At 40.2% G+C, this 72089-nt stretch overlaps 2 protein-coding genes and 1 pseudogene across 2 annotated transcripts; all 3 read right to left on the bottom strand.

Annotated features, from left to right (window-relative positions):
* Positions 1 to 40366: 40366 nt before the first annotated feature.
* LOC145120033 (G-type lectin S-receptor-like serine/threonine-protein kinase LECRK3) lies at positions 40367 to 43208 on the bottom strand (annotated as a pseudogene).
* Positions 43209 to 50550: 7342 nt separating this feature from the next.
* On the bottom strand, positions 50551 to 51860 carry LOC145120022 (uncharacterized). Its single transcript, XM_079055812.1, has 3 exons — positions 51464 to 51860; positions 51021 to 51175; positions 50551 to 50922 (listed from the first exon to the last, which is right to left on the bottom strand). The coding sequence occupies exons 1-3, from the start codon at positions 51858 to 51860 to the stop codon at positions 50551 to 50553; spliced, it is 924 nt and encodes a 307-aa protein (XP_078911938.1).
* Positions 51861 to 54149: 2289 nt separating this feature from the next.
* Positions 54150 to 56764, bottom strand: LOC145157682 (G-type lectin S-receptor-like serine/threonine-protein kinase LECRK3). The gene has a single exon (XM_079076688.1). It carries the CDS (start codon positions 56672 to 56674, stop codon positions 54284 to 54286), a length of 2391 nt encoding a protein of 796 aa, XP_078932814.1. The 5' UTR covers positions 56675 to 56764; the 3' UTR covers positions 54150 to 54283.
* Positions 56765 to 72089: the final 15325 nt, after the last annotated feature.

Genomic DNA, 72089 nt, shown 5'->3' with positions numbered 1-72089 from the left:
TCATCTTTCACATAGATATGAAGTATTGAATATAAACTACGTGCTATGTGTACATATTATATGAATACCTGCTATCTATGTTGGATGAATGATTTTTATACACGTTTTAAATGATTTAAACTGTATATGTATTTTATATCTACAAAAATGTTGGGGTAAAACATGGGTAGATGTAATAAGACTATGTGTGATAAATTGATGAGAGGCCTCGATGTTGTTGGTGATCCAGTCATCTAGCGGAGTATAGATGACAACCACGGACTCTTCTAGACAGTCCAGTGGAACGCTAGCAGGCTCGCAACCTGTAGGTGTTTGTGAACGATGTGTTCACCGGTGTACTCTGTTCCCCACATGGTTGCCTTAAGGACATTTATTGCTGAGGAATCCCCTTAGCAGTAGCGTCCATCCCGATGATGATCCTGTAACATCCCAAAATTCAAGGCCAAAAATTTCGTTTTAAAATAAATTATAACATAAAACTATCGGTATAAAAACATTCATAATGATATCTCATGTCCCAACCAATGTCTCAATAATCCAAAACATGTCCCCATAAAACCATTTTTGTCAAAAGTAAAGTAAATCAGAGTACATTCCCAGGAAGCTCCATGCGGAAAACATGTGTATGTGTGATGCGCTGCTACTCTGCCGGCTCCTCCCCTCTAGACGAAGAGGTACCTGAAACCAAAACTGAAACTGTAAGCACGAAGCTTAGTGAGTTCCCCCATCATACCCATAGCACATAATCATCGGTATCTTTCAACCGGTAACCGGGAGCTACCCTCCCCTTCGGTATCTTTCAACCAGTAACCGGGAGCTACCCTCCCCTTCGGTATCTTTCAACCGGTAACCGGGAGCTATTCTCCCCTTCGGTATCTTTCAACCGGTATCTGAGAACTAACCTCCACTTCGGTATCTTTCAACCGGTATTTGGGGACTATTTCACCCCCTATCCCTATCACATATTACAGGTCATAAACATATTGGTTTCATAATAACATACATAAGCATACTGAGTCACATAATGACATATCATAATCGTACTACTATACATGCGTGGGTTTTATCCACCCCTTCGGTATCTTTCAACCAGTAATCATCCTCGGTATCTTTCAACTGGTAACCAGGGCTAGTGTGCCCTACCACTACTTAATACATACTCGGCACAGATATAGCAACCAGACAGTTATCATAAAGATAACCATCTCAACCATAATCACCTACTGGTGGGCCGGCATTGATGCCTTAGACCCACCCCTACTGGAAGGTAACTCACCTCGTAAGGCTGACTGCTGAAAAGCTGATCGACAGGTGTTTGACTGCTGCTTCGGTGATCCTCTGGCTATAATTCCCATAAAACACTTAGTCAGGCACTGATAACAGTTCTTAGGATAAAATGACTATTTTACCCTTGACCAAGTCAAAGTCAAAGTCAACTTCCAGTTGACCTGACTCGCCGATTTGGGCCTCCAACGCGTCGAGTCCCTACCCTTCATCTGTCCTTCTTCACGCTTCTACTCATCGAGTTTAGCAATGACTTGACGAGTTCTCCTTCTAAAACAACCTGGAATGAACCTTCATCCGACTCGCCGAGTTGTATTAACAACTCGTCGAGTTCATCCTCGTCCTACAAACAAGTCCTGTCCTTGACTCGCCGAGTTGTATGAACAACTCATTGAGTTCATCTTCAAAAGTTGGGAGATTGCCTTGGACTCGCCGAGTTTGCTCATGCACTCATCGACTCCTATAAACTCCCGGTCTATGGCTAAGTCCAATGCATTGGGTCGCTCCCCCGGACCCTTCTAAGACCATTCTAACACTCAATGGGTTCCTTTGAACCCTAACAGGAAAAGGGGAGTCAAGCCTCGGACTCGTCGAGTCCCAAGACCAACGCGCCGAGTCGAGGTTGTCCAAGTCTCATTTCCCGATTTCTGATGTACAACACTTGTCCAAATGATAGATCTAGGCTCCTAAGATCGATCTAGCACGTAAAGTTACAAACTTTACGTGCATGCATGCGATTATGAGCTAAAAAGACCCTAAAAGAAGCTCTTGATTTGCATGGGGCTTTCCATGGGTTCAAAGGCAGTCCCTTTCTGCCTTCTAACCCTTTCATGAGCCTGGATCTGAAACCTTAACCCCCACCATGCTTGCAATCATGGTTGGTCACCGAGAATGGCTTATAAAAAGCTCTAAATCTCCCTAAAAAGGGATCTAATACAAGAAGGAGCAAGGTGTCGACTTTATACCTTCCAAGAACTGTAGATGATGCACAAGTTTGACTCCTCTGGCCAACCTCTTGGTTCCTCAAGCTTCTCCTTCCTTCTTGCCACCACAAACCACTACAAATCACCAAAAAGGCCTTAGATCTTCACCAAGGACGATTAGGGTTTGATGAGAGGGGGGTTATGAGAGCATAAGGGACGAGGGAGGCTGAATAAGACGTTTAAATAGGGTGAAAACCCTTGGATTAGGGTTTTGTCCAGCTAGTGTCTACTCGTCGATTCATGTTGCCGACTCGACGAGTCCGCCACTTAACCCCCGGGTCTAAGTCGCTACTACTCGACGAGTTGGGCCATCAACTCGCCGAGTCTTAGTCCAAATTATGAAAAATAATTGAATGAAATACATACCAGGAACCGGGTGCTATAAATCTCCCCCACTTATTTTAGACTTCGTCCTCAAAGTCTGCTGCTCGATCTTGGAAAAGCTCAGGATAATGCTCCCTCATCTAGTCCACCGGCTCCCACGTCCACTCCGAGCCCTTCCGGTGCTGCCATTGCACCTTCACCAGCTCGACCTTCTTGTTCCTCAGATCCTTCGAATTCCAGTCGAGGATCGCCACAGGCCGCTCAGTGTAGTTTAGGCTGTCATCAACCTGAATATCCTCTAGGGGCACCACTGCCGAGTCGTCCACCAAACACTTCCGCAGTGGGAGACGTGGAAAGTGTTGTGGATCTGACTGAGTTCGGCTGGCAAATCTAGCCGATATGCCACCCTGCCCACCCGGGCTATAACCCTGAAGGGTCCAATGTACCTGGGGCCCAGCTTGCCCCGCTTCCTGAATCGAATGACGCCTTTCCAAGGCGACACCTTCTGGAGAACCATAACCCCGACCTGGAATTGCAAGTCTGAACGGCGCTTTTCGGCATAGCTTTTATGCCGATCTGTGCACTCTGGATCCTGCTCCTGACCTGCTGGATCCTCTCTGTCGTCTTGAGCACCACTTCGGTGCTCCCCATGACCCTCTGGCCTATCTCACCCCAACATATTGGGGGCCTGCACTTCCTCCCGTATAACATCTCAAAGGGAGGACGATTGATACTCGCGTGGTAGCTGTTGTTGTAGGAGAATTCAGCCAATGGGAGGTAAGTATCCCAGCTACCACCGAAGTCTAGCACACATGCCCGCAGGATATCCTCCAGAGTCTGGATGGTCCGCTCGCTCCGACCATCCGTCTGCGGATGAAAAGCGGTGCTAAAGTGGAGGCGAGTACCCAACTCGTCTTTGAATTTCTTCCAGAACCTGGAAGTAAACCACACGTCCCTGTCTGAAATCACTGACACTGGCACCCCGTGCCGCGCCACCACCTCTCGAATGTAGATGTCGGCCAACTTCTCGGCCGATATACTCTCCTGAATCGGTATAAAATGGACGCTCTTGGTCAACCGATCCACAATGAACCATATGGAATCCACTCCCCGCGTGGTCCTGGGAAGTTTGGTGATGAAGTCCATGGTGATATCTTCCCATTTCCACATGGGAATGTCCAACGGCTGCATCTTGCCGTGTGGCCTCTGATGTTCGGCCTTGACCTTTCTGCAGATCAAACACCGCTCCACATACCATGCTACGTCCCGCTTCATGCAGGGCCACCAATAGTCAAGACGAAGATCCCTATACATCTTCGTCGCCCCGGGATAGATAGAAAACCTGGATTTGTGCGCCTCCTCCATCAATGTATGACGCACGCCTCAATGATAGGGGACCCACACCATACGGTGGAGGTTCAACAACCCTCGGCTATCATAGTCGAAGGAGGAAACCTGACCCACAATACGCTCGCTTTTCCGATGTTCCTCCTTCATAGCCTCCTGTTGGGCCTCTCGGGTCTGCTCCAACAGCGGAGTCACCACGGTCATCCGCATGCGGATATATCTAATCGGCGCTGCCTTGCGGCTGAGCGCATTGGCCACCACATTGGCCTTTCCCGGGTGGTAAAAGATCTCACAATCATAATCCTTCACCACATCTAACCACCGACGCTGCCTCATGTTCAGATTCGGCTGGTCCATGAGATACCTCAGGCTCTTGTGGTCCGTGTAAATGGTACAACGAGCCCCATAAAAGGTAATGACGCCATATCTTGAGGGCAAAAACAACCGCCCCCAGCTCCAAATCATGCGTCAGGTAGTTCGCCTCGTGAGGCTTCAGCTGCCTCGAAGCGTAAGCTATAACATGCCCTCTCTGCATCAGTACCGCGCCCAAACCCGAGATGGACGCATCGCAGTACACTATAAAATCCTCCATGCCCTCCGCGAGGGCTAAGATTGGCGCCTCGCACAATCTCTGTCTCAATGTCTCAAACGCAGCCTTCTGCTCAGGCCCCAAGCGAAAGACCATGGCTTTCCTTGTCAGCCTGGTCAGAGGTACGACTATCTTGGAGAAGTCCTGAATGAATCTCTGATAGTAGCCTGCCAGCCCTAGGAAGCTCTGAATCTCAGATGGAGACCTCGGGACCTCCCACCTCATCACGGCCTCCACCTTGGCCGGATCCACTGAAATCCTGTCCTGATTGACAGGTGCCCAAGAAAATGCACCTCGCGCAACCAAAACTTACACTTGGAGAACTTAGCATACAAGTTCTCCCTCCTCAAAGTACCCAAAACGTCCCCCAAATGCTCCTCATAATGCTATCGCGTCTTGGAATAAACCAAGATGTCATCGATGAAAACTATCACAGACTGATCCAACATCAGTCTGCACATGCGGTTCATGAGATCCATGAACGCGACAGGAGCATTGGTGAGCCCAAAAGGCATAACCACGAACTCATAGTGGCCATAGCGCGTCCGGAACGCAGTCTTCTACACATCCTCCTCTCTGACCCTCATCTGATGATATCCTGAACGCAGATTAATCTTGGAAAACCAAGACGCTCCCTGTAGCTGGTCAAAGAGGTCATCAATCCTCGGGAGTGGGTAACGGTTCTTCACTGTTACCTTATTCAGCTCCCGGTAATCTATACACATCCGATGTGACCCGTGCTTCTTCTTCACAAATAGAATCGGGGCTCCCCAGGGTGAACTGCTTGGTCTGATGAATCCCTTGTCCAACAGCTCCTACAGCTGTGTAGACAACTCCTGCATCTCAGGAGGAGCCAACCGATACGGTGCCTTGGCTGTCAGAGCCGCACCAGGGACGAGGTCGATCCTGAATTCCACCTGCCTCTCCGGAGGTATCCCAGGCAACTCCTCAGGGAATAGATTTGCAAACTCTAGTACCACGGGCACATCGCCCACTGTCGCCTTACCCGCCTCCCGGGTATCCGTAACATAGGCGACAAATCCTGCGCAACCCTGCTGGAGGTAGCGCCTCGCTCTCGCTATTGAACATAAAGTTGGTCCTCGATGTGGCCTCTCGCCCTGGATCACCAGCACTCCCCCCTTTGGGGTCCTGATCCGCATCAACTGCTGAGCACAGTCGATCACTGCCCCATTGGGGCTTAGCCAATCCATACCAATAATAACCTTTTTCCCCCTAAAAGGTATGGGAACAAAGTCTACCAGGTAACGTTCCTCGAATAGCCTCAATACATAATCCCGGTAGACCTCTGATGCTCGCACTGACCGGTCGTGTAACATCCCAAAATTTAGAAGTATGATTGAAGGATTTAATTGTGAATTGAAAAAAGGTACTCGACGAGTAGGTATGCTTACTCGTCGAGTCGGAGCGGGTTTTGGTCGCAAGTTAAGTGACCAACTCGCCGAGTCGGCAGCTGGACTCGACGAGTTGGTGCTGAAAAGAAAACCCTAGTCTTAAGGGTTGCACCCTATTTAAAGGACCATATGTCCTCCCTTCAGCCTCCTTATTGCCCTTGAGAGTCAGTTAACCCTAAAATCGTGTGAGCTTCCATTGTTAAAAAGTTTTGAGCTTTGGAGGGGGAATATTGAGAAGGGAGCTTGAAGATCAAGAGGCTAGCATCAAGGGATTGGTATAGATCCAAAATCTACTTCAGCTTGGGCACATTTTGGAGGTAACAAGCTGTTACCTTGACTCTATTGCATTTATATCTATTCAAGAATGAGATTTGGGGCCCTTTTTGCATGTTAAGGATCTATTTCGGGTTAGGGGTCTAGATCTGAGGTTGCTACTTCAGATCTAGACTTGTCTTCATCCAGAAACTCGCAAAGTATCAGCCTTTGGCTTGTTGGTGAAGCATCATTGTCTTAAACCTTAGCCTTAGATTGATTTGGGCCTATAACTCTTTGTTTCCACGTAAAGTTTGCAACTTTATGTGAGAGTCATGCCCTAGAAGAGTGGATCTACAGTTTGGAGCCCCTGCATGACTCGAAAAGCCTCTGTATGAATAAAGGACTGAAGGGACTCGGCGAGTCTGTTCTTGGACTCGGCGAGTCTGTTGAAGATATACATGAACTCGACGAGTTGGAGGAACAACTTGACGAGTATGTTGAAGATTGTCGTGGACTCGGCGAGTCTGTTCTTGGACTCGGCGAGTCAGAATGCAAAAGCCCAACCTCTTCTGGTTAAGACTCAGATCAGCGAGTTGAGTGGTGACTCAGTGAGTTGGACATGATAGGACTCAGAGATTGTTGAACTCGACGAGTCATGGGGTGACTCGGCGAGTCGAGTCGTGATATGAGAGTTTTCTGAGTTTAGGAACTCGGCGAGTCAGCGGGTTAACTCGGTGAGTAGGGTCAATTCGGAAGGTTAACTTTGGCCAGGACTTTGACTTTGACCAGTTTGACCTTCAAGGGTATTATGGTAATTTGGATATTTATGTCAATGGATCGTTGATGGCTATAGGTGTTGGAGTTTGGGGCAGTGCTTCGGGTTTGTGCTTTCGTGGTTCGGCTCGGCAGTTGCAAGGTGAGTTATCCTCACTATACCCAAGGGTCTAAGGCACCAAGGTCGGCCCTTAGATTTGATATTTAAGATAGTTACTGCTGTGTTATGTTAGTTGGCATCCTGGTAGATAGGATGGTTATATGATGGTATGCTCTGTTAGATCGGTATTCTGGTAGATTGGATGTGGCTATGCTTAGTGACATGTAGTTGGTCCGACTGTCTGTATGCTGGTAGGAGATTACATGTTATATGTGCACGTGTTGAGCAGTAGTAGAGGGTATTCCATCCCGGTAGGATGATAGGGCCCTAGTATGTTGTCTTGTAGACTGTTATATGATTATTTAATAGGTGCACATGTTTGCTAGTATGTGGGCATTCCAACCCGATGGTTGAGGGCCAGGAGTATTCCATCCCGGTAGGATGATTGGACTCATAGTAGGTGGGCATTCCAACCTGATGGTTGAGGGCCTGGGGTATTCCATCCCGAGGGATGATTGGACCCATAGTAGCTATTGTATGTATAGTAGGTGGGCATTCCAAACCGATGGTTGAGGGCCAGGAGTATTCCATCCCGGTAGGATGATTGGACTCATAGTAGGTGGGCATTCCAACCTGATGGTTGAGGGCCTGGGGTATTCCATCCCGAGGGATGATTGGACCCGTAGTAGTTTTTGTATGTATATGTGTGTGGGAATTCCAACCCGATGGTTGTGGGCCGAGAGTATTCCATCCCGAGGATGATTGGACTAGTAGTATGTTGGCATTCCAACCCGACGGTTGAGGGCCTGGGGTATTCCAACCTGACAGTTGATTGGACCCATAGTATGTTGTTCATTGTTGTATGTGTATGGTTATGTGTGTACGGGTATTTTGGGGGAACTCACTAAGATTTCGAGCTTACGGTTTTCAGTTTATTGTTTCAGGTACATCAGGTGATCGTGGCAAGGCAAAGGCGTGATCATACCGCTCCTCATATTTCATGATTTTGGTGATTTGGTTATGGGGATACTCTGATGTTTAAACTATTTTGAAAACAAGTTGTAATAACTTAATGGTTTTTGAATGGGTTAAAATGGTTTAAATTGGCCTGAATTTTATGGGTGTTACATGTTGGTATCAGAGCCTTGGTTTGAGTGAATTGGAGGAACATTCGTGTGAATCCAGTCTCAAATCAAGGAAATATTTTCAAATGGTTTTCAAATGGTTTTCAAAATAAGTAAAGGAGGATGCAGAGGGTACGATCGGCCGGAGCCAGTAAGTAGACCCCAAAATACCATACAAGTTATTTGATTATGTGATGTGATTAGAACAACATGCTAGTACTAGGCTGGGGATCTTCGGGAATTGCATGATAGAATTGCTTGATTACATGATGCCTGCTATCCTAGGGTTTCCTTTATATGAGATTGACATCATTACTGTAGTTGCTTAGTGTATGCATCACAGTTATACATAATTAAGATCTTATAGCCTGAGAATGTTTGATTTGGCCTTATGTTCTGTTTTTGTTTGATTCGGAGCTTGGGGTAGGATTGGATATCCGAAAGTCTATAGGGTCCAGCGTCATGTATGGCTAGCATACACTAGTTTTGCAGGGTTGGTGGAAGTTTCATGGATGGGTGGGTGGTGTGAGACCGGTAGGCCAGTTATGAGATAATTAGCATTCCTCTAGGAGTGAGGGTTGAGCATTCGTTGTGTTATGTATATTATTAGGGTGTTGCGGTGATACTTGAGACAAATATGGGTAGGTGTGGAAGGTAGTATGGGCCCGTACTACTGAAAGCATAGGACCCATATGCGTAGCAAGGAAGTCACAACCCCTAGGGATTAGAAGGGAGTTGGTCCCCGGTTATCTAGGCGGATTGTCTGATATTTTTCCTCTTCTATTTTTAGTATGGTGGTTACGAGGCGTGTTGTGACTGGATCCAGATCGGGATCAGGTCAGGGTGATCAGGGGGCCCCAGCGGCACCTGAGATTATCGGTTAGGAGGGGCCAATGTTGATAGAGGATCGGGTCAGGGAGATCATCCGCGAGGAGGTGGTCGAGATTGTCTGGGGTCAGATTCCGGAATTTTTTAGGACTATTAAGTCCGCTATGAGGGAGTACTTCGATGATCGTTATGCAGCTCTTACTGAGACGGCTGCCGTGGTAGCTACATCGGCTGTAACAGTGGTAGGGGAGGAGCCGGTCGGGGCTTCCAGTACCGGGACTTCGATAATACGAAGCCCCCTACCTTCGACGGAGTTCAGGATCTGATTGTTGCGATGAGATGGTTGTCGGACGTGGAGGGATGTTTCTTCACGTGTTTGTGCCCTGCTGAGCAGAGGATGAGGTGTGCTCTGAACCTTTTGAGGCTCGGGGCGAAGGATTGGTGGAGGTTGACTACGGGATCATATTCCGACACGCAGCGGACTGCGATTACTTGGGATCAGTTCCGAGACATGTTCAGTACCTGTTATGTTCCGCGGGTTGATCGGGAGAGATTGGCTCAGGAGTTTTTGGAGCTTAGACAGGATTCAGAGTCGGTGACGGAGATCACCAGGATGTTTACGGAGAGGGCAATGTTCTGCCCTGAGTTTGCTTCGGAGCAGGCTCAGATGACCCGGTATCTGAGCATGCTCAAGAGGGACATCAGACAGTTTGTGTCCATGTAGAGATGTGATACTTTGTTGGAGTTGCAGGATACCGCCAGGCGGCGCGAGTTAGAGATTGAGCTCCAGCTGAAGGAGCAGAGGCAGGCCCCGGTGCAGTCGCAGCCTACACCGAAACGGATGAGGGCCGCTGATTATCGTCAGGAAAGCCAAAGGAGTCGCACTTGTGAGAAGTGCGGTAAGGTACATGATGGAGTTTGCCGATCTTCTTCTGGGTGCCACAAGTGTGGCAAGGAGGGCCACATAGCCAGGGATTGTAGGCAGCAGGCTCCAGCTGTCGGAGTCCGACTTTGTTATCATTGTGATCAGGTGGGCCATATGAAGGCCCAGTGTCCTCTCTTGGCTGCCAGGCCAGTGCAGGTCCCAGCACCAGCCACTTTGAGACTTACTAACGGGGGTCAGGGTCGAGCAGAGCCTCCGAAGGCTCCAGGGCGTGCTTATCTGCTTGTGGCCGAGGAGATCGGGACAGCGCCAGAGGTGACAACCGGTATGTCGTTTCCTTCTATATCTTGTTCATGTTGTTATGAGTTGTTTGTTTCATGCATAAGTTATTAGAGCATAGTAGATGATAGTGAGAAGTTATTATTGAGAAATTATAGAGGGGTAGTATCTGGTGATGCATTCAAGAGAGAGGAAGGTCATGATCTAGAGATTTGGAAACATCAGCGGGAACTCGGATCCCTTGAAGTTCGTTGTCTCGGATTGGGATGATTGAGTCGTGTACCAGCTTCGCCGCCGGTAGACAGTAGTTAGTGCTCTAAGTGGGGGAGAATTGGAAATTCTCGGATGGGGCATGGTTTGGAAGAATGTCGCCTGACGCAGTTTGGATGTCGGTTACGGGAAGTGGTGCGATGAGGCGTTCCAGTTATGGTAAGAACCCTGTCTGTATGGTGGATCTTTGAGCGAGCAGTGAGGATACTGCTATGCTATAACAATCAGTGGGGTTGTTCCCAAGTGTCGAATATATTGAGGGGCATGCGAAAGACTCTTTATGGATGGTAGGTTATGCAATCAGTTTCTGAGTATATGTACGTGTTATGGGATAGCGACGTGCTCCACAAGTGGATGATGTAGAGTGAAGTTCCGACTTTCTGTACCGACTGATGATGCGAGGTCATGGTACAGGTCTCCTTGGAAGAGGAGAAGGTGAGTAACTCCAGATTGGAGATTTGGACAGAGGAGCTAGAGAGAGGGGAGTTGATAGACTCGAGAGCAGTCTAGACCGGGCTGAGAACCGTATGAGGATATTCCAGTCGTAGGTCGTGGACCTAGGGATCGCGAGAGTAATGTTTCCTGTCATGGTACATTTGGAGTAGACGTGATATCGAGATTTGAGTGAGTTACACTCGGTTGTGTCGAATCAGAGTAGATTGAGGGAGCTGCAAGGTTGGATCCTTGGGCTTCAAGTATGGTTCTAGGCATGGGTTATGTGAGAAGTGGTATTCAAATCTAGGGTATTCCATCATGAGGATGACCGGACCCTATGATTGATTGGACCTGGTGTGTTTGGTATTCCAACCCGAGGGTTGATTGGGCCAAACATGCGTGGGAATGCGAGGGTATACCATCCTTGGGATGACGAGACCCGTTATAGGCGTACCTGGTATTCCAGCCCGAGGCTGATTAGGCTAGGTACGAATGGTTATGTGATATAGCTGGCTGATTCATGGGAGTTGCTAGAAGTTGAAGGATGCAGTATCATGTCATTGTAAAAGGGAATAGATTCGGGATGGGAACAGGATTCGTTCCCTATTGCAGGTTATCCGGGTTATCGCCAATTTTGGGCGAAGGAAAGGTGGATTAGTGTTATAGCAGAGCTCAGTGGATAATTGTGGTGTCTAACTTTCGCAAGTCTCGGAGGTGTGTTCATGTCAGGAAGGTGGCAGTATCATCGGGTGATACTGGTCTGATGTGTTCTGACATTAAGTAGAAAAGGCCGATGGTCGGCCGGGAGTATTTGCAAGGACACCACGCGAGAGGAAGTTATTTTAAAAGGGGTACAGTGGTAGGGTCTGGAAGGACCTGAGTTGATTGGGAAATCGGAGTCTGCGGTGCAAGAGGTATATTCGGAATCGTACACTGTAGTAGGCTTCGAGGACGAAGCCTAATTTAAGTGGGGGAGAGTTGTAACATCCCAAAATTTAGAAGTATGATTGAAGGATTTAATTGTGAATTGAAAAAAGGTACTCGACGAGTAGGTATGCTTACTCGTCGAGTCGGAGCGGGTTTTGGTCGCAAGTTAAGTGACCAACTCGCCGAGTCGGCAGCTGGACTCGACGAGTTGGTGCTGAAAAGAGAAAACCCTAATCTTAAGGGTTGCACCCTATTTAAAGGACCATATGTCCTCCCTTCAGCCTCCTTATTGCCCTTGAGAGTCAGTAAACCCTAAAATCGTGTGAGCTTCCATTCTTAAAGAGTTTTGAGCTTTGGAGGGGGAATATTGAGAAGGGAGCTTGAAGATCAAGAGGCTAGCATCAAGGGATTGGTATAGATCCCGAATCTACTTCAGCTTGGGCACATTTTGGAGGTAACAAGCTGTTACCTTGACTCTATTGTATTTATATCTATCCAAGAATGAGATTTGGGGCCCTTTTTGCATGTTAAGGAACTATTTCGGGTTAGGGGTTTAGATATGAGGTTGCTACTTCAGATCAAGACTTGTCTTGGTCTAGAAACTCATAAAGTAGCAACCTTTGGCTTGTTGGTGAAGCATCCTTGTCTTAAACCTTAGCCCAAGATTGATTTGGGCCTATAGCTCTTTGTTTCCACGTAAAGTTTGCAACTTTACGTGAGAGTCATGCCCTATTAGAGTGGATCTACAGTTTGGAGCCCCTGCATGACTCGAAAAGCCTCTGTATGAATAAAGGACTGAAGGGACTCGGCGAGTCTGTTCTTGGACTCGACGAGTCTGTTGAAGATAGGCATGAACTCGACGAGTTGGAGGAACAACTCGGTGAGTCTGTTGAAGATTGTCGTGGACTCGGCGAGTCTGTTCTTGGACTCGGCGAGTCAGAATGCAAAAGCCCAACCTCTTCTGGTTAAGACTCAGATCAGCGAGTTGAGTGGTGACTCAGTGAGTTGGACATGATAGGACTCAGAGATTGTTGAACTCGACGAGTCATGGGGTGACTCGGCGAGTCGAGTCGTGATATGAGAGTTTTCTGAGTTTAGGAACTCGGCGAGTCAGCGGGTTAACTCGGTGAGTAGGGTCAATTCGGAAGGTTAACTTTGGCCAGGACTTTGACTTTGACCAGTTTGACCTTCAAGGGTATTATGGTAATTTGGATATTTATGTCAATGGATCGTTGATGGCTATAGGTGTTGGAGTTTGGGGCAGTGCTTCGGGTTTGTGCTTTCATGGTTCCGCTCGGCAGTTGCAAGGTGAGTTATCCTCACTATACCCAAGGGTCTAAGGCACCAAGGCCGGCCCTTTGATTTGATATTTGAGATAGTTACTACTGTGTTATGTTAGTTGGCATCCTGGTAGATAGGATGGCTATATGATGGTATGGTCTGTTAGATCGGTATTCTGGTAGATTGGATGTGGCTATGCTTAGTGACCTGTAGTTGGTCTGACTGTCTGTATGCTGGTAGGAGATTACCTGTTATATGTGCACGTGTTGAGCAGTAGTAGAGGGTATTCCATCCCGGTAGGATGATAGGGCCCTAGTATGTTGTCTTGTAGACTGTTATATGATTATTTAATAGGTGCACATGTTTGCTAGTATGTGGGAATTCCAACCCGATGGTTGAGGGCCAGGAGTATTCCATCCCGGTAGGATGATTAGACTCATAGTAGGTGGGCATTCCAACCTGATGGTTGAGGGCCTGGGGTATTCCATCCCGAGGGATGATTGGGCCCATAGTAGCTATTGTATGTATAGTAGGTGGGCATTCCAACCCGATGGTTGAGGGCCAGGAGTATTCCATCCCGGTAGGATGATTGGACTCATAGTAAGTGGGCATTCCAACCTGATGGTTGAGGGCCTGGGGTATTCCATCCCGAGGGATGATTGGACCCGTAGTAGTTATTGTATGTATAGGTGTGTGGGCATTCCAGCCCGATGGTTGTGGGCCGAGAGTATTCCATCCCGAGGATGATTTAACTCGTAGTATGTTGGCATTCCAACCCGACGGTTGAGGGCCTGGGGTATTCCAACCTGACGGTTGATTGGACCCATAGTATGTTGTTCATTGCTGTATGTGTATGGTTATGTGTGTACAGGTATTTTGGGGGAACTCACTAAGCTTTCGAGCTTACGGTTTTCAGTTTATTGTTTCAGGTACATCAGGTGATCGTGGCAAGGCAAAGGCGTGATCGTACCGCTCCTCATATTTCATGATTTTGGTGATTTGGTTCTGGGGATACTCTGATGTTTAAACTATTTTGAAAACAAGTTGTAATAACCTAATGGTTTTTGAATGGGTTAAAATGTTTTAAATTGGCCTGAATTTTATGGGTGTTACAGGTCGTCCACAATCTCGACCTCTAGAGGGCAGTCTAGCATGCCCGAAGACTCAGGAAACTTCCTGCTAAGCACAAGAGAAACAAACGATCGGGTAGCACCCGAGTCAAACAACACCTGAACCGGGATACCGTTCACATGGAACGATCCTAAACAGATCATACACATAACATATCAAAATCACCGCGATATAACATAAAGAAATAAGAGAAGAAACTGTACCCGTCACCACATCGAGTGCAGCGCGTGCCTCCTCGGCTGTCAACTAAAATGCTCGCCTCTGCACCACTGGAGCCTCTACCTTGGCCTTTCGGCCATCCATAACCCGCGCTGCTGCTGGGGTCGGTGCCGCTGCTAGCGCTGCTGCTCTCGCTGCTGTCAATCTAGGGTAATTGGCTTTCTTGTGGCCCCTCTGATTGCAATGAAAGCAAATCAGGTATGTCATCTGCACTGTGGGGGCGGGGGAAGTACAATCCCTGCCAAAATGCCCAGCCTTGCCACACTTATAGCAGCCGGAACCCGACCCAGTGCGACAAGCTCCCTCGTGTGACCGACCGCATTTTCCACAGCGGTCCAGGACCTGCTGGCCCTTCGACCTAGAGTCGAATCCCTTGGGTTTCTTCCCCGAAACCCCTGAAACCTGCCCAGTCTCGGCCTTCCTCTTCCTGAGGTGCTCCAAATCGATCTCCCTCTCCCGCGCCCTGGCAATCATAGAGTCTAAGGTCGGGCATGCCGAGAAGCTAACATGCTCCCTGATGTCGGCTCTCAACATGTCGTGATAGCGGGTCCTCCTCATATCCTCATCGCCTGCATACTGGGGCACCAAAAGAGCCCTCTCCCGGAACATGGCAGTGATCTCCGCCACAGTCTCTGTAGTCTGTCTCATGTCCAAAAACTCCCTGGCCAGCTGCTGAAGCTCTACAGCTGGCGCAAACTCCGCCCTGAATCTGGTCACAAAGTCTGACCAGGTCATATCCTCGACGGTCGGGGCTCCTAATGAGTCACCAAACGACTCCCACCAATATCTAGCTCTGTCTCTCAAACATCCCGCCGTAAAGCGGACCTTCGACCCTTCCGGGCAGAAGCTCGTCAACTGTGCAGACTCAATGTCTGCAATCCATCTCCTGGCAGCAATGGGGTCCTTCACCCCGTGAAAATCTGGCGCACCACTCCCTCTGAAGTCCTTGAAGGACAGTGTGCGCGTACTCGCCTGGCCAGACGCCAAATCACTCCTGAATGCTCGGAGGCGATCCTCCATCAGCTCGATGATCCCCTCCTTGATCGACTCGAAAATGACCGGGGTCGCCTCAAGGATGCCTCTCGTAATCTCAGACGTGATGAACTCGCGTAATCCATCATTAATCTGCTCGGATCCCGCGCCCGAACCCGATCCCGATCCTGACCCAGATCCTGAGCCTCCTGCCCCATGTCGGGTGACCACCATACTGAAAATAAACACATAAATGTCAGGATCAAACATACCCCGAGAGGTCTCACACATTATCCGAGATTCCTGGTTCCATCTCGTCCCTCCTTGACTCGAGTACGGATCCTCTGCTTTCAGTAGTATGGGCCCATACTACCTTCCACATCTATCCGTACTTTCCTCAAGGATTGCTTCGACTTCACCAAGTCCCTTAACCAATATCCCTTTCAACTATTCTCATCCTAGGCTTCCCTAGGGCACTCTCCGACCTACTCTCCGCCATCAGCTGCACCAGGAGTCCCTACCATCCTCCCCTAGCTAGCTTGCGGATACTGTTACATATCCGCTCACTAGTTAGTTAAAGTTAGCCAGGACCCCTATGTTGGATAAGGTGTCTAAGTCCATAACTATTTCTGGTATGTACTTGACCCGACCCGGCATGGTCCATTTGGGTTGCATGGCACCATGCAATTGGATAGACTAAATGAGAGAAATAACACTTGTGGATTATTAATATATTATAAGTTCTAATATATTAATAATATTATTTAATTAATTTGATCAAGAATTAATTTAGAATTAATTAAGTGATCAAAAGATAACTAATTAAATATATGGGTTGATTATGTAAATTATGCATAACTTGTATAGTGGGCTAAGAGGCTCCATGGATTATCAAGTTGGGTTAAACCCATAGGATGCTCCATGGGAGTTACAAACCCATGGGTCATGGAAATGAAGAGTCATGACACATTAGGGTTTACATGGTGTAACCCTAGATGTGTCAACACTATATAAAGAACCCATGCTCCACCAAAATCGGTTGCACACAAGAATCAAGAGGGCTAGAGCCGATTTTGCAAGTGTAATATTCTCTCAAAAGTTTACTCCAAAAGCATTTGGTGTTGTGTGAAGCATTTGAGGCATCACACTTGGGGTGCTAGGCTCACAAGGTTTCAAGGATCATAAGCAACAACAAGGTAAGTTATTCTATCTTTCATGCAAGTTAAAATTTGTTCCCCATGAATGCTAGATAGGAATATAACCTTGGAATTCAACTTTGCATGATAATTAGACAAACATAGATCCAAGGTTATTAGGGTTGCATGTACACTTAGGAAGTGTTAGAATGCTCAAAACCCATCAGTGGTATCAGAGCCTAGGTTTGTTTGTTGTTTTTTTTTTTTGTGGAAACAGCTTGAAAAAAAATCATTTTTCTGTTTTCTGCTCGTATGAAAGTTTGCACTTTTGTTGCTAGAAATGGACTAGAAACATTACCCTAAACTGTTTTGATGTTTTAAAGCTTGTTTTAGATGGTGTAATGTTTATGCTAATCCATTTACAATGGCAATTATTAAAATTAATGCTAGATAGGAATATAACCTTGGAATTCAACTTTGCATGATAATTAGACAAACATAGATCCAAGGTTATTAGGGTTGCATGTACACTTAGGAAGTGTTAGAATGCTCAAAATCCATCAGTGGTATCAGAGACTAGGTTTGTTTGTTGTTTTTTTTTTTGTGTGTGCAAACAGCTTGAAAAAAAATCGTTTTTCTGTTTTCTGCTCGTATGAAAGTTTGCACTTTTGTTGCTGGAAATGGACTAGAAACATTACCCTAAACTGTTTTGATGTTTTAAAGCTTGTTTTAGATGGTGTAATGTTTATGCTAATCCATTTACAATGGCAATTATTAAAATTACAAGTTTTTTTTTAAGTGTAATTTTTGATTCTTGAAAGTGTTCATATTCATGTTCTTGAACTTATGAAGATTAGATGATCATAGGAATTGTTTGTAACCTTCATGGTAGTTTAATTCATGATCATAATGTGTTTTAATGGAGTCCATAACTTGTCATCAAGTTATGGAAAACCAAAAGTCTCACTTTTATTAAAGCCATTAAAAGAACACAAGAGTTATAAAAATGAAGAGTCTTCATTTTTATTACTCAATTAATTCATAAGTTATAAGAAATGAAAATTTTTGGAAGTTTACAAAACTTGCCCTCAAGTTTTGGAACATGTAAAGTCTTGATTAAAACTTTAGTTCCAACCCTTAGAATTTTAAAAGTTAAAATTCAACCCTTATACTTTATAATATTATAAGTTACTAATATATATATGTATAACGTCAAGTCGTCTTACCGCTAGTACGCCTCATTTACGAAGCCGGTCTATAAGGGGGGTATAAGGTTGTTGCCTATAAAATGGCAACTTAATGGGTGTCCACTCTCACCCACCGCTTCCTTGATTGGTGGAGGGTCGTTAGCCGAACGGGTAAGACAAGGACTTATAAATTCTCATTAAAAGTATGATGAATATTATAAAGTAACTAAATGCTTTTATTAAATTCCCAATCTTAGTTACTTTAGGAAAATGTGAATAAGGTGCTAATCCCTGAATTACACTTTACACTTTGTTTAAGTCGTTGGTGGAGCGTGTGTGGTTAACCGGCACACTAACTTGGACTTAACAAGGTAGGTAAAGGGTGACTTAAAGTTTACCATAGCATCGGTGGAGCGTGTGTGGTTTACCGGCACATCGATTGAGTGATAAACCTTGAGGGTACCAAGTGATTTGCATGGTTACTTCACACCTCGTTTTGTGATCCTCGGTATTCCAGTCACAAAACTTGGAGGGCACACTCGAGATTGAAACATGCCTTTGAAAAGTTCATTGAATCTCAAAAGAATCTAGGAATTTCTAAGAACCAATTAAAAACCTAATATTTATATTTCGTTTTTCATGGTGGAAATTGGTGAATCGTCATTCACCTACCTTTCAAATATGTTATTGCTTGGATTACGGCATACCTCTTCTAAGTTATAATATATTGTGATTGGATCCTAGCCTTAATATTATATTTGGGTGTTTTATTAAGGACTCTCTTAATATCTAAACTCATCTTGTTCTCTTCTTTCAGATGTCTTCAAACAATGCTGCTTCTGGCTCTAATCCTAATGGCTCCTTTACCGTTATGAACTTGTGTGGGAAAGTCACTTTTGAAGGATCCAACTTCGATGAATGGATCAGAAACATCAGGATGATTACCCGCTACGAGGACAAAGAATATGTCCTTGACAAGGAGCTTAAGGAGATTGATGAGACCACTGCAACTCCCCAAGAGATCGCTGACTTCCGGGCACATGAAAGGGATGCTACAAAAGTTGCATGCATCATGTTGGCCACCATGACAGCGGAACTCCAAAAGTCCTATGAGGACTTCTACCCTTTTGAAATGCACCAAGATCTGATGGAAAGATACCATCAAAGTGCACGACAAGAGAGGTATGAAATCATATGCTCTATCATAACAACCATGATGAAGGACGGGGAATCCGTCACGAGCCACATGCAGAAAATGCAAAGGTATGTGGATCGGTTGCTGAAGCTTAATGTGAACTTCCCTGAGGAGCTTGCAATAGATATCATTTTGCACTCCTTACCATCGTGCTATGATCAATTCCGCATGACATATCACATGAATAAGGAAGAGGTCACACTCAGCAAACTTTAGGGACTCCTCAAGACCGCAGAAACAGGTCTTAAGGGTAAGTCAGTTGTTAACACTCCTACTCCAAACTCCGCCCCGGTTTTGGCAATCGGGAAAAGTCGAGGGAAGAAGAGGAAGGGCTCTTCGAAGGGTACCAAGGCTAGGACCCTTGATGGCTCTTCTTCAAGTGGAACCAAGAAAGGTTTCGTCACTCCTTCTTCTGACCCAAAAGAGGCTGAATGCTTCTATTGCCATGAAAAATCACATTGGAAGCGGAACTGCCCAAAGTACCAGTAAGATGTGAAGGATGGGAAAGTTAAACCCAACCATGCAGGTATTTACACTATCTTATCTAATAACTCACCCCATTCTAACTCTTGGGTCCTTGATACCAGTTGTGGTATTCATATATGTTCTGATTTGCAGGGACTAAGAAGAAGTGAGAATGTGGAGCATGGAAGAATAAACTTAATCATGGGGAATAGGAAAGCTTTACCTGTCACCAAGATTGGAGTTTATACTTTATCGCTAATTAGTGGGTTTAGTTTAGATTTGAATAAGTGTTTTTATTCGCCAGAAATGGCAAGAAACATTATTTCCTTTCATGCATTGTATAAACAAGGTTTCACCTTTTCATTTGATAATGAAGTTGGTTCGATTAATGCTTTCTTTAATAATGTTCTTTATTTTAAAGCATTACCTTGTGATGGCGTGTATGAAACTGTATCTGTGGTTGATAACTTAGGAAATAATGTATTGTGTATTGATTCTGTTAATAATAATAACTTGGATAAAGCATCATTATGGCATTTTCGTCTTGGACATATAAGCAAGAAACGCATAAGCCAACTCCAAAAGGATGGAGTCTTGGAGTCATTTTACCTAAAGTCAGATGATAGTTGCGAATCATGCTTACTTGGAAAAATGACAAAGTCACCCTTCACAGGTTCTTGTGAGAGGGGTGAAGGTTTGTTGGATCTTATACACACGGATGTGTGTGGACCCTTCAAACATGCCACAAGGGATGCTAATCGTTATTATTTGACTTTTACTGATGATTACAGTAGATATGGATATGTCTACTTAATCAAACATAAGTCAGAGACTTTTGAGAGGTTTAAAGAGTTTAAACAGGAAGTCGAGAATCAATTGGGCAGGAACATTAAGATGCTTCGATCCGATCGAGGTGGTGAGTATCTTAGTTCAGAGTTCCTCGACTATCTTAGGGAATGTGGGATTGTCTCACAATTAACACCCCCCAGGACACCGCAGTTGAATGGTGTAGCTGAGAGGCGTAATCGAACCTTGTTGGATATGGTTCGTTCCATGATGAGTCGAGCTTCGCTACCAATCTCATTTTGGGGGTATGCCGTAGAGACTGCCGCCCATATCCTTAATCTAGTTCCCACAAAGAAAGTTGCCAAAACTCCTCATGAGATGTGGACTAGTAAAGTACCCAAACTTGACCACATTAAGATTTGGGGTTGCGAGGCTTTCGTGAGACGCGAGACTCATGATAAGCTCGAACCTCGAAGTGAGAGGTGTATTTTCATCGCCTACCCACAGAAATCCTTTGGTTACCTCTTCTACAGACCTAGTGAGAATGTGGTCTTTGTAGCTAGGTGGGCTTTCTTTCGAGAGAGAGAGTTCATAAGCCAAGGAGACAGTGGGAGGCAAGTTGACCTTGAAGAAATTCAAGAGTCAAGTGGTGCAGGAACTTCAAACCCTAGCACTCAACTTGAGGAGGAAACTCCTGTTGAGCCAATTGACAAGTCTGTACCTCTAAGGCGTTCCACAAGGGTTAGGAATGCACCTGAGCATTACTATGGATTCCATATTACTGCGGAAGGTGATACACTTATCTGTGATGAGACACTGATAAGTCTGGATGAACCTAACAGTTACGCGGAAGCCATGGCAGGCCCTGAGTCAGCCAAGTGGAAAGAGGCAATGGACAGCGAGATACAGTCCATGTATGACAATCAAGTTTGGAACTTGGTTGAGAATGTACCAGGTCGTAAGACTGTAGGGTGCAAATGGATCTTCAAGAAGAAGACCGACATGGATGGTAATGTACACACTTATAAGGCACGAATGGTTGCAAAGGGTTTCTCACAAACTCCAGGAGTTGATTATGATGAGACCTTTTCTCCAGTGGCCAAGATTAAGTCTATTAGGGTTCTGTTAGCCATAGCTGCATTTCATGACTATGAAATATGGCAAATGGATGTCAAAACCGCTTTCCTTAATGGAAAGTTGGCTGAGGATGTTTACATGAGTCAGCCAGAGGGTTTTATCAATACAGAGTACCCTAATAGAGTGTGTAAGCTTGAGAAATCCATTTATGGGTTAAAGCAAGCACCTCGCAGATGGAATCTTTGCTTTGATGAGAAAGTAAAAGAATTTGGCTTTTCTAGGAGTGAAGATGAATCTTGTGTATATGTCAAGGCTAGTGGGAGTATAGTTAGTTTTTTGGTATTGTATGTGGATGACATACTACTCATAGGAAATGACATCCCAACTCTACAGGAAGTTAAGTCCTGGCTTGGGAAGTGTTTCTCTATGAAGGACCTAGGAGAAGCTGCCTATATTCTAGGGATAAGGATCTTGAGAGACCGGAGTAAAAGACTAATTGGACTTAGTCAGAGTACCTACTTGGATAAGGTGCTGAAGAGATTCGGCATGCAGGACTCCAAGAAAGGAGAGTTACCCATCCAGAGTAACGCCAGATTGAGTAAGACACAAAGCCCTAGTACTGAGGCTGAGATAGCAGAAATAAGTCGAATACCTTATGCTTCGGCTGTAGGATCGATCATGTATGATATGACGTGTACTCGACCTGATGTAGCCTTTGTTTTGAGCATGGTTAGCAGGTATCAGGGGAACCCTGGCAGGGCACACTGGACTGCGGTAAAGAATATCCTCAAGTACCTACGGAGGACTAAGGACTGGGTCCTTACCCTCGGTGGGAGTGAAGACTTGAGAGTTGTAGGGTATAGTGATGCTAGCTTTCAGACTGATAGGGATAATTTCCGCTCTCAGTCAGGCTGGGTCTTTACCTTAAACGGAGGAGCAATTCCTTGGAAGAGTTCCAAGCAAGAGACAGTGGCTGATTCAACTTGCGAATCAGAGTATGTAGCAGCTAGCGAGGCAGCAAAGGAGGCGATATGGCTGAAGAACTGCATTGGAGACCTTGGAGTTGTACCAGCTATTAAAGAGCCAATGGAAATTTTCTGTGATAGTGAAAGTGCAGTTGCCTTAGCCAAGGAACCAAGGGATCACGAGAGATCCAGACACATCGACAGAAAATACCATTTCATCAGACATCGAATGAAAGAAGGACTCCTCGTGGCAAAGAGGGTATCATCGGATGAGAATCCATCAGATCCCCTCACGAAGGGACTGACTCAGGTTAAGCATCTCCAGCATGCTCGGAGCATAGGGCTGAAGGATGATATTAGATTTAGTAGTCAGATAACCTTGAAATTTGTAAAGTGTAATTGACATTAGATGATGAATAAAAGGTGTTTTATTTATGAGTAAAGTGTTGCTATCTCTTGTCGATCATTTACTATATTTCTTTTGCATGTTTTGACTTCCAGAATAATTATGTTTGGTATATCATATTATTCGAACCTCCACAGTCGGTCATATGTCGGAAGTAGGTATGAATCAAGACTGTCATGATTGGTTGCAGAGGTCTAAGTTGTTGGACATGGCTACAACACTCATGAGTGCTCATAAGTTCTGAGCATTGGACTCAACCCACGCTCACTGGAATCACTTCATGGAATTTATCTCGAGTGATCGTGAGACGGTAATATCATATAAGTCTTCAAACCTAGATATATGATTTGTTACTTATGAGTTGGTTATGCATTGATTGTACGAAAACACATTGGTAACTCGATGTTATAAAACGTGCTCTTGTGTATAATTCAATGAGTAGTAGAACAAACATATGAGTCGAAGTTTATCTGTTCCTTCTTAGATTAGAAGCTGATATCTGGGCCCCTCGATGATTTTGTTTTGACCTATGTACCGGGCCCGGTCAGAACTAAGTTGATGTGTTCAATTAAGTTCTTTGTCAAATAAATCGGAAATCGGGAAACAAACTGCTGGACAATAAGTAAGACATTGTTCCATGTATTTGTCCGGCTGATATCTAGAACAGAGGATTATATGATCACTTATCTTAAATGGCGTATCATCATCTTCTCAGTTCTGAGAGACCTTGAAAGAGCTATGATTGCCGATCGGTTCCTGAAGTGTTGCAGTTATAGTTATTAGACTTATCCAAGTGGGAGACTGTTGGATAAGGTGTCTAAGTCCATAACTATTTCTGGTATGTACTTGACCCGACCCGGCATGGTCCATTTGGGTTGCATGGCACCATGTAATTGGATAGACTAAATGAGAGAAATAACACTTGTGGATTATTAATATATTATAAGTTCTAATATATTAATAATATTATTTAATTAATTTGATCAAGAATTAATTTAGAATTAATTAAGTGATCAAAAGATAACTAATTAAATATATGGGTTGATTATGTAAATTATGCATAACTTGTATAGTGGGCTAAGAGGCTCCATGGATTATCAAGTTGGGTTAAACCCATAGGATGCTCCATGGGAGTTACAAACCCATGGGTCATGGAAATGAAGAGTCATGACACATTAGGGTTTACATGGTGTAACCCTAGATGTGTCAACACTATATAAAGAACCCATGCTCCACCAAAATCGGTTGCACACAAGAATCAAGAGGGCTAGAGCCGATTTTGCAAGTGTAATATTCTCTCAAAAGTTTACTCCAAAAGCATTTGGTGTTGTGTGAAGCATTTGAGGCATCACACTTGGGGTGCTAGGCTCACAAGGTTTCAAGGATCATAAGCAACAACAAGGTAAGTTATTCTATCTTTCATGCAAGTTAAAATTTGTTCCCCATAAATGCTAGATAGGAATATAACCTTGGAATTCAACTTTGCATGATAATTAGACAAACATAGATCCAAGGTTATTAGGGTTGCATGTACACTTAGGAAGTGTTAGAATGCTCAAAACCCATCACCCTATAGCACAAAGCAAGCAGCATTCGGGCATCGAGTAACCATCTCAAGCATTACCTAACCAGGCCATCCTACTGCTGACTAGGTAGTCCTAGCATGCAGCTCATACAACAGGCATATAAGGCATCCTTCCTAGATCCTCAGCCCTAATCTAGCATGCAGTTCTCGAAAACATATATCAGGCATAAAAGGCATCTTCCTAGATCCTTAGTCCTAATCTAGCATGCAGTTCTCAGAATCATATATCATATAACATAACATAGCAAGTATGGGTATCTTAGGGAAAACTTACTTGAGCTCGGTCGGTCGCACGCATCACACACCTTGTTCTTTCTCAAACTCTTTTTTTCTTAGATTTAGAAAACCATTGTTTTTAAAAAAAAATCCTTTAACCCCATGGTTTGAGTCCAGACACCCCCGAGGGTGTGTCCGAATCCCTCAAACCAGGGCTCTGATACCAACTTGTAACATTCCAAAATTCAAGGCCAAAAATTTCGTTTTAAAATAAATTATAACATAAAACCATCGGTATAAAAACATTCATAATGATATCTCATGTCACAACCAATGTATCAATAATCCAAAACATGTCCCCATAAAACCATTTTTGTCAAAAGTAAAGTAAATCAGAGTACATTCCCAGGAAGCTCCATGCAGAAAACATGTGTGTGTGTGATGCGCTGCTACACCGCCGACTCCTTCCCCTTAGACGAAGAGGTACCTGAAACCAAAACTGAAACTGTAAGCACGAAGCTTAGTGATTTCCCCCATCATACCCATAGCACATAATCATCGGTATCTTTCAACCGGTATCCGGGAGCTACCCTCCCTTTCGGTATCTTTCAACCAGTAACCGGGAGCTACCCTCCCCTTCGGTATCTTTCAACCGGTAACCGGGAACTATCCTCCCCTTCAGTATCTTTCAACCGATATCTGGGAACTAACCTCCCCTTCGGTATCTTTCAACCGGTATCTGGGGACTATTTCACCCTCTATCCCTATCACATATTACAGGTCATAAACATATTGGTTTCATAATAACATACATAAGCATACTGAGTCACATAATGACATATCATAATCTTACTACTATACATAAATGGGTTTTATCCACCCCTTCGGTATCTTTCAACCGGTAATCGTCCTCGGTATCTTTCAACCGGTAAGCAGGGCTAGTGTGCCCTACCACTACTTAAAACATACTCAGCACAGATATAGCAACCAGACAGTTATCAAAAAAATAACCATCTCAACCATAATCACCTACTGGTGGGCCGGCATTGGTCCCTTAGACCCACCCCTACTGGAAGGTAACTCACCTCGTAAGGCTGACTGCTGAAAAGCTGATCGACAGGTGTCTGACTGCTGCTTCGGTGATCCTCCGACTATAATTCCCATAAAACACTTAGTCAGACACTGATAACTGTTCTTAGGGTAAAATGACTATTTTACCCCTGACCAAGTCAAAGTCAAAGTCAACTTCCAGTTGACCTGACTCGCCGAGTTGGGCCTCCAACTCGTCGAGTCCCTACCCTTCATCTGTCCTTCTTCACGCTTCTACTCGTCGAGTTTAGCAATGACTCGGCGAGTTCTCCTTCTAAAACAACCTCGAATGAACCTCCAACCGACTCGCTGAGTTGTATTAACAACTCTTTGATTTCATCCTTGTCCTACAAACAAGTCCTGTCCTTGACTCGCTGAGTTGTATGAACAACTCGTCGAGTTCATCTTCAAAAGTTAGAAGATTGCCTTGGACTCGCCTAGTCTGCTCATGCACTCGTCGAGTCCTATGAACTCCAGGTCTATGGCTAAGTCCAATGCGTTGGGTCGCTCCCCCGGACCCTTCTAAGACCATTCTAACACTCAATGGGTTCCTTTGAACCCTAACAGGAAAAGGGGAGTCAAGCCTCGGACTCGCCGAGTCCCAAGACCAACTCACTAAGTCGAGGTTGTCCAAGTCTCATTTCCCGATTTCTGATGTACAACACTTGTCCAAATAATAGATCTAGGCTCCTAAGATCGATCTAGCATGTAAAGTTACGAAATTTACGTGCATGCATGGGATTATGAGCTAAAAAGACCCTAAAGGAAGCTCTTGAGTTGCATGGGGCTTTCCATGGGTGCAAAGGCAGTCCCTTTCTGCCTTCTAACCCTTTCATGAGTCTGGATGTGAAACCTTAAGCCCCACCATGCTTGCAATCATGGTTGGTCACCGAGAATGGCTAATAAAAGCCCTAAATCTCCCCAAAAGGGATCTAATATAAGAAGGAGCAAGGTGTCGACTTTATACCTTCCAAGAACTGTAGATGATGTACAAGTTTGACTCCTCTGGCCAACCTCTTGGTTCCTTAAGATTCTCCTTCCTTCTTGCCACCACAAACCACTAAGAATCACCAAAAAGGCCTTAGATCTTCACCAAGAACGATTAGGATTTGATGAGAGGGGGGTTCTGAGAGAATAAGGGACGAGGGAGGCTGAATAAGACGTTTAAATAGGGTGCAAACCCTTGGATTAAGGTTTTGTCCAACTAGTGTCTACTCGTCGAGTCATGCTGCCGACTCGACGAGTCCGCCACTTAACCCCCGGGTCCAAGTCGCTACTACTCGATGAGTTGGGCCATCAACTCGCCGAGTCTTAGTCCAAATTGTGAAAAATACTTGAATGAAATACATACCAGGAACCAGGTGCTACAGATCCTTAGGCTAGGTCCCTTATGATAGGTGTTTAGGGACGTAAAGTTAGGATAACGGGAACGGATAATCGGGTTATTGTTTGTTGATGAAATTAAATAACTTATTTATTGTGGGTTGAAAACCCTATGTGCTCACCAGGCTCCCAAGCCTGACCCACTCAGTTTCATGTATTACAGGTAGTGGCACTTGAGCATAGATGTGATGTTTTGGATGAGGGATTACGGATATAGGCCTGTAGATATGAAATAATGTAGGAAGGCTTATATTGTACTGTTTATGCTTTTGATCTGTATCGAACATGACATCCCGAGTCTTTTAATGAAATACATTTCTTTGGAAATGCTTTTGATAAATCTTTATCATATTTTGTTTTGGGACAAATTCCGCAACACTTTTATTTAAAATGTTACTCTGATTTTCAAAAAAGCATAAAGAAAATCGGTCTTTTCTGGCCGCGAAAATGGGGATGTCACAGTTGGTATCAGAGCATTAGTTTAAGCGAACTAGGAATTTGTAGGATTTCTAGACTTAAACTTAGAATGCTAAGCGATGATGTGAGCACTAGCTTATTTTAGGAATTATGCCTAAAATGCTTTTATGTGCTAAATGTTTTGTGCCTGATATGCTGTTATGTGTTCGGATCTATGGTTTGTTGCCGACCGGATCTGGAAACCTTAGGTGTTTAGGATTCTAAAAGTACGACTACGATATTAGAACTAACATGTAAACGTGTCGGAGTAATAAGGATGATTTAAACGTCAATCCTAAACAAAGATCTAAATTCACCTTATTCGGTGTATAGATCAAGATGGCAAGGACCCGTAGCGGAAACGTAAACACAAATGGAAATAGGAACCAACCCCCTCAACCTCCAGTGATACAGCAAATACCTGTTGTTGTAGAAGGGGCACCTGAGCCAATGACGATGTCCGGAGTGCAAGCGATGATCCTGATGATGTTGGATCGCCAAATGGAGGAAACAAGGCATTTACTTCAACAGAACCGAGAAGAAATTACGGTACCAATTGAACAACCCGAGTTGAATGATGGGCAGTCAGAAGGAAGAAACTACAGTGGGACTGTTGGTCAAGCCAAACCACCGATAGTTAGGCGAAACCACCAGGATGGAGGAAATGACGGACGTGGATGCAAATACAATGATTTCATAGCATCCAAACCACCGTGTCTATCTGGAAGCCCGACGCCGGTGGAAGTCATGAACTGGATCTCCGAGATGGAGATGATGTTTGAGAGTTGCGAGTGTAGCAACAGGAAGAAGACCGCTCTCGCGGTTCCTCTGTTGAAATATGGAGTACTAAGCTGGTGGAAGCTACTAGCTGATTCAATACCCAAAGGAGAAGCGAGCAAGATCTCGTTGGCGGATTTTCTGGTGTAGTTAAAGATGCAATACTGCTCTGAGCAGGATCTTCTGGAGATCAACAATGAGTTCCAGAATCTGAAGAAGGGAAGAATGAGCGTTACTGAATATGCTGCGAGCTTTACAGAGAAAATGAAGCTTGTTCCTCACCTCGTCCCAACAGAACTCTCCGAGGTTACCAAGTTTGCCCTCGGATTACCAGCGGACTTCGATCCAATGGTCAAGCAAACTACCACTCTGAAAGCCGCCATCTGGGCTGCTAAGAATGTGGAGACCCAGATACGAGAGAAGGGTCTGGAGAGAGCGGAGGTGGGAGAGAAAAGGAAATTTGATGGGTCGTCGAAATTCAGCAAGAAAAGCAAGTTCTCTAGGTCCGGTACGCAGAAGTCTGGAGGAGGTGAAGCCAAATGGTGCGACAAGTGCAAGAAGAAGCACCAGGGGAAATATGACGGAGGAGTTACCTGTTTCAAATGTGGAAAGCCCGGACACTATGCCAACGAGTGCACGTTCACTAAGAAGGTCTGTTATGAGTGCAACGAGGAAGGGCACATTTCGAGAGACTGCCCGAAGAAGAAGGAGGCAGGAAGACCAAACATTCCACCGAAGTCGAAGGCTAGAGCCTTCCAGATGACGCTCGAGGCTGCGAAGGAGGCAGCAGACATCGCTTCAGGTACCTTTCTTGTAAATGGTTTGCCTGCCAATATACTATTTGATTCCGGAGCAAACTACTCCTTTGTGTCACATAAGTTTGGTGGGAAACTAGCATTGCCTGTAGAAAAACTTGATAATGCCCTAAATGTAGAAGTTGCCAGTGGCAAGTTTGTACCTGTTAGTAATCGTATTAGGAACATCGCCATCGATCTAAATGGAAACGAATTCCACGAGGAACTATTACCCATAGAGTTAAGCGGTTTCGACATCGTTTTGGGAATGGATTGGCTTAGCGCCAATGATGTTGAGTTTCTTTGCAGGAAGAAGATAGTAAGGGTGAACCCACCCGGAAAAGATTCATTTATGGTGTACGGGGACAAATGCAGAGTAAATTCTGGAATCATCTCTCTGATGAAAGCCAGAAAATGTTTGTCTAAAGGATGTGCATCATATTTGGCATTTGTGATCGATGCTAAGAAGGAAAAGAAGGAGGTGCAGAACATATCGGTCTTATGTGATTATCCGGAAGTCTTTCCCGAAGATCTTCCCGGATTACTACCTGATAGACAAGTAGAGTTCCGAATAGACTTGTTACCAGGGACGACACCAATAGCAAAAGCACCGTACCGACTAGCACCGACGGAGATGAAGGAGCTCATGACGCAACTTCAAAAGTTGTTGGACAACGGTTTCATTCGACCTAGTTCATCACCCTGGGGAGCTCCGGTGCTATTCGTAAAGAAGAAGGACGGAAGCATGAGAATGTGTATAGACTACCGAGAGCTGAACAAGCCAATGGTAAAGAACAAGTACCCATTGTTGAGGATTAATGACCTATTCGATCAGCTGCAAGGTTCAAGCTCTTTGTCAAAGATCGATCTTAGGTCAGGATATCATCAGCTGAAGGTGAGAAATCAGGATATTGATAAGACTGCATTTAGAACGAGATATGGACACTACAAGTTCTTGGTTATGTCATTCGGACTAACCAATGCTCCAGCAGCGTTCATGGATTTGATGAATAGGGTTTGTAAACCATTCCTCGATAAATCCGTGATAGTGTTCATCGACGACATTCTCATCTACTCGAAAAGTCAGGAGGAGCATGGCAAGCATCTACGGGAAGTATTAGAAGTACTGAAGAAGGAGAAGCTATATGCAAAGTTCTCCAAGTGTGATTTTTGGATCCGAGAAGTCCAATTCTTGGGTCATGTGGTTAACCAGGAGGGAATAATGGTTGACCCAGCAAAAATCGAAGTTGTAATGAAGTGGGAACGTCCAAAGAGTCCCACGGAGATTCGAAGCTTTCTAGGATTAGCCGGATATTACCGACGATTTATCCAAGGCTTTTCTTCGATAGCTGCTCCATTGATAGCGTTGACCCACAAAGGATCCACATATACGTGGAGTGAGAAACACGAAGAGGCATTCGAGAAGCTAAAGAAGAAGTTATGCGAAGCACCGATTCTTTCTCTACCCGATGGAGTTGAAGACTTCGCGGTGTATAGCGATGCGTCAGGAGTCGGGTTGGGTTGTGCTCTGACCCAAAGAGAAAAGGTGATAGCATACACATCTCGACAATTGAAGGAGCACGAAAAGAACTACCCCACTCATGATCTAGAGTTGGCAGCGGTAGTATTTGCCTTAAAGATATGGAGGCATTACCTCTATGGCACGAAGTGCAAACTTTTCACTGATCATAAGAGTCTCCAGTATCTCTTTAATCAGAAGGAATTGAATATGAGGCAACGACGCTGGCTGGAATTACTCAAGGACTACGACTGTGAGATACTTTACCACCCCGGTAAAACAAACGTTGTCGCTAATGCTCTCAGTCGAAAAGTCAATCTTGAAAGGAAAAGGCCAAGAGCGTTGAGAATTGAAGTCGTCTCAACGATTGTGGAGAGCATCAGGAAAGCTCAAGAAGAAGCTTCAGAGAAGAATGACCGAAAAGAAGAACGTTTGGGAAAAACGTTGGTGTTCGGTACAAACCGTCAAGGACTGAAGGTATTCCAAGATCGGATTTGGGAACCTAAGACGGGAGGAATAAGAGATCTTCTGATGGAAGAAGCGAACAAGACCATGTACTCGATTAATCCTGGCAGCACAAAAATGTATAGGGACCTAAAACCCTACTACTGGTGGCCGACGATGAAACTCGATGTTGCGAAGTATGTGGCCGAGTGTGTGACATGTACAAGGGTTAAGGCACAACATCGGAAACCGTATGGGAGTTTAGAACCTTTACATGTACCCATGGGTAAATGGGAAGACATCATCATGGATTTTGTGACTAAACTGCCTAGGACAAAGAACAGTCACGACATGATTTGGGTAGTCGTGGATCGTTTCACTAAGAGTGCACACTTCATAGCAGCCAACGAGAGGTGGTCTATGGATAAGCTCGCAAATGCTTACGTGAAGGAAATTGTAAGACTTCACGGTGTTCCTCTAACGATTGTATCAGATCGTGATAGTCGTTTCACGTCAAGATTTTGGAGAAGCCTACAAGAGGAATTGGGTACGAAATTGTGTTTGAGTACGGCTTACCATCCACAGACTGATGGTCAGAGCGAAAGAACGATTCAAACACTGGAAGATATGTTGAGAGCATGTACCCTAGAGTTCCAAGGGAATTGGGACGGGCAATTACCTCTAGTAGAATTTTCCTACAACAATAGTTTCCACTTGAGCATCAAGATGGCACGATATCAAGCTTTGTACGGACAGAAGTGTCGTACGCCGTCTTGTTGGCTTGAGGCTAGAGAAAACAGTCTATGGGCTAAGCATTTTAGATAATGTAATAGTCTAGGTCAACTATTGTAACTCTTTTTTGAAGTAATAAAGATGAAATATTTGAATACTATGTGAATTATGTATATTTATGTGCTTATTACTTATTTATAAACTTATAATAAATAAAGAATAAAAATAAACGTCAAAATTAAAGTGTGAGATAAACCCGATATCTTTACATAAAGTTGTAGTGGTCGAAACAAGGATTATGGGGATATAAAGAACGCCGAAATCCGAGTTATAATGAAGAAGTTATGACCCGTCGAAATTTCGCGACGGAACCGACACGATACCGGGAAGCGTAAATAGTGAATTTATGATAGAGCGACTTTTAGCCTTCGCAATCTAAGCGAAAGTCGTAGAATACGTTAAACAGAGAGCGTCCATAAAAAGAACGCCCAAATCTGACTTCGTATGAGGAAGTTATGATTTTTCGAAGTTTCGGCTTAGCAGTGTACAACCCGAAGTTCGAATATTAGATCGAGCGGTTTTTAGCCGACACAACCTAAACGAGAATCGAATATCTCGTTAATAGTAGCGTAACGATAAAAAGACAGACAAAAACGGACGTCGGATGAAGAAGTTATGAATTTTTAACGGACCAATCGTGTCTCGGCCTGTTAAAAATATAACTTTTAAAATAGATTCAAAATTAGCCGACGGAGTATAAATAAAAGTTGTAGAGTACGTTCCCGCCTACGCGTGGATATAAAGAACGTTGAAAACGGAGCTCGTATGCGAACTTTATGAATTTTAGAAGTCGGGAAGGAAAATTACGAGACTGATGCGAACTTGATGACATGGCTCAATCACAGCCATCGCTTGCGGCCCACGGCCTCGCTTCGGATGGAGACACCTGGCCTCACATACGCGCCGCGTAAAAGGGTATGCCCCGCGTTCGGAATCGCTTGGTCTCGGAAGCTCCACGTCGCCCCACCGAGGTCTCGCCACATGTGACTTTATCCGAACTACGCCCCGCATAGTGTTGTACGCCCAACGTACCACCGAAGGCTCGCGCCTATAAATAGGCTGCGAGGGCAGACGACTTCCTCACTCCAAATCCACCTCTTTCTCTCACTAGTTTCTCTCTCTAAGGTTCCTAACCCCCCCCCCCTAAGCCTAGATAAACCCCCTAGCACCCGAAGGAAGCCCCGAGGCTCCCGGAGTCCCGAGAAAAAGGGTCTTTCGGTTCGGAAACGCTGCTCCGAGCAAAGCCCGGTTTTTAAGAAAACCCGCTGTAAGTGAGCTACGCCTACGCAATTTTTAATATAGCCTCTAATTAATTATAGTAACATTATTAGGACCTTAAAATAATTATTTGGGCTATTATTATTAGTTATATAGAGTGTTGTTTAACGCTTATATAATAATAATAATAATAATAATAATAATAATAGCTAGACTATTAATTAATCGCGGTTAACGTTAGACTAAACCCTAGTGGTAATGATACTAGGTTTTGTCGAAGGAAATTGTTTTAAGAAATAACGAAGCGTTGTCTGAATTCAGAATCACCACCTTTTCAGGTGAGTGCATAGTCCCCTTTCATCTTACACATAGATATGAAGTATTGAATATAAACTACGTGCTATGTGTACATATTATCTAAATACTTGCTGTCTATGTTGGATGAATGATTTTTATACACGTTTTAAATGATTTAAACTGTATATGTATTTTATATCTACAAAAATATTGGGGTAAAACATGGGCAGATGTAATAAGACGATGTGTGATAAATTGATGAGAGGCCTCGATGTTGTTGGTGATCCAGTCATCTAGCGGAGTATAGATGACGACCACAGACTCTTCTAGACAGTCCAGTGGAACGCTAGCAGGCTCGCAACCTGTAGGTGTTTGTGAACGATGTGTTCACCGGTGTACTCCATCCCCCACATGGTTTCCTTGAGGACATTTATTGCTGAGGTATCCCCTTAGCAGTAGTGTCCATCCCGATGATGATCCTTACGCTATGTCCCTTATGATAGGTGTTTAGGGACGTAAAGTGAGGATAACGGGAACGGGTAATCGGGTTATTGTTAGTTGATGAAATTAAATAACTTATTTATTGTGGGTTGAAAACCCTATGTGCTCACCAGGCTCCCAAGCCTGACCCACTCAGTTTCATGTATTACAGGTAGTGGCGCTCGAGCATAGATGTGATGTTTTGGATGAGGGATTACGGATATAGGCCTGTAGATATGAAATAATGTAGTAAGGCTTATATTGTACTGCTTATGCTTTTGATCTGTATCGAACATGACATCCCGAGTCTTTTAATGAAATACATTTCTTTGGAAATGCTTTTGATAAATCTTTATCATATTTTGTTTTGGGAAAAATTCCGCAACACTTTTATTTAAAATGTTACTCTGATTTTCAAACAAGCATAAACAAAATCGGTCTTTTCTGGCCGTGAAAATGGGGATGTCACACCTCGAATGTAGAAGTTTCCCGAATGACATCCTTTGCTGCTTCCCTGCCGACTTCCCAAGCTATCAATACCAATCGATATTCCCAATTAGCAATTGGGTTCCATACTATAATCCTTAATCCATTTCATGGGGTAGAATGACCATTCTACCCCTGACCCATCATGATCAAAAACTGAAGCCCCAGCCCCAAAACAAAGCCCAACATTATAATGTCCATAATCCGTCAATGGGCCTAACCCGAAAAGGCCCAATACCAAAAAGGCCTGGAATACTGAATGGTCAACCCTAGTCAACTTCTGGTCAAAATCAAAGTCACCACTCAAGGTCAACAGTCAATGTTGACCTCAACTCGTCGAGTGCATCCAGCAACTCGTCGAGTCACATGAGTAACTAGTTAACTCGCCGACTTACCTATGTAACTCCTCGAGTTCCTTAATGTCCAAAAGACCGCAAACTCATGCTGACCAAAACACTAATCCTTCGTTGCACTTATCCATAATCTCAAAAACGGGTAAACCCTACCCAACTCGTCGAGTCGACTAAGGGACTCCAGGAGTTCCTTCAGTCCTTTTTGTGTTCAGTCCTTTCTAGTGGGATCCAAGGTCCCAAACTTCAGATCCAACCCCCTAGGGTTGAGATACCATGTAAGGTTGTTAAATGTACATCCATGCAAGGCATTAAAGGCTAAAAAAACTTAATCAAGGCTTGTCAAGGGACTTAGAGCATGAAGAAGGTGCAAGACTTGATAAAGTTGGCAACTTTAAGTCCCCAAAGGCCCTAAGATGCCCAGATCTAAAGCCATATCTTCTTATCATGCTCCAAACCAAGAATGGTACCAAACTAGGATAATAATGGCCATAAACTTTCATAAAAAGAGATCTAAGCAATGGAAGGTCAAGGTTTCGACTTTATACCTTAAAATGGTTGCCACACTGGAGGAAATCCCGGATCTACTGCCTTCCACCTAATCCAACCTCTTCAAGCTTCAAGTTCCTTACAAAAGAGCACCAATAATGACTTTCCAAGCTCACATAAACTCCAAATGGGAGATGAGACATGATTTAGGGTTTCTCTGGATAAAGCAGGTGATAAAGGAGCCTATAAGTGAGGCTTAAGGCCTTTAAATAGGGTACAAACCCTGAAAATTAGGGTTTCCCTTTTCAGCTCCTACTCGTCGAGTTGGTGCCTTCCAACTCGTCGAGTAGTTCCTTCATCCCACGTCCAATATGATTTCTACCCGACGAGTTGGAGCTCCCCAACTCGTCAAGTCGCAGCCTAAAACTCTAAAAATGTTGAAAACTGACCAATACCTAAACCAAGCGTTACAAAAATCTTCATTAAGTGCTTAATTTCTTCAAACCAAGGCCCATAACCTCAGATATAGTTCCTAAATAGCTTTATAATGGATAAAGTTTCCATCTTTATCCATTAGGATGAACCGAACAACCAAGATCTCGTCTAAAAGTCCCAGAGGAACCAAGAATGCATCTTTCTCAGCTAAATACATTAAGCCCAAGTCTCCAACCTTCGGATCTGAATCAACATGATGTATAGATGGATAAAGTTTCCAACTTTATCCATTATAATGCCACAATCATTCAAGATCTAAACTTTAATACACCAAAATGACCTAAAGGACCAAGATAACTTGCATAGATACAAGGGAAGGCAAAAGATTATAACTTTCCTAGTCCAAGAGGTCCACAAAAACATTCTAAACTGATCAAAAGGTGTTGGAGTCCAGATCTGAAACATACAATGTTCTTGGGACCTTGGAGAGTAATAAAGTTGCAAACTTTATTCCCAAATGTCACTCAAAACTCATGAAAATGGACCAAAAGACCAAATACACTTAGATCCAAAGATGAAATGTAATAAAGCTTGGAACTTTATAACTTACAAAGGTCTAGAAGGTAGATGAAAGTTGAGATCTTCAATTACCAAGCTTCAAGGATCAATCTTGCATGAAACAGTTGCTTCAAACCACTAAAAACTCCAAAAATGGATGAGAGAGGAGAGGGAGGCTCAAATCTTGAAACTAGAGGCTAGGGTTTCTCCCAAGAGGTTCTAGATATGATGGAGGCTAAGAAGATACCCTAAAACATGAATCCTTACCTTTAAATACCTTGAAAACCCTAAATATTTTGTGGGCTTTGGGGTGCACAATTCTCACATCGTGAGATTATACTCTCACCTCACGAGGACTCTCACGTCATGAGAATTACTTCTCACCCTGTGAGAACGGGGTTTCACCCAATTTCATTCCAACTTCAAACAATCAAAGCTTCTGTGTTAAGCACAAACACCGCCCCATGGGTGTGGTCCAGGTGCGGTTGAGGCCACACTACAACCTTAAGAGGGAGCATTTCTTCCTTTGTTTTGATTGGTCGCTTGTGGTTACCGTTTCCAAACGGTGAAAATTCAAAAAATTAACTTCTTTTACTACCACTATAAATACCTAATCATATTAACCAAAATCACTCACAAACACTTTATTCTTTTACCATCTTCTTTATTTTAAAACCCACAAAAATGTTATCCTTCAAAAATCCCACCAACAAAAGAACACCCACTAGAAAAACCACAACTCCAAGACCTTCACTTGATCAACCGGTTTATTCGCCTCCTTTCTACCACTACGGGGATATGCTTCCCTATTTTCCCTAGGATTTTTTTTAATGTCATGTTTTTTTAAGTAACGTAATGGTTTTATTTTTAATTAATGAAATCTTTTGTTTTTAATTAAAACAAAAAAATTTATTTATTTAAAAAAGAGTGTGGCACCACTCCTTGGGTGTGACATGAAACCATACTTTTGTGGTAGTCGTTGACGTGTTGCCTGCGTGACAGTGAAGGGAGTGCAACTTTTGTGGCACCACTCCCTCCAACCTAATTTGGAGCTGACAATGACGAAACAGAATCCATACAGAAGTAAAGAAGGTCGCATCTCCCCAGATTCAACAAAACTTATGGATGTTGAAATAATTTAATGTCAATGAAATACTTTAATTTCGTCACATAGTATTTTATGACTTCGAAATACTTTTAACTTCCTCATATATTTTTTGAGTGTGGAACTATGATGTGAGGAATCTAATTTGAATACTTTAATCTTTATGAAATACTGTAATGTCCTGATATTGTTTTTTATGTCTTCGAAAAAACTTTAACTTCCTCAAATATTTTGTTAGTGTGGAACTATGATGTCTATGATGTGCGGGATCTAATTTTTCAAATTAAATTGTGGAAAATGAAGTGTTTAATTTAATGTCATGGAAATAACACAACAAAACTTATTAGGTGAAAATCCTAAAATCGAGAAGAAAAATAACCCATTCATATTTTTTTAAAGGGTAAATCTAATTTATGCCTTAATTGCTCCTTAATCAATTTATGTCCGAGAGAGGACTTGAGTCCTCGACTTCAAGGAGGAAGACACTGTCTGATAACGTCCAGGGTACACGTGCGAATCTACATTGATTGAAAGAGTGTCCATGGAACCTTTTTTTTATAATAGAAACTAGTAAAAAACCCGCGGCTACGCCGCTATTGGGGTAATATGGGAAAAATCAACAAACTTTAAAAGATATGTGTTGAAAGTGTAAATCGTCAGAAATATGGGAAAAGTCGACAACCCCTAAAATTAGATGTCAAAAGTGTACAACAACCAAAAGAAGGGACACTGGTGGAAAAAATCCAAAAATGTTGTGGCAATAGTGTGAAAATTGTCAAAGTTGGGAAAATATGGTGGCAAAAGTCTAAATGAGGTTTTTATGTTTTTTATGTCAAAATGTAGAAGTTTTGACTGCAGGGACGAAAAGTGTCAAAGTCACTAAAAATTTGTGGCAAAAACACCAAAATGTAAAAGTTTTTACCGTAAGGACGAAAAGTGTCAAAGTTGCTAAAGATTTGTGGCAAAAATCTAAAGGCACAAAAACTTAATTAAAACACAAAAATATAAAATTTTTTGCTTTAAGGGTGAAAAGTGTCAAATTCACTAAAGATTTGTGGCAAAAACCTAAAACCTCAAAAAGTACTATTCCTAACATCCTTTGGATTTAATATATATATATATATATATATATATATATATGTATATATATAATGTAATATAACATTAATCTACACATGGAAAAAGCTCATCTAACTAAACACATAGAATCGACACCTGTTACCACTTATTAATTTCTGAAGAGTGTTGAGTATAGGCAACGCACAAACACCGCCCCCTTCATCCGTTTTTGGGCGTTATACAACTGTCGTTGCTTCCGTTGCCGTCTCCACCTTCGTCTAACATTGTTTCTTTGTTTTTATCTAAAAAAGTTAGTGTGACCGACCAGCCTTATGAATAAATTGTCTCACATTTTAATTAATGGTGAGTTTGATTTTCCCAAAGTAAATTCATCCTGATTTTCTATAAAACAATTTAATATATCTAATTCCAATCATCTTAACTAAGTAATTCATATATGGATACAATAATTTGAGTCACTAAGTAATTCATATATGGATACAATAATTTGAGTCACGGCTCATGGAAAAAAATATTAAAAAAAATATTGATAGGCAAATTATATGGACCATGACTTTTGAATTATATTTATTTTAATTGATATTTTTTTAAATTGTGTTTTATTTTTGCTATTAAAATTATATTTGTCTTAGATGGTGTTTTTTTAACTTATGTTAGATAGTTGGTATTAAAAGTTAAAATTATAATTATTTTGTATGATATTATTTTATATGATACAATAATTTGAGTCACTAAGTAATTCATATATGGATACAATAATTTGAGTCACGGCTCATGGAAAAAAATATTAAAAAAAAATATTGATAGGCAAATTATATGGACCATGACTTTTGAATTATATTTATTTTAATTGATATTTTTTTAAATTGTGTTTTATTTTTGCTATTAAAATTATATTTGTCTTAGATGGTATTTTTTTAACTTATGTTAGATAGTTGGTATTAAAAGTTAAAATTATAATTATTTTATATGATATTATTGATAACCTGATATATAACCAAATCTTTTCGACTATTTTATTTATCATCCCAACAAATTGGACTAATTGGACCCCAGTAAGTTTGAATCCTAGATTTGCCGCTGCTTTTGATAAATAACACATTCATATATTTGACATAATCAACTATTAAAAACAAAACTAGACATTTATTAAACACAACTAATACTAACATATAGAAATCTCACTATATTTTCCTACACATCCGTCAACAATCAAAACATACAAAAAGAACCTAATCTACTAAGATGGAAAAAAATATATAAAAAGAAACAAGAAAGTTATTTTATCTGCTTTTTACTCTCATAGGACCAACTTATATAGAGTACATACTTATTTCACCAATCCTATTAAGTACATAGGACCAACTTTTATAGATAATACTTATTTCACCAATTCTATGAAGTACCCGATGCCGGACTCAATTACCCAAACTAATATCTACAACACATTAGGTACGAGACCCATGTATTACATGGGTTTATTTAAAAGAAAAAATTAAATATAAAATTCTAAACATTTGAGAAGTTTGAATTTATAAGAAAAATAAGAAAAATATTGAATTATAAAAATTAAAGTGTTTTTTTTCTAAATTTAAACAAATAATTTAGATAAATAAATAAAAGAAATTAATAAAGCTGTAATATAGTAATTTTGAAATAAAAAAAAAGTGCATTAAAGAAATTAATATGCATTTATTATTGCATTTAAATACTATGTGAAATTAATAAAATAGAAAAACCATAAAATGATATGTAGAATAAAAATTAATTCAAAATAACCACAAAATAACATTTGCATGAGAGTGTGACAAACGGCAAAAAAAACATTTATTTATTAAAGTAGAATTAGAGTAGATTTGTATTACTAGTATATTAGTATCTAGGAAAGAGTACAATCAGTAACTGCAATAGTACAACCAGCAACAACATCATCCATAGTTTCAGCCTATTCATTTGTGCCCTTGAATTTTATTTAATCTTCACAGCTATCCTTCAACTTTACTAGATATGACTCCAACAACAACATTTTTTGATTACTTCAACCTACAACCAAACATACCAAATTAGGTAGTCTACTTTATATAATTCCAAGTTTATGATTGAATCGTATTAAGAAATAAACATATTCATCAACATCAACGTACATATAGGATTTACCTGGACATATATAACAGAGTAACTAGAGATCAATAACTGGTAAGAAAGAGCATGGACATGGAGGTTTGGCCACGTCAATTACTCCGTCAAGCATCTGGATGACCTTCCTCATGGTAGGCCTCAATGACGAGTTTTCTTGTACACACCAAAGACCAACCATCACAAATGTTGCAAGTTTTTTGTGGTTATTTAACGCCTCCAAATCATTCTCAACAAATGCATCCAGTCGACCTTCTTGATAGCAATCCCATGCAAGATTAGTTAAAACCATCACCCCTTTGTCATCAGTCTCAAAAGCCAAGCTCTTTCGGCATGAAACTATCTCTAGCAGCAACACACCAAAGCTATAGACATCAACCTTTACTGTGATAGGTGTGTTCCTAAACCATTCAGGAGCAACATATCCTTTTGTTCCTCTTATTTCAGTGTTGGTATAACTTTGATTCATCATCAAAAGTTTTGCCAATCCAAAGTCCAAAATCTTAGCATTGAAGTAGTCATCAAGAAGTATATTCTGAGGCTTTATGTCACAGTGAATGATTTGGGTGCTACATTCTTCATGAAGGTATACAAGTCCCTTAGCAATCCCAACAACAATATAACTCCTCTGTCTCCATGTAGGTCTTGTGTCCCCGAAAAGAAACATCGCCAAAGTGTCATTGCTCATGTACTCATAAACCAATAACCGCTGATCACCATCATCGCAATACCCAAGAAGCTGCACTAAATTTTTATGATGAGTTTTTGCAATGCTCTCAACCTCGGTTTTGAATTCCTTTTCACCATCATGAACCACTGTATTCAACTTCTTCACCGCCACCATCTTTTTCCCTATCACACCTTTATAGACTATCCCGAAAGCCCCCTTTCCCAATTCATCCTTGAACCCATAGGTAGCTTCAACTAGTTCTTGATATGTAAAGTGAGGCAGATTAGATTCAACTGCTTTACGAATTGGATATGTGTTTCTGGGCTTCTTTTTGTAGATTACAAGAAAACCCACACAAATCACACCAATCAATACAAAGATTACAAACACAGACATACCTAAAAGGACCGATACCACAAGTATCAAACTTATTTTATCTTTTCTTTCTCTAGGGGGCCGATGAGGGTTTTGAAAAGGCCCATCAGCTATCCAGTATTTCACGAACGCCTTCATGTTATCTGTAGCACTCATAATCTCGTTAGAGAGTGGAAGTCTCTTCTTCCAGCATTTGGCGTCCCTGTATATTGCAACAGCACAAAAACAATCTTCCAAGCAGATACTTTTGCAGGTCTGTTCACTACTTGGATCCAAGTTTCCATGGTCTGAAAATACCCAATCAGTATTATTCAGCTCGATGAAACCAAGCACATCTCCTCCATTATTAGACTTACCTTCATGATAACAGCTTGGAGTAAAATCTGGCTTACAATCACCATTTGGATCATCTGGATTAACAATTGAGAACCCCTGTGGACATTTACAGTTTGGCCGCCCATCTTGGAGGTTGCAAACATTGTTAAACCCACAAGCAAAGCCGGCTCTATGTATAAGTTTTCTAAGCTAGGGCTTAGGGCCCCCAATTCTAAGGGGGCCCAATGTAAGGGTGATTTGATTCGTTAGTCATATCACTTTCAATTACTTTTTCGAATAGAATATAGCTATGTGATTGAGCTATCTAGTCCAAAATACGTAAATTCTTGACAGTGAATGATAGGTTTTGGTAACAATTTTGTTATGTAATTTTGTTATATCAGGTGTTATAAGAATCATATAGAAATTTTCATCAAATTCTTGTTGATTTAGGTTATTATCACAAGAAATCTCCTTTATACCATATTAAAATTATCCATGAAGAAAACATAAAGAGTGAACTTGTATGTCAATACAATTGAGGAGTATAGTAAAGGTCAAAGGGTCTCAAAATTTTGGTTTGCTTAGAGCCCCAAAATTGATTGGGCCGCCCCTGCCCACAAGCTCCACTATCTATATTCCCACGGATGTCCTCACATATGTTATCTGGTATATACAATACAACTTCCCAGCTTGCATTGCCAGTGGAATTCTTAGGGTAGTAGTATTGTCTAAAGACCCCATCAGAATCGAGAGTAGCTCTGTGATAATAATCTCCAGAAGGAACTGAGCCTCTTTGAGTAAGATACAACCTTTCGCCATTTCTTCTCAAAATATACATGTATCCCATTGCATCAAAGATCACTCGTTCGCTAGAATTTGTTGAGTTGGAGTGAGCGCTAGTACCACTACGATAGTAATCAACTAAAGGATTACCTGAAAGTATATTTCGAGTATTAAGAAGAAGATTTCCATCTTGAAGCAGACGTAACTGGAATCGTCCACCAGAGAAGTTTGTTGCACTGATTGTTGAATTCATCCCTCCACCTCTCTCTATAACCTAACTAGGCAACAGTGTGTCTGCCGGATAATCAAAACTATCCCATATCTTGCGAGAATTGCTACCAAAAATTACGAACTTACCTGTATCATTCATACAACCTGATGCAACAGCGGAAATGGACCCAGATCTCCATACCTGTGTACCATGAGGATCAGTGAGTACGAGTCCACTTTCACGAAGTAGCTCAACTTTGGATCCTCTAGGCATCATTTGACCTTCTTTTGGATACCAAATGATCGTCTTGTCAGGTATCTTGTCATACCATATGGATAATAAGAAATTATCGCTCCCTTGAACTTGATGGAACCAATAGGCAAATTCACCGAAAGATGAAAGCCATGGTTTGACATCGGCTGTGGCGGTGAGTGATGAACCAACAGATACAACACCCGTTTTCTGCCGTGCAGCTATGAAACGTAGGAAAATAGTTAGAACGACAAGACGCAGTAGGATTAGAGCCATATGTAACTGGTGGAATGATAGGCAACAATGAGGAAATTAGGATTTATTAAATAATAAATCATTGCTTAAAGGTCAACAGAAAAATGATGGACAACAATGAAGAAATGATATTTAATCTACATGAAACTTAAAAATGACACGTCTTAATTTTTTAGAATGTCTGTTTCATACGTGTCATTTTTCTATGATTTTTATTATTTCCTTTTTTTGTAACAAATCAAATTCAATTCAAATTTTTAAAATACAAAATCATATCCTAATAAAATTATTATATTTATTTTGCTTAACAAATTCATTCATAATAACTTACAATCCACAATATCTTGGTTTTTTTTTTACATTTATTATTTTTTTATCTATATAAAAATTTTAAATATACCGACTGTGGTTTCCACGGGTTATAATCTAGGGAATAATAAGATCGTTGCTTTAAGGTCAACAGAAAGACTTTTGGAGTCTACAAATAATGCAAACAAGTCTCATGTGGATCCTTTCCTCATAATGACAATTGTTGACCATTTCCTTTGATTTTTCTTTGGTGTCATGTCAACAACGGAACAACAAAAAATCTAAAAAAAAAATACACGGCAGGAGACATACAATCAACAAACTGAAAAAGCGTTTTGATTTCATAATGTTTGAAAAAAGGAAAAGGGAAAAAAGGATAACCACAAAAACATAAAAAAATAGAGATGTTCTATATGTATAAAATGATCATATTTTATATATTTATTACTAGTATAAGATAATAAAGTATTTTATAAAAGTATCTTTTCGAAATTACATAATCTACAAAAGTGAATTTTTACATCTTGAAAAAAGGTTGATACCGACAACTCTAATCGGGCCCACCTAACCCCAACCCCAGCCTCCAAGGGGCGAATTGGACGGGCGCTCAATGACTGAGTCCACGGTTGTGGCTAATGGAGTGGCAAGGGTTTGAACCACCGACTTGTGTGATATCTTGCTATTATGCAACCCTAAACCAGCAAGGCGCGAATCCTGCTAACATCTTTTCCAATCGATGCGGTTTCATTGATGTCGATTCACGAAATCTTCATCTAGTCTATCTCTCGCCGTTCTCTAATTTCTCTCCCGGTTACATCCGCACTCACACTGTCACACAAGGATACTATTCCTTCCTAACCCTAATGATACATATATACGATGATTACAGAGTCGTATACATTACGTAAATATGCGAGAAACGGAAAACAAACCAAACTTCTATCCCATCAACGTTTATAACACAAAGTTACAACATTGGTCTCTGTGTTATACTCATTGCTCCATTATCACTCCAACAACATTTCTTTTTATATGTGTTATACTCTTAGTTCCATTATCTCCCTCCCCCTTAACTCCTATAATTTCATATGTGTTTCATTTTAATTAATTATGTGTCATATGTGTATTACATGTGTTAAATAAAAGAAAATTAATATCAAAATGTAAACATTAAGTATTTTTTAAAATTAAATTTTAAAATAAGAAAGGAAAACCATATTTATTGCAATTTATGATCATATTTATTATATTTAATACTTTACTTATATAACTATATGTATTATGTGACTTTGTAATTTTAAAAATTAAAAAAAAAACATACAAATTGACACATTGATATTATTTATTTTAAAAATACCATAAAATGACAAGTGTCAGAATTTATGAGAGATTGACATATGACAAAATGAATCTTCATTTATTAGAGTACATTTAAGACTTACATCGTAGTTCCCTTTATGACATCTTAACTAGGGGTGTGCGCGGTGCGGTTTGGTGCGATTTTTAGTCAAAACCGCAAACCGCACCGCATGTGCGGTTTTGAATTGTGTGGAAACCGCAAACCGCACCGCGGAGGTTTTTAACCGCGTTATGCGGTGCGGTACGGTTTGATGCAGTGCGGGCGGTTTTGATGTGGTTTGATAATCATCTTTTAATATTGCATATTTAACTTTTAGATACATTAGAAGATTTCTTAAGATATCAAAATAGAAATTATTTGTAATTGTAAAATTATTTAGGATCGATGAAAACATATTTTTCCATTTTGGATAGTTGTCTTTTTGGCAAAATATGGATAAATATCTCCGGACTAAGCTTCTCCATGTATATATATCTAAATTGTAGATATTACTACAAGTGTTTATATGTTTTGATTTAGGAGTTTCACAAACATATTTATAATTTATATAATTGTTATACGATTTGATAGATTTTTGAAATTTTGGATCACAAATTTTATATATATATATATATATATATATATATATATATATATATATATATATATATATATATATATATATATATATGGTGTGGTGCGGTTTGAACCGCGGTTTTGTATCAAAAAACCGCAAACCGCACCGCATAGTGCGGTTTACGAAAATTACAGACCGCGAACCGCACCGCGAATGTTGAAAACCGCATTATGCGGTGCGGTGTGGTGTAGTGCGGGCGATTTATGCGGTTTGTACGGTTTTATGCACACCCCTGATCTTAACCACTTTAGTTTAAATTAACTATCACATAAATTCCTTCACTAACTTAATTGTATTTTTCTCTTTATGGTTTAATTAAAACTTTATAATTCATATATATATATATATATATATATATATATATATATATATATATATATATATATATATATATATATATGTGGTGTGGTGCGGTTTGAACCGCGGTTTTGTATCAAAAAACCGTAAACCGCACCGCACCGCACCGCATAGTGCGGTTTACCAAAATTACAGACCGCGAACTGCACCGCGAATGTTGAAAACCGCATTATGCGGTGCGGTGTGATGTAGTGCGGGCGGTTTATGCGGTTTGTACGGTTTTATGCACACCCCTAATCTTAACCACTTTAGTTTAAATTAACTATCACATAAATTCCTTCACTAACTTAATTGTATTTTTCTCTTTATGGTTTAATTAAAACTTTATAATTCACTTAAGTGGCACATAAATCCTTATTTTATTTTTGTCTATTTCATTTTATAACTTGATTAGAACATAAATAAATTTAAGAAGAATTATCTATGTAACGGAAAACTAACCTCATTGACGAATGGATTTTCAGGTCGTTATAGTTTAGTCAGTGTGTTGTCGGATTGCTTGTGTGTCTATTTGTTATATTTGTCGACATATTCCATAGTGAGTTGATGGCGGTTCTGTTTTGCGCGGTAGGCCAAGATACTCATGCGGGCCAACGCTATGCTAAAAGTTAGGTGCAGACCAACTTTATGCTAAAGACAATAGGGGCGAACCAGCCGTGGACTGAAAGACAATGTTTGTATGATTACATGTATATTGTGGTGTATAGTGTGTTGGGCTAATCACTAAGCTTTGATTTATAGTTGTGGATTAAATGTTTAAGGTGATCATGAGAAGGAGAAGATGTGACTTGTACATACATTGACAACTTTCGTATTTTATGATTCTGCACTTATGAACACACTCTCATTTTTGGGTGTAACTTTCAAAACAAATGGTTTTTATGAGGCTGCTTTATGAAAACGACTATTTTATTCAAATTAAAACTTATTTTTTTCAAAGAAATTGGTACGTTTCATAGATTGTGGTGGTGAGTTCGAAGTCCCCTTATATTCTTGATTCAATTGGAAAAGTCTTTGTGGATTTACATGGTGGATTACATTATATTTGGATACTAGTAATCTTTTCTGTAAGCTTATTGTACTAGTAATTGGTTGTGTGTCACATCGGTCACAATCGAGGTTTGATAATATTCATATTTAACATTCACAACAAAAAAACTTACCTTTGGCGACGACAAAAAACGTCGCAACTGATGACTAAAGTTGTCGCTATTACCTCGTACCTAAGACTCAATTGTCGTCGCACTTAATTTCGTCTCTAATAAGTGTCATCGCTAAAATCCTTAGACGTTGCTACTAGCATCATCTCTATTGATATTTCGGCCACGGTCGAAGTTTTTTTGACAAGGCACCTTGGAGGCAGGCGTCGTCGCAATTGGTGCATGGCGTCATTAAATGTGTCACTGCTAATACTTTTTTCAAAATGATTTATATATGATATTACTTTATATATTATAAAATACAAATTTGATAGAAATACAAAAATCAATACATACCACATTACATAAACTATCTAATAAATCCAAAATAAACATCAAATATATCATCCATAAACTATCTAATGGTTCCAAAATAACATCATCAATAACATTATATATATATATATATCTATATATATATATATATATATATATATATATATATATATATATATATAACATTCGTAATTTGGTATGTTTTCGTTTTAGCCCTTTAATGCAAAATCTTTATCTTTTGGTCCCTAGCTATTACGCGGGGCGTACTCTATGAGTACACTTAGCGTACTAGCTCTTTTCTGGACACGAGATTCACCCACGTACGTGGGGCGTACATGGAGTACGCATGACGTACGTGGTGCAGGAGCAAACCTTAATTTTTAGGGTTGCATCATATTTAAGCAACTTATACCACTTTGGACATTCTATTGATCAACCTCCATCACTCTCTACCGTAAAAACGAAACCCTAAGTGCTTTTGGTGAGTTTTGAGCTTGAAAGTGAGATTTGGTGGTGTTTTTAGTGAAGAAGAAAAAGAAGAACACTTAGTGGTTGCTTGGGAGTAGCTTGGGCTTGTAGATCCAGGGTCATCTTCATCTTGGCATGTCATTCGAGGTAAAAAGCTCCCATCTTGATGATTCTTTATGCTAGATCCAACTTAGGTTGTTATTTATGTATTTTTTGAGTCTTTTGGGCTAAAGTCGAGCTTTTGATCTACTCTAGAAGTCATGGATGTTAGATCTTAGCGCCATTGAGGTCCCTTGTTCATAAAAATGTAATTTTATGAGATATTTTGGTCCATGCAAGTGTTTTTTACAGGTAACATGAACATGACACGGACATGAATTCAAACTTCAGTTTCGTCCTAATTTCGTTTTGTTTTGTGTATTTTTGTCGTGTCGTGTCATAAATTGCCACCCCTAGCAGTGACGCAAAAGAGGTTCAATTTCAGTTTGTGGATTTTGATTCTTGGAGTGGTTGTTGTTTTGAGCTTGGTTTATCGATCCTCGAAGTAGTGTGGGTTCATGGTCCACCGAAATCATTTTGTGGATGTCTTATTAGATACTAACGTTAGATGTGTTTGTCTTGATTTCGGTGGTAATGGTGTTAGTGGGTTTCGTATATGTAATGTTGGTTAGTTTACATGTTTATGATGACTTAATTTGGGGATTTTATTGATTTCGTATGGTTAGCCATGTAATGGTGCTTTCGGGGGTATCGATTAGCCGATTACCCTGATTATTGTTCACGAATCAATTAGTGTACCCAAAAAAAGGTTTGTAATGTTAATGAAAAATTTTCATATTATATTTTGTGTCCTATTTTTTCGATGTTTGTCAAAACAATTTTAATGCATTTCAAATAAGATGTTGACTTTTTGCAGCTATGGTGGATGAAATGTGTTGAATGTTTTATGTTCATTTTAAAAGATAGTTCATGTTAAAATGCGAAAGTACAATGCTAATTTAGTTGAATTCTTAGGTGCACAATTGACATTAGAAAAAGTAAAAAATGAAACATGGTAAAGAACATAATAACAAAGTACAATCCTATTTAAAAGTACAAGGCTATTTTGAGACGTTGTAATTGTCAACATTCAAAGTACATGGTTTAATTTCTTGAACTTGTTTTTGAAGCATATTGATGACGTGGCTATGCTAGCCCGACAGAACCGCGCCTGGCCAAGAAACCTGGTGCGCCAGCCCAACCAAGCTCAGCGGGCTCAACGCCCGCCGGCGCCCCTAAGAGCAAGGCGTCCCAACAAAAGGCTCGCGCCCGCCAGAGGCGCTCTCAATGTCTCGACAAAAAGCTCGCGCCCGCCAGGTACGCTCCCAGCGTCAAGACAAAAGGCACGGTCAGGGGACAAGAGGCAGGATCAGACCATTACCGTCAGAGCCAATAAGGGCGCTCTAACGGATAGAGGCGCATGACCCACCAATCACCGCCTCTGGCCCTGTCTCCTTAAAGCGATCCTGTCGCGTACGGATAGGGCATTATCGCTAGGTATAAAAGGGTACGCTCTAGAACTCACAAGGTAAGCCGTCTTCTCCAACTTTACACACTAGAAACCCTAAAATATCCTCTAACTTGACCGTCGGAGCGTCTTTCCGGGAGCCTCCTCCCGGGAAACGGCTGACGGCCTCTCTTTCTTGTGATCTTGCAGATTTTACCCATGTTCCAACAGAGCGATACGAGTGAAGGGTCAATCCAAGGTCGCATCACATACACATTCACATCTTAACATAACCATGACAACATGAAAACAAACACATGTAATCCAACTCCATTGGTGTGGTTGAAGTATCACCTTCTCCATTTTTTTCCTTGCACCTTTTTTGCCAACTTTTTCTTTAGTATCCTCTCTGATTTTTTCCTTAATTTCATTGTAAGCTTTTGTTCACCCTTCCCCTCTTTAACAACACTTGCACCTTCATCCTCTCCCTTGCCCTTGGTAACATCACTTCCACCTTCATCCTTTGCCTTCTCCTTTTTAACACCACTTGCTCTATCATCATGTCCCTTGCCCTTGGTAGCACCATTTCCTACATCATCTTTTATCTTCCTCTTCTTCACACCACTTCCACTTGCATCTTCACCCACCTTTCTTTTTAGCTTTAATTTTTGGGGTCTTTCAACTGCATCACATGTTGACTTGTTGTGCCCTACCTTCTTACAAACACCACATGCAATCCTTTTTCCTGCCTTTGACACTCTGTGTAATCCACTGACCTCTGTAATGTCCCTATTCCTCTTCATAGTGGGTCTCCCTGACATTTTCCTTTTAAGTGGTGGCAATGGTGGTATGTAGTTTGTTGGAGGCCACATTACACTCCCATTCATGCTTTCTATGGAGTACTTATATGTGTTCATGTATATAGCCGCACGATACAAAGGATCCACAAAGGCCTCCACATTCTTGTTTACATAACATATGGCTGCCATTGAATGAACACAACCATATCCATTCAGCTGCCATACCCTACATGTACATGTTTTTTTTTCTAAATCAACACCATTTGACTCTCCTAAGTTTCTTGTCTCAAATGTATTCAAGCCACTAGGCACCACTTGCCAATACCTAAAACATACACACAGTTAGTATGGAAAAACATCATTAATATATAATAGTGTCACAAATTGAACAAACCTTTGGTGGATCTTCAATTCATTTATAGCAAGTCTTATGTTTGGACATACATCAAATCGACCCCATCCAATACCTTTTAATCTCAAACTATACATCCTCTACATCATATAAAGTCTTATGTCCTCCAACATAGTGATGATGGGCTTCTTCCTTGCATCTAAGAGCACATTAGTGAAGCTCTCAAATAAGCCATTCTCAACAGCATCACTTCCCCTTCCTTCCTGAAAGAATGCTCTGGACCATGACTTTGGATTCCTTCCCATAAGATGCACATATGCAACATGGCTCAACAATTGAACCTCTTTCATTGCAGCATTGGAAAGTGGCTCAGTTGATGCCTTACTAGCCTTCAAAAATAGCTTCTTATAATGAGCACCAGGATATTTCTTCTTGAAGTTGGACAAAACATGCCTGACACATTGCTTATGTTCTATGTCTGGGAATAACTCCTTCACTGCCTCAATTAACCCCTGTATTAACATCATATGGACAATTAGAACATGATCATATTTAGTAATGCTTAATTCACACAACCTTACCTTATGTTGATCTGACATCAATGTCTTACCAAACCCGGATTCAAGATGAAGGTCTTCTTTAAATTTTCTAGAAGCCATTTCCAGTTGTCCTTATTTTCCACAGCTACCACAGCCCAAGCTATTGGGTATATATGATTGTTTCCATCCCCCCCAACAACACATAATAGCTGACCACTACACATTCCTTTTAAAAAACAACCATCCAAGTTTATAAGCTTTCTACATCCACTTCCCCAACCCTGCTTCAATGCATAAACACACACACACACACACATATATATATATATATATATATATATATATATATATATATATATATATATATATATATATATATATATATATATCCTGCTAAAGTAGGTTTTCCCATCTGGCATAAAGTTTACAGACATCTTAACTGTTGACCCTGGATTAGACATTCTAATCTCCTCACCATAGGACCATAACTTTGCATAATTTTCTATTATGGTACCTTCAACTAGAGAAAATGCATGTTGTCTTGCTCTTCTACATTGTCTCATACTAACCTCAATGCGAAATTTATTTTTTGCTTCTTCTTTTAGCATTCTCACATTGAGTTTCTGATTTTCAAGAACTTCCCTTGTGAAATGACTACCAATCCATCTGTAATCAACTATTGACCCCAACTTAAAATTCTTGGCACAATTATGCTCATTAATAAGGGACTTGATTTGGAATGACTGCTCATCATGCATCCATGAAGCCCATAGCCTAAATGTGCATTCACCAGCACAACACTTAACCAATAATCTTTCACTATCATTTTTTTCATAATACAATTGAAACCCATTGGCTACAACATAATTACAAAGCATGAATTTCAATTGTTTAGGATTGGTAAACCTCATACCTAGAATTAGCAACTGCTTCTTCCAAGGTATGTCTTCATTGAACCTTGGTTGACCTTTCACATCTGGGACATTGTCATCTTCATCATCCTATGGGCTTTCAACTTTTGTTGCATCCTCATTTGCATTTTCTTGACTGATTCCATCATACGTTACTCCTTCCATGTTGCTCTTATGTGGACTCATGAACTCAGTTAGAGTTAGGTTAATACCATTGTCCATTTCCATTGACATGTTTGACATGACAAAACAATTGTCTTCATTGTCTTTTTCTTTACTTACTACATCACAAAATGCCTGCAGATGAGTACCAAAATGGTCCATGTACACAGACAATTGTACTCCACACCTATACGCAACGTCTATAAACTCTTGATATTCAAGATCATTAAAAATCAATGTTAAACCTTCTGGAATTTCTAAATCCGGCTGATAATAGTAAACTTTCTGACACTTCTCTTGTGTGAATCGTTCAAGAAAACCGATAAACTCCTTGTGAGTCATAGCAGCAAAATCGATATTGTTAAATACACGATGAATACCATCTGAGTAGCAAAAAAGTTTGTTGATGAACACACCTTGGAAATGAAGTTTGATTGAGATGAACTCAACCATCGACAAGGATTTTGGTGGAAAGTGGAAACAAGGGTTTTTCGGGAGTAGCAAGGAGTTCAACGGAAGTGGAGAAGGAAATATCGAAAACCAGCTTATTTAAAAGATTACAATCGAAAGGTAACACACGTGGCCATTACATTTAATGACATGGCACCGTCATTTTGTGTCGTGGCACCAAGTATATCTCTTATACCGGTAACCGGTAAGATGATGACATTTTAAAACAGTCATACGTGACTTTATTACCATTATGTACCAAAAAAAAAAACAATTGAGTGACCTTTTAAACAAAAAATGACAAGTTTAATGGGCTAACATGACATTTGCCCTCAAAAATACCCTTTAAAATTAAACAAACTAACACAATAAAAGAAAATCCGCATCAAGTACTAGTCGTGCTCCTACAGATAATCATAAAAAATTAATTTCTATTTAAAAACTCGAATATGGAGGGCCTGATATGCTCGATGTTTGGTGATCGATTGATGGGGTTTGTATGTTCGAAAATTGAGGAATGATATGGAGTTGATTATTGAAAATTGAAATTAGGTATCGATGTTAGAGATGGATTCGATTGTTGTAGTCTAAAGCACATTGAGGAAGGATATGAGTCGGTTGTTGTAATCTGAAGCAAGTTGATGGAGGAAATAGAGTTTGATTAGGCTGGACATTGTGGTTCTCATCGATGAAAGGGGACATAATGTGCATTATGTGCAGCCCTCCATGACAGATTACAGATTCATAAAACCACACTCTATTTCCTACCCTCTACCATTATCACAAAAAAGCAGGCAAGGTTAAAATGTAACATGTTTGATGAAGACCAAAAAAAGAGAAAAACCCTTGTTCCATAAGCCCTTTCATTCTTCTATTAATTTGCTTATTCAACAAATCCCATCCAAACAAATGCAGACCTTACAACGGCTAAAAAATAATTCTATACAACAAATTACTGAAAATAAGTTTATTATTTTGTTCTATGTACAAAATGAAAACAAAAATAATTTTATACAACTAACTAGGTGGCTGGTACCAGGCTTGTTGCTGCGATCTTTAAGAAGGAAAGGGAGCGATGGGAGTGATGTTGTTGGTATCCTTGCGGCGGTGGAATAAGGACCCACCTGAACTGCTGTGGGGTGCAATGTTGCTGGTCCGGCTGGCGGCGGTGATTCCCGCGGTTTGGGTTCCGATTGTTCCCGCTAATGTGTGAATTTCCTCCAGAATTTGGGTTTCGTGTAGTGTGCAAGATAGTAGGAGATGATGCATGATCTTGGTGAGAGGCCAAGTATGTACATGGGCTGAGTATGACACCGATTAACATTCAGTCTTCTGGTTCTCCGCTAACATTAATCTCCTCATCACCCTAGTTTCCTATGTCTATGAAATACTTTAATTTCCTCATATCGTTTTTTATGTCTTCGAAATACTTCAATTTATATATTTTGTGAGTGTGGACCTATGATGTGAGGGATCTATTTTTTCAAATTAAATTTGTGGAAAATAAAGTGCTTAATTTAATCTCAATCCCTAAAATGGGAGCAACGGAGAACACGGCCAACAAAACATGAAAACTACACAACAAAACTTAGTAGGTGAAAATCATAAAATCGAGAAGAAAAATAACACATTTTTATATTTGACATGATCAACCACCCTAGCTAGTTTCTAAAAATGTTATAATCAAACGGTATTTTACAATCTTCATTTGTATACAGATTACGAAAGATTTTGCTAAGATAGAAACTAGGCATATAAGAAACTACATATAGAATTTAACAGGAGGACATATATAGGAGTTTAACTAGAGTTCAATAACTGGTAACAGAGAGAGAGCATGGACATGGAGGTTCTGCCACCTCAATTCCTCCTTCAAGCATCTGGATGACCTTCCTCATGGTTGGCCTCAAGGATGAGTTCTCTTGTACACACCACAGGCCAACCATGACAAAAGTTGCAACTTTCTTGTAGTCATCCAATGCTTCCAGATCGTTCTCAACAAATGTATCCAGTCGACCTTCTTGATAGCAATCCCATGCAAGATCACTTAAAACCGCCACCCCTTTCTCACCACTCTCGTAAACCAAGCTCTTTCGGCATGAAATGATCTCTAGCAGCAACACACCAAAGCTATACACATCAACCTTTACTGTGACAGGTATGTGCCTAAACCATTCAGGAGCAACATATCCTTTCGTTCCTCTAATTCCAGTGTTTGTTTGACTTTGATTCATCATCAAAAGCTTTGCCAATCCAAAGTCAGAAATTTTGGCATTGAAGTAGTCATCAAGAAGTATATTCTGAGGCTTTATGTCACAGTGAATGATCTGGGTGCTACACTCTTCATGAAGGTATGCGAGTCCCTTAGCAATCCCAACAGCAATATGACTCCTCTGTCTCCATGTCGGTCTTGTGTCCCCGAAAAGAAACGTTGCTAAAGTGCCATTGCTCATGTACTCATAAACCAATAGGCGCTGATCACCTTCATCACAATAACCAAGAAGCTGCACCAAATTTTTATGATGAGTTTTTGCAATGGTGTCAACCTCGGTTTTGAATTCCTTTTCACCATTATGAACCACTGTATTCAACTTCTTCACAGCGACAGTCTTTTTCCCTATCACACCTTTATAGACTATCCCAAAAGCCCCCTTTCCCAATTCATCCTTGAACCCATCAGTAGCTTCAACTAATTCTTGATATGTAAAACGAGGTAGATTGCTTTCAACAGCTTTCCTAATTGGATACGAATTTCTTGGCTTCTTCTTGTATATTACAAAGAAACCGACAAAAATCACACCAATCAATACAAAGATAGCAAATACAGAAGTACCTAAGAGAACGGATCCTACAACTATCAGATTTTTTCGATCTTTATTTTCTCCGGGAAGCCGAGTAGAGTTTTGAAGAGGATGATCACCAATCCGGTATTTCACGAACGCCCTCACATTAGCTGAAGCAACCTTCCTCCCGTTAGAAAGCGGAAGCTTCTTCTTCCAACATTGAGTGTCCCTATATATTGCAACAGCACAGAAACAGTCTTGCATGCAGGAACTTTTACAGGTCTTTTCATTACTTGGGTTCATGTGCACATAGTCTGAAAATGGCCAATCAATATTATGGAGCTCGATGAAATCAAACATGCCTCGCCCATTATTGGAGTCAACTTCATCACATGTTGGAGTGAAATCAGGCTTGCAATCACCACTTGGATTATTTGGATCAAGCAATGAGAAACCCTGTGGGCATTCACAGTTTGGCCGGTTACCATCAAAACTGCAAACGTTGTTAAACCCACAAGCTCCAGTGCTTGAACGATCATTTGAATCCACACATATGTTATCTGGCACGAACCATATAACTTCCCAATTTGTATTGGAGATGGGATTCTTGGGGAAGTAATATTGACGAAAAACCCCATCAGAGTCTAGAGTAGCTCTGTGATAATAATCTCCAGAAGGAAGTGAGCCTCTTGGAGTAAGATCAAATCGTTGGCCATTTCTTCTCAATATATACATGTATCCCGTTGCATCGAAGATCACTTGTTCACCGGAGTTTGTTGAATTGGTGGCATCATGAGTGTCGCTGGTATAGTAAGCATCATAAGCATTACCTGAAAGTATATCTCGACTGTTAAGAACAAGATTTCCATCTTCTTGGAAACGTAACTGGAATCGTCCACCAGAGAAGTTTGTTTTGCTGATTGTTGAATTTATCCCTTCGCCTGACTCCATAAACTTAGTAGGCAACAGCGTGTCTGCTGGATAATCAAAACTACCCCATAACTTGCGAGAATTGCTACCAAACATCACGAAGTTACCTGTATCATTCATAAAACCTGATGCAACACCGGAAATAGACCCAGATCTCCATATCTGTGTGCCCTGAGGATCACTCAGTAGGAGTCCACTTTCACGAAGTAGCTCAACTTTGGATCCTGTAGGCACCATCCGACCTTCTTCTGGATACCAGACGATGGTACTGTCAGGTATCTTGTTATACCATATGGATAACAAGAAATTATCGGTTCCTTGAACTTGTTGGAACCCAAAGGCAAACTCACCGGATGATGAAAGCCATGGTTTGACGTTGGGTGTGGCGGTGAGTGATGCACCAACAGATACAGAACCGGTATTCTGTTGTGCAGCTATGAAACGTAGGAATATAGTTAGAAAGACGAGACGCAGTAGGACTAGCGCCATATGAAATGGGTGAATGATAGACAACAGTGAGGAAATTAGGGTTTACTAAATAATAAGATCATTGATTCAAGGTCAACAGAAGAAAGACTTTTGGAGTACACAAATAATGCAATAAGTGTTTTATGGGGTAGAAGATTCCATACTAATTACGACGATTCCTTACTAACAATTGTTGGACCATTTTTTTTGTGGTCATCATTCAATAGGAATCCAATGTGTATGATCGATGAGGTAGCAATGAATGCAAAAATAGCCTAATGGAAAGCAATATGGAAGACGTAAAATATGTGGTATGTGATGTTACATTTAGAATGGTACAAACTTTTTGTAATTTCATAAGAGGATCCTGAAGCATTTTTAATGTTTGAAAAAAAATAAAGTAAGACAAAATTGAAAATTTTATCAAAGGAGTTTAATTGAAAATTGTCACTTTCGTCCAAAAAGTTTTAGACTACCACCATTCATTTATTTTGCTGAGATTTTGCTTCTAAACTTTTTGATAATTCTTAAAATGACCGATTTACCTTTTTAGTTTAGTTTTTTCATTTTTTTAGATACAAAAACTAAAAATATATAAATAAATAAAATACGACCTAACCCCACCCTCTCTCCCACGCTCTTCATATTTGGTTTTCATCACTAGACGGAATATATGGATACATTATCATCGCCGAAATTTATAAATGTCGCCACGACCGTCGGAAGTTACTAACTCCGCCACCGGCGCCGGCCTAACCACCACTACCGGTTAGGGGTCACTACAAGAAAGTCAGGCATTAGCGGCGATGTCTGTCGCCGCGAAAGATAGGGGTCGTCGCCGCTAAAACTTCGTCGCTAATGGTCTGTTGGTCGCCGCTAATGCGAAGACGTCGCCGTTATTGGTTTGCCGCCGCTAATACTTCCCCGTCGCTATTAAAACATCGACGCCGCTAATACTGTTCTGACGCTGCTAAAGACGTCACCGCAAAAACTATTTTCGTTTTTTTTTGTTTATTTAATATTAAAATTATAAAAACATTATATCATTTATAAAATCTGGTAGAATTTTATACAAATATTAACCCATAAACAACCAAAAACAATAACATTTACAAAATATTAACCCATCCAAAATATTAATCCATACAACCTAAAGTATTCTTCCAAACAAAGCATTTCATAAACCCTACAATTCATACTCGTCATCATCACTCTCATCATTTCCTTCATTATTATTTGGTGGTGGCAATGAGAGAAATCACTCTTCCCATGCCGCAGAACATGTCAGGTCCTTTAGTATCGTTTGCAGCATTTCCAACTATAAAAAAAACAAAATATATTACCAACATATCATAATAGTATTATACTTTCCAAAAATTATCAAAATAAAAAAATATCAACATATCTAACTATAACCAACATAACATTATAGCATTCTACTTTCCAAAAATTACCAAACTACAAAATATCAACATATCAAACCATAACCAACATATCATTATAGCATTTTACTTTCCAAAAATTACCAAACTATAAAATATCAACATATCAAACCATAACCAACATACCTTTATAGCATTCTACTTTCCAAAAATTATCAAACTACAAAACATCAACATATCAAACCATAACCAACATATCTTTATAGCATTCTACTTTCCAAAAATTATCAAACTACAAAACATCAATGTATCAAACCATAACCAACATATCATTATAGCATTCTACTTTCCAAAAATTACCAAACTACAAAATATCAACATATCAAACCATAACCAACATATCATTATAGCATTCTACTTTCTAAAAATTACCTAACTACAAAATATTAACATATCAAACCATAACCAACATATCACTATAGCATTCTACTTTCCAAAAATTACCAAACTACAAAATATCAACATATAACCAACATATCATTACAGCATTCTACTTTCCAAAAATTACCAAACTACAAAATATCAACATATCAAACTATAACCAACATATCATTATAACATCCTATTTTTTTTGTTTTACCATTATAGCATTATAATTTTCAACTTAAGCTAACAATTACCTGTGATTGTGGTGGTTCTTGTGTCATCGGTTGTTCCTGATCGTACATAGACACAACGATAGGAGGTTTACGCCCAATGCCTCTGATATGTCCGCATCGAACACCCAATATTGTTTCAAAACATTTTCTTATATCACTTCGTGTTAGACCGCTTGCTGCAGAAGAAGCTTGGGTTTTGTTGATTGATCTCCTGGAGTAAAGCATTATGTATTTTTAAAAAATGATAAACATCATAAAAATTAGATTACTAAATACCCTTGGCGATATAAATACTTATATGAAAATACAAATTAACCGCGTACGTATTGTTGCTCGACTGCAGGACTATAAAATACCCCTTGGCGATTGGAATTAGCCTTACGAAATGCTTCGATTCGAGTGATATCCTATTTAATATTAAAAACTAGATTAATTATACTTTAAATAAACATTTAAATATATCATAACTTACTTCTTTGAAACATGCATTGTTGTACAAGCTCGACCCCCTCTGTTTACAACTAGTTGTTTTGCACGGACTTCTGTGTTTGACGTCGAACGCCTTAAAAATTCGGGCGATTGAATCGTCCACCAGAGAAGTTTGTTTTGCTGATTGTTGAATTTATCCCTTCGCCTGAATCCATAACCTGAGTAGTCAACAGCGTGTCTGCTCGATAATCAAAACTACTCCATAACTTATGAGAATTGCTACCAAAAATCACGAAGTTGCCTGTATCATTCATAAAACCTGATGCAACACTGGATATAGAGCCAGATCTCCATACATGTGTGCCCTGAGGAGTACTAGTCCACTACCAAGAAGTAGCTCAACTTTGGATCCTGTAGGCACCATCCAACCTTCTTCTGGATACCTGATGATGGTCCTGTTAGGTATCTTGTTATACCATATGGATAACAAGAAATTATTGATTCCTTGAACTTGTTGGAACCCAAAGGCAAACTCACCGGATGATGAAAGCCATGGTTTGATGTTGGCTGTGGCGGTGAGTGATGCACCAACAGTTACAGAACCGGTATTCTGTTGTGCAACTATGAAATGTAGGAATATAGTTAGAAACACGAGATGCAGTAGGACTAGCGCCATATGAATTAAATGGGTGAATGATAGACAACAGTGAGGAAATTAAGGTTTAGTAAATAATAAGATCATTGATTCAAGGTCAACATAAGAAGGACTTGTGGAGTCCACAAATAATGCAATAAGTGTTTTGTGGGGTAGAAGATTCCATACTAATTACGATGGTTCCTTACTAAATTGATGGTGTTTAATGGAAAATTGTCACTTTAGTTCAAAACGTTTTGGACTAGCACCACTCATCTATTTTGTTGCGTTTTTTGTCCAAACTTTTTGATAATTCTTAAAATGATGGATTTGCCCTTTTAATTTTGTTTTTTCATTTTCTTTTAGATACAAAAATTAAGAAAATTAAAATAAATAAAATACGACCTCTCTCTCTCTCTCTCTCTCTCTCTCTCTCTCTCTCTCTCTCTCTCTCTCTCTCTCTCTCTCTCTCTCTCTCTCTCGACGGAATATATGAACACCATTATCATCGCCGATATTTATGAATGTCGCCACCACCTTCGGAAGTTATTTACTCCGCCACCGGTGCCGGTCTAACCACCACTACCAGTTAGAGGTGTCAAAAAAACCCGAACCCGACTAACGTGAGCCGACCCAAACCCGAATAAGACTAATAGGGCCGGGTTTATTAGGGTCTGAATGTTGAAATCGGATTATTTGTGTCAACCCGATTAACCCATACCTTAATAGGGTCGGGTTTCGGGTTGAATATATTTCGTTTATTTAGGTTCGGGTTGACCCGATTAACCTCCTCTAGCCCATCAGCTTTAAATGAAACATTTTCACATTTATGTTGTACTACTATCCTTGCAGGTTGTACCTCATGAACTCAGTTTGTACCTCATGAACTCAAGTAATCAAGCAAGTTATTTGTTATCTGCATGATATGTGTTTATCGTGACTCTTATAGCTGTATTTCATGCATATATAGTCCTCAAGTAAGTTACTTTTTAACCCTTGTGGTCTGCCCGCTGGTATTAGCTAAATTGCAGGAATATATACTTATTGAATAAAATGATTTTTTTTAGTTTCTGAAACTTGATACAGGAACATATATTTAATAACATTTTTTTAGGTTTTGAAATTTGATCAGCGTTCGAGTATATGTGTCTTTGTTTTGCATAAGATGAAACTGATTTTAAAATGATTGAACTTTATGTAAAGTGGCTTCATATATTACATAAAATAGATTTTTCCTTCCATTATACATTTTCAACGCCTACATAAGTATCTAATAGACTAAAATGGCACAATATTAAACTATCTTATATTTAAAATCCTTAGACAACATTGTACCGGACTATCCTGACAAACCCAACCCTTTTAACCCGAACCATGACTAACCCTTACCTTAATAGGGTCGGGTTTAGGGTCAAATTTTCTTTTTGAAAAACCCGAATAACCCAAAACCCGATCGGGTTGACTCGATTAACACCCCTACTACCGGTCAACACCGCCACCACCTCTTAGAGAACTCTTTGATCTTAAAACCCTCGATTTTCCAGCAACAAACAGGTGATCTGAGCCCTTCATCGAAGGTACACTAGTACAAAACTGGAATATAGCGTCGGTTTTTGAAAACTGGGCGGTCTCGGTTTTCATATTTCTCATCATTAAAGATCATAAAGTGATTCGATTTGATTGTTTCCATGACATTTTACTGAAAATGAGTCACCATTGCAAATCAAACTTCACACATTAACATCGGTTTTACATAAAAAAGTGACAAGTCGTGCGACGATCGAAAACGGTGGCCAAATGTCCTCTTTACTAACAAGTTTTGTTATTTTATATGTACATTTACCTTGTATCGGTTATTAAGCGAGATATAAGGTGTTGAAGTTTCATTTCAAGTGATTAAATCTTTTATTGAAATTTGTAACATGAAAAAACCAGTCACAAGTCGTGCAACGGCCAAAAACGGTGGCCAAATGTCATCTTTGATAACGATTTTTTTTATATTATATGTATCTTTACCTTGTGTCGGGCATTAAGTGAGACGTAAAGATATAAGGTGATAAAGTTTAATTTTAAGTGATTAAATCTTATATATAAATTTGTTACATGAAAAAACTCGGGACAAGTAGTGCATCGATCGAAAACGGTAGCCAAATGTCATATTTTATGACGGGTTTCTTATTTGATATGTACCTTAATGGGCTAAGTGAAATCCAACTATCCAAGTCCAATAATCTGGTTCAAACTATCCAAGTCCAATAAACCGGTCCAATCATTTTTTTAACGTATCTATCACACCGGTCCAGCCTGATTTTTTAAGAAACCGTCTGTTTCGATCCGGTCTAAAAACTAGCATAAAACTGATTGTTGTTGAACCGCTATCATCCCCGGTTCCCGATTCGAACCGGTTTTAAAAACATTTGATATAATATTATAATTTGTCACTACAAGTTGTAAAATATCAGCCTTGCAACTCATGTTGTAAATAATAGGAAGGAAAAGAAAGGACCGTACTAGCTAGGAAGAATTTGCAAAGCTAATATTTTAACACATGTAAATCTTAACAAACACCAAAACATATTAAACCAATTATTAAAAAAAATATTGGGTATACAACAATCGACCCCGGTATACTAGGTATATATATTTAAAATTAAGAAAAAAAATAACCAAAAATATTTACAATAATTATAAAAGATAAAAGAATTGTATTATGTTTTGTCAGTTGTAACTTCACAACTTCTTTTTTCCGAAATGTATTTTTTTACCCTTACAGTCCGACCGAAAGTAATCATTGCAAGATTCAGCAACCATATCAAGTTTATCTACGAGTGGTATTATATGTTTCTCTTTGTGTGGTAAAACTATTGTACTGTATTCTTCATCATCTCTTTCATATTCATCTCTATAACTTTTTGGAGGTGTCATGATCACAACTGACTTTTTATCATCCTCTGGGTCTCTCACATAGAATATAGGTCGTGCTTCTGAGTAAAGTATGAACGAATCTTCCTTGTGCCCTAATGTACCTAGCTCTACCAAGGTGTAGCCAAGAGTATCTTTTTAACCCTACTTTTATAATGAACCCTGTGACAACCCGAAAATTTTTGCCTTGTAAAGTCAGTACAATCAACCCTAAGTCAGGCTCGCTCCTGCTATCTTTTAGCACTGTTTAGAGTCTGTTTGAGTGTTCTAAGCCTAGTACATCCAATGAATGAGTAATAGGAAGTACCTGCTAGAGTCACTGTACAACATTCAAGCCTTAAACACCACCAAAAGGAGTTCACGGCCATAACACTTGAGTTTACGGCCGAAAACTCATGGTTGGCCGTAAACTCCCCTCTTAAGTCTCATTTCCTTCACTTTTCTTTCATTCTTACATTTTCACCTCAAGAACACTTGATTTCTCTCTCAAGTATCATCGAGATTTTCATTCCCGATCTTCCAAAATGTAAGTGATTATTCCCTCTAGTTGTTGTTATCCTTCTTACTGATGAATCACCCTTTGATTTCATCCATGGAAATCACCTTTTGGCTAGATCATCAAGACTTTACGGCCATGGAATCTCCCTTGGTCGTAAACCCATGTTTTGGTCACATATTGGCCGCAAACCCTTCTCATATCCAAGCATTAGACCTTAAACCCCTAATAGATGATAGATAAGACTTTCAAACACCATCTTGTGCATAATGTTCATGAGTTTACGGCCGTAAACTCCTTGCTTGGCCGTAAACTCATCTATCTTGGCCGTAAACACCTCAAAAGCCTTCCAAAGTGTTTGTTTTGTTGCACACTTTTGATGAGCAATAGTCCCACAAGCTTCCCGATCATTCAATCACCCCTTCATGCACATTTTACCATGAGTTTACGGCTGTAAACTCCATGGCCGTAAACCCATGGCCGTAAACACCATTTGGTGGCCTTAAGCATCCCTTTGATGAATCACATGTGATTCTAACACTTAGTCCAAGTCTCTAAGGGTGTTCCCTAGCATGTTAGTTGCTTTAAACACTATATTCATGAAATTATATGCCATTATATTTCATTAGGACTCGTTTGTGTCTCGAGAATTCATTCGTGGAACTTCTTATCCTTACACGCATATTCGTTTGAATCACCCACATAAGGTGAGTTCATACCCCTGTAATCAATCTTTTAAACCGTTTTAAATGCTTTTAAGGGGGGAATACAAGTTGAACACAATGAAAATTGTGTAAATGTTTGTTATAAATATCTTTCAAAAGATTACTTATGTCTTTTATAGGTGTTCAAAACTTTTGAAAAATTCTTTCTAAAATTATGTTACTTTATAGTTTATAAAACTCCATTTTTAAAGTACAATCATAACTTAGTAGATAAATGAGTCTTTTCAATAACAGTTCAAGAAATCATACTAGTAAACTATGGTAGGTATAGTTTAGGGGTTCAGTTCATACTAGATGCTAGAACATACTATAACGAGAAACAGGGAGGAAGATACAATACACGATAACAGAAGGAACATACTAAGATACTATAACAGAAAGAACATACTAAGATACTATAACAACAAGAACATACTAAGATGCTATAACAGGGGAACAATACAGGATCTAATTATACCAATAATCACTAACTCATTGTTCTAAACAAAAGGCGATAGTAAATTGGGTATACATGATCATATAACTTTAATGTGAATTTACACGACCTAGCAATTTGTTTGCGGAAGTCGCATTTGGTCCCCAAAATCTCTTGCAGGGAGAGCGTATAGTATGGGTACTATCCATCACATTATGACCTTAATAAAACAAACATGTTTTAAGGTAATCAGTACGTCGGGATGTGAATTTAAAAGACAACTGTGTACTTACATTTTCTCATTACTTTCATATTGTGGCAGTTCCACTTGAAAGTTAATGCAAACTATTTTCGAGTTAAAATAGTTATAAACTAGGGAAAACTTACACCTTTTCAAACGACAAACAGAACAGTCAAGTCTAGTACATTCAGTGGAAGGGGCCTATAATGCTAACTTTATGAATCCTTAGTGTATACATCAGGGATATATATTAATCGGATCCGACAGGTAGTAGGATGTGTGCTTTTCCGCTTCATTTCCTGTTCCTTGTTTGGTTGTGGGCTTAGAGCAGATTCACCCAGCCTACTATCTATTCGATCTTAGCTATATATATGTTCCATATACATTTAGTATTCATAAGGGGTACCAGGTATAGGTCAGGTCATAGGACACTAATTCAATGCACATTTTTCTAGTACAAAACATACTTTTCAAATAAAACATTTGGTATTCAAAACTAGAAACTTACCAGTAAAGGGTTTAATCCATTTTATTAAACCAGTATAACTTAAAGGACCTTAGGTGGTTAATTCTATAATACTTTAGTTTATACATCAGGGTTATATATAATTAATACCTGATAGGTAGTTGGATGTGTGCTTTCCGCCTCATTTCCTGTTCCTTGTTTGGTTGTGGACTTAGGGCAGATTCACACAATTAACTATCTGTTCGATATTAGATTATATATAGCTAGTATAAACTAAGTGATTATAGAAGGAACCACTGTGGTTACCATTTTTACTAAAAGAAATAAGGGTTTTCCTAAAGAATCTTTTCATCAAATATAAAGGAACTATTACATTTAACTCCGTGAGTACCAAGTGAATACGCAAGGGTTATATACAACGAGGATCTAACAAACAATGAGATGTGTGCCTTCCGCCTCATTTCCTGTTCCTTGTTTGGTTGTGGGCTTAGGGCAGATACACACAACCGATTGTTTGTTTACTCTGGGTTTTATATAACTCGTATCCATTTAGTACTCATAGAAAGGATTGTAGAGTCATTTTTACTTATATTTCATCAAAGCAGGAAATATAGGATTTTCTGGAGGAACAGGCGAACTTTTCTAAAAGAACTTACAACTTACTTACATCACTAATATCTTATGAACTCGCCAGCTTAAATGCTAATCTACTCTTTCAAAATAACTTGTATTCTCAGGAGACCAGTAGACAGGTACGCGCACTGGGATTCAGAAGATGGAGAAGTATAGATTCATGTCTTGTTTTGTTATTTACTTTGTAGTCTATGTTATGTGAATCACATACTTTGTAAACACTTTCCTTCTAATGAAATGGTTGTTTATTTCTTTGATTACTATGATGCATGACTTGTGATACTAAACATGACGTCCTCCACCCCCGAACGTTTCCGTCGTTCCGGTTTTGGGGTGTGACAGATTGGTATCAGAGCATTGTTTATAGTGAACTAAGTATATCAACCGATAAAAGATATACAACTATAAATACAATGGGGCCGAAGTGCTCTGGATAATTATATATTTTAATTATATAACAATACCTAATAAAAGTATACATACGTGCTTATACATATATACATACTAGAACAAGTATCACAAGAACAACATAACATAAGTATTTAAAGGTTGAACACTGCGGTCAATCCTGGACAGATATGTAATCACAGCTAGGATCAATATAGCCTGATCAACTATATTCGTTCGAGATGTGACCGACATGTGTTTGGGAGTGATGTGGTGTTGCAACAGTCTTAAAACTTACCTAACACTAGTCAAGAGATTTCTAGATCAGTACATAGAGTTAGAATACTATGGGAGTATTTTATGATATTATAACACGACAACAAGTTTAAAACATACCAAGTTCATTACATTAAAATACTATAGGAGTACTTTAGGCACTATATAAATAACTTATGTGATAACTTAAAAGACCCTTACTGATAGGTCTATAATATTACAATGTATACTCCCAAGGTTTTATATAATTGAGATTACATAGACTTAGAATTTGTGATCTACGCTTCACTACCTGTTCCTTGTTTGGTTGTGGTTTTGGAGTAGGATCAATTATTCGAAGGTCTATTTAATCTTAAATTATATACAACTTGTATACAGTGTGCAATTATAGAAGGACTCTGTAAGGATCACCCCATAAGGTTTCACTTAAATCTCATAGATTCTTTAGACACTTCCATTCTCACACGACAAACCTAGATAGATGTCACCACTTCCTCATAGCAGTCAACAGAAGAGTCAAGGAGGAACAAGAGCAAGTTCATGAGAAGTTTTCAAAGAAGGATCAACCGAAATAACCAAAACGTCTTATGTTTCACACTAATAAATAATAATCTTGGTTAAATTAAAGAGTTAGTGGAAACACTGCTCACACTATGTGTTAGGATTATTTTCTTTATATGCAACTGGTAACAGTTATTCAGGTCGCAGATATTCATTCGAGGATAGCCATTGCTAATTCATAAAGTTTATTCGGTATAGACTCTCTTATGAATTGTTTCCAGAACCCTGTGGAAGTCAGGACCAAATACACTCAGAACTAGGATAACCTTGTCTTTCAGCTTTCGGCTTATATCCACTGCTATAGACTTATTCCATCTCATCTTTGTATTCTTTTAGCAAAGATGCCTCCTCGTTGATCAGCAAGACACACTACTCTGATAACTCTAACTCAACCGCCACTACCCCCGCCGCAGTACGATCCTGCTGCTCTGCAAGCAGCAATATCAGCCGTAGTGACAGCTGCTCTAGCTCACTTCGGTGAAAGTGGTACCTTCGGATCTGGTATCGGTACTCACTTAGCCAACCTCGGAGATTCTCACGGACACCCAAGGGAGTGTTCGTACAAGGACTTCATGAACTGCAAACCCAAATCCTTTAATGGAAATGGGGGAGTCATTGCTCTGATGCGATGGTTCAAGAAAACAGATTCGGTCTTCGCAATCTGTTCGTGCTCGGCAAGGAGCAAAGTAAAGTTTGCTGCCTGCACCTTCTCCGACAGAGCCCTGACATGGTCGAATAGCCATGTTAACTCACTGACCCTATCAGTGGCTAACTCAATAGGTTGGGAAAACCTAAAAGAGTTAATGCTGGAAGAATACTGCCCGATGGGCGAAGTTCAAAAGCTGGAACAAGAACTATCGGAGCTCACGATGGTCGGATCAGAGATAGTGGCCTACACTGACAGGTTCAGCGACCTAGCATCACTATGCCCCGGGATGGTTACCCTGGAGAGAAGAAGATAGAAAGATACATCTGGGGTCTAACTGCCCCGATCCAAGGAGATGTGCTGTCTTCTAACCCAGCCACATTCGATAGTGCCAAACGCCTGGCTCAGCGGCTCATCGACCATGGAGTCCGCCATAATGTAGAAGTCCCCGTCCCTGAGCCATCAAAGGGAGAGGACTATAAACGAAAGTCGGGGAACAAGAGGAAGAAGAAGCGAACGACACAGGAACCCCCACAGGAGCAACAAACGAGTACTATGTACACCGCCACAACACCTACTACTGCAGCACCTGCCAGTCGATATGCTGGAACCCTCCCGAAGTGTGGGAAGTGAAACTATCACCACACCGGAGTATGTCGGGAAATGCAGTGTCTGAACTGCCACAGAAAGGGACACACAGTCCGTTTCTGCAGGGCACCGGCTCAGCCGATCTCCCAAGTCCCCGGAGCTGAAGAAAACCAAGCCTGCTATGGCTGTGGTGAGACTAGACACTACCAGAGGGACTGCCCGATAACAAAGAACTCAGGAGCGGATGGACGAATTCTGATGATCACCGCAGGAGAATCAACCCCGGAGTCGTCAGCGAGCAGCGGTACGTTTTCGAAATAGTGATTACTTTAAAAATTAATTTATAATTTTATAAGATTAAAACTTGGGGATAACATTTAAAAGTAATTATAATAACTCACTTATTGAAACAAGTCACAATATTCAAGAGAACTAAAAGATCCGTTCAAAGAAGCTACGATGGCTTAGTATGTACATCAGGGTTGTGCATAGCTAAGATTTTGCAGACTTAGAGTTAGTGATTCTGTCTTAATTCCTGTTCCTTGTTTGGTTGTGGATTTGAGGCAGAGTTACTCAGTCGACTGTCTTATTCATCTTAATTATTCATAACTTGTATATGACAGGCGACCATAGTGGTACCAAGGAGGATTGTAGTATAAAGTATGGACACTAGTTATCAATGCACTTTCACAGTATGTACTCGCTCATAGCGGTATGATACGTAGAAGTGTTAACATCAGGGGGAAAACAGTAAGCACTAGAACGTTTACAAAGAGTACATTGTCGAACACACTAGGAGTACATCATCTTATATCAGACGTTTCTTTCAAATCGGCCAAACTTTGTTCAGTAAAGAGTCTGTTGCTATCATTCGTCATGAGTTGGCGTGGTCCTCACCATACTAAGTTCATAAATTTATATCGCTTTAACCGTCAAATTCACGAAACCTTCGTCATTCGTAATGACAGTCCGACCTAGACCTCATTTTTGTCCTTATTCTAAACCCCGAAGTACTCGTACGAAGAGTACTTTGCCTTCCGAAGCCTTGCCTCCGTATATTCAGCGAACCTTCCGAAATAACACTCGTTCAGCAGATCAAGTTCGAGCACAGAGGCTTAGGAGAAATACAACCCACCTATCACTATTCAGTGTATACGTGAGGGTGGTATATGATTATGATTACACAGATTTAGTATGTGTGCTTCCGCCCTATCTCCTGTTCCTTGTTTGGTTGTGGACCTGGGGCAAAGCCGCACAGCCGAACGTCTTACTAATCTTAATTATATACGACTTGTATACACGAGATAAAGATAGATGGACCAAGTAAGAACCCTATCATGAACAGAGGGCAAGTTGCCCAGATCTACGAGTGAGCATCATGACAGCCAGAGGAACAGTAGTACTTTAAGAAAGCTAATTTCGGGACGAAATTCCCTTTAACAGGGGGATGATGTGACAACCCGAAAATTTTTGCCTTGTAAATTCAGTACAATCAACCCTAAGTCAGACTCGCTCCTGCTATCTTTTAGCACTGTTTAGAGTCTGTTTGAGTGTTCTAAGCCTAGTACATCCAAGGAATGAGTAATAGGAAGTACCTGCTAGAGTCACTGTACAGCATTCAAGCCTTAAACACCACCAAAAGGAGTTCACGGCCATAACACTTGAGTTTACGGCCGTAAACTCATGGTTGGCCGTAAACTCCCCTCTTAAGTCTCATTTCCTTCACTTTTCTTTCATTCTTACACTTTCACCTCAAGAACACTTGATTTCTCTCTCAAGTATCATCGAGATTTTCATTCCCGATCTTCCAAAATGTAAGTGATTCTTCCCTCTAGTTGTTGTTATCCTTCTTACTGATGAATCACCCTTTGATTTCATCCATGGAAATCACCTTTTGGCTAGATCATCAAGACTTTACGGCCATGGAATCTCCCTTGGCCGTAAACCCATGTTTTGGTCACATGTTGGCCGCAAACCCTTCTCATATCCAAGCATTAGACCTTAAACCCCTAATAGATGATATATAAGACTTTAACACACCATCTTGTGCATAATGTTCATGAGTTTACGGCCGTAAACTCCTTCCTTGGCCGTAAACACCTCAAAAGCCTTCCAAAGTGTTTGTTCTGTTGCACACTCTTGATGAGCAATAGTCCCACAAGCTTCCCGATCATTCAATCACCCCTTCATGCACATTTTACCATGAGTTTACAGCCGTAAACTCCATGGCCGTAAACCCATGGCCGTAAACACCATTTGGTGGCCTTAAGCATCCCTTTGATGAATCACATGTGATTCTAACACTTAGTCCAAGTCTCCTAAGGGTGTTCCCTAGCATGTTAGTTGCTTTAAACACTATATTCATGAAATTATATGCCATTATATTTCATTAGGACTCGTTTGTGTCTCGAGAATTCATTCGTGGAACTTCTTATCCTTACACGCATATTCGTTTGAATCACCCACATAAGGTGAGTTCATACCCCTGTAATCAATCTTTTAAACCGTTTTAAATGCTTTTAAGGGGGGAATACAAGTTGAACACAATGAAAATTGTGTAAATGTTTGTTATAAACATCTTTCAAAAGATTACTTATGTCTTTTATAGGTGTTCAAAACTTTTGAAAAATTCTTTCTAAAATTATGTTACTTTATAGTTTATAAAACTCCATTTTTAAAGTACAATCATAACTTAGTAGATAAATGAGTCTTTTCAATAACAGTTCAAGAAATCATACTAGTAAACTATGGTAGGTATAGTTTAGGGGTTCAGTTCATACTAGATGCTAGAACATACTATAACGAGAAACAGGGAGGAAGATACAATACACGATAACAGAAGGAACATACTAAGATACTATAACAGAAAGAACATACTAAGATACTATAACAACAAGAACATACTAAGATGCTATAACAGGGGAACAATACAGGATCTAATTATACCAATAATCACTAACTCATTGTTCTAAACAAAAGTTGATAGTAAATTGGGTATATATGATCATATAACTTTAATGTGAATTTACACGGCCTAGCAATTTGTTTGCGGAAGTCGCGTTTGGTCCCCATAATCTCTTGCAGGGAGAGCGTATAGTATGGGTACTATCCATCACATTATGACCTTAATAAAAGAATCATGGTTTAAGGTAATCAGTACGTCAGGATGTCAATTTAAAAGACAACTGTGTACTTACATTTTCACATTACTTTCATATTGTGACAGTTCCACTTGAAAGTTAATGCAAACTATTTTCGAGTTAAAATAGTTATAAACTAAGGAAAACTTACATCTTTTCAAACGACAAACAGAACAGTCAAGTCTAGTACATTCAGTGGAAGGGGCCTATAATGCTAACTTTATGAATCCTTAGTGTATACATCAGATATATATATTAATCGGATCCGACAGGTAGTAGGATGTGTGCTTTTCCGCTTCATTTCATGTTCCTTGTTTGGTTGTGGGCTTAGAGCAGATTCACCCATCCTACTATCTATTCGATCTTAGCTATATATATGTTCTGTATACATTCAGTATTCATAAGGGGTACCAGGTATAGGTCAGGGCATAGGACACTAATTCAATGCACAATTTTCTAGTACAAAACATACTTTTCAAATAGAACATTTGGTATTCAAAACTAGAAACTTACCAGTAAAGGGTTTAATCCATTTTATTAAACCAGTATAACTTAAAGCACCTTAGGTGGTTAATTCTATAATACCTTAGTTTATACATCAGGGTTATATATAATTAATACCTGATAGGTAGTTGGATGTGTGCTTTCTGCCTCATTTCCTGTTCCTTGTTTGGTTGTGGACTTAGGACAGATTCACACAATTAACTATCTGTTCGATATTAGATTATATATAGCTAGTATAAACTAAGTGATTATAGAAGGAACCACTGTGGTTACCATTTTTACTAAAAGAAATAAGGGTTTTCTTAAAGAATCTTTTCATCAAATATAAAGGA

This window comes from Lactuca virosa, chromosome 1 (assembly GCF_052849685.1).
Source record: "Lactuca virosa cultivar CGN04683 chromosome 1, Lactuca_virosa_CGN04683_v6, whole genome shotgun sequence".
Taxonomy (NCBI): Eukaryota; Viridiplantae; Streptophyta; class Magnoliopsida; order Asterales; family Asteraceae; genus Lactuca; species Lactuca virosa.
This window is presented reverse-complemented; position numbering and strand designations above follow the sequence as displayed.

What these genes read in the sequence shown, in the direction of transcription:
- LOC145120022 (XM_079055812.1), bottom strand. Translation starts at nt 51,860, where the DNA reads ATGAGGTTTACCAATCCTAAACAATTGAAATTCATGCTTTGTAATTAT. An exon ending in TGCATTTTCTCTAGTTGAAG is followed by an intron (nt 51,176 to 51,463) that starts GTACCATAATAG and finishes GTTTTTTAAAAG; the next exon opens with GAATGTGTAGTGGTCAGCTA. An exon ending in TCATCTTGAATCCGGGTTTG is followed by an intron (nt 50,923 to 51,020) that starts GTAAGACATTGA and finishes ATGTTAATACAG; the next exon opens with GGGTTAATTGAGGCAGTGAA.
- LOC145157682 (XM_079076688.1), bottom strand. Translation starts at nt 56,674, where the DNA reads ATGGCGCTAGTCCTACTGCGTCTCGTCTTTCTAACTATATTCCTACGT.